The sequence below is a fragment of the Molothrus aeneus genome, unplaced genomic scaffold (assembly GCF_037042795.1).
Source record: "Molothrus aeneus isolate 106 unplaced genomic scaffold, BPBGC_Maene_1.0 scaffold_34, whole genome shotgun sequence".
NCBI lineage: Eukaryota > Metazoa > Chordata > Aves > Passeriformes > Icteridae > Molothrus > Molothrus aeneus.
This window is the reverse complement of record NW_027099005.1, coordinates 2,916,075-2,986,125: the sequence shown is the minus strand read 5'-3', so window position 1 is coordinate 2,986,125 and position 70,051 is coordinate 2,916,075. Positions and strand designations below refer to the sequence as shown.

Below are 70,051 nucleotides of genomic sequence, written 5' to 3'. Positions count from 1 at the left end.
CAATCACTCAGCATCCCATCCCCCCCATCCAGAAGTTTCGGTCCAAGTTGTCGAGTGATTTGCCAGAGGCCAGGGGTCAGCCCCCCAGGCCTAGTCCCATACGCTGCCCTATATGTCTATCCCCCAGTTCCCATCCCTCAGAGATACCTATTGGTTGGTAAAATGTTATCTACTTTTGCTTTCCTCCTCCCTTTAAATGTGACCTTCGGACATCTCCCGGGACTCTCGGCAGGAGGCCCCCTGAGGCGCAGGAGCTCCTTTGGGATCTTAATAAAAGCTTGGATTAACCCCTGCTAAGAGTCGGCCCTTTATCTTCTACCGATGTCTCTGGTATCTCTTGTGCTGCACCGGCGCCCAGCCCAGGTGCCCTCAGTACCCTCGGGGCACAGACAGTGTCCCCCGCTGTCGGCCGTGTTGGGGCTGCTCCCCCCAGTGTCTGCCGACTCGGGACTGGCCCAGGGTTCCTGAGAGGCTCGCAGAGAGACCGAGACAACACTACAGGGACTTGAGAAAGCAATGAGAACATTCTGGCACCCTGAGTCCCCATGGCACCAAAAGGCCATTGTGACACCATAGGTCCTCATGGAAGCAAGGGGCCAGTGTGACACAGGCAGGCCTTGTGGAACCAAGGGTCCATTGTGATCCTGGGGAGCCCAATAGAACCAAGGGGCCATTGTGCATTTCCATGGAACAAAGGGAACCATTTTGACACTGCAAGACCTCATGGAAGCAAGGGGCCATTGTGCCGCTGCAGAGCCAAGGAGACCATTGTGGTATTGCTGGGCCTTATGGAAACAAAGATCTCTTGTGATACTATGGAGCCTCATGACACCAAGAGGCCATTGTGATGCTGCAGGGCCCCAGGGATCCAAGAACATGGGAAAGTTCTGGTTGGCTTGGCTTAACTGTTCCAGCTGACCTTGGCATGTTGCAGGTTGCTTCTCATCTAGCTCATCTAGCCCCCGAGTTCTGTGGTTTCCTTCCTGTGCGAAAGAATTCTCCTTTACCTCCGGAGGTTCATGGCTGAAATTGGGATTCTACCTCCATATCTGATTAAATCCACAGATTATCCCATATGAAACCTGCCAGCACAGACAGCTCTGGATGGCCTTGGCATGTTGGGGGCCACTTCTCATCTGTCCTCAAAACAATGTGGAGGGGAGGGTGGGTGTGCTTTTCTTTCCATAGAAAAGAACATATTTCAATGGATGCGTCCATAGCCAAAATTGGGAATCTGCTTTCAAAATTCCGTATATCCAAGGATAGCTCCCAGACAAAAGCTGCCAAGACAAACAGGTCTGGCTGGCCTTGGCCTCCTTGGAGCTGTCTCTAATCAGCCTTTGAAACAGTGGGGCTCTGCCCTTTCCTTCCTGTGGAGAAGAACTGTCATTCTGGTCCAGGCACTCATGGCTGAAATGGAATTCCACCTCCAAAACTCCCCAAATATCCAAGGGTTGCTTTCAGACAAAAGCTGCAAGGACAGACAGGTCTGGCTTGCCTTGGCCTCTGGTGACTGCCTCTGATCTGCCTTCAAAACCCTGGGGCTCTGTGGTTTCCTTCCCATAGAAAAGAACCGTCCTTCTTGTCCAGGCACCCATGGCCTCAAGCACATGAGTACTGTACACTGAGACCCAGGAGCTCTGGTCTCAGTGGGGTGCAGACTGAGGACAGCAGAGGAGAGCCCTGGGAGGGGCTGCAGGGTGGATCATTTTAACATGGTAGACAACAGCCAGAGAAAGAAAAAAATCAAAGCTAAGGGAACCTGGGGAAGACCAGAGTAGGAAAAAACCGAAAGGGATTTCCCTCACAGGGAAGGGCTGTGGAGCAACACATCCCCCAGAAGGAGTCTGGGTCAGCCCCAGGCTTTGTGTGGGCAGGCAGAGGCAGGCAGGAGGCAGAGCTGTCAGCAAAGGAAGGGCCCAGCCAGGTGGGGCAGCCGGGGGATGCCAACAGCCTGCAGGGACAGAGGCGCAGGGCAGGGACACCGTAGGACAGCCTGGGCTGCACAGGGCACAGGCATGGGCAGCAGCTGCAAGACAGCCCTGCCAGAGCCAACTTGGGCAGCACTTTGGCCTTGGCTGCTGGGCCTGGGCCTGAGGCAGGAGCAGGAGACAAGTGACCCTTGCAGGCCTGGGGCCTCATGGCCTCCTTGTCCCTGCTCAGCAGCCGGGCAGGGGCCGCCCCATGCTCCTGCCCTTGGCATTGCACATCCCCACGTGCCAGTGCCCATCCCGGCAAGAGCCCTGAGCAAGGAGGGAGGGACAGGATCTGCCTGGCCAGGCCCTGGGGCTCAGGCTTTTGCCCTTGGCATTCCTCAAACACATCCAGCTTTGCTCAGCACCAGAGACACCTTGGCCTTGTTTGTCCCCAGCTGTCATCACTGCCTCCAGTGTTCTTGCTCTAACTGGAACCTGGGGACACTTTCTCAGTCATGTTCCACAATGGGACCCATTAAAACTTCAAGAAACTTTGCAGTTTCAATTTAAGTTTGAGTTCTTGAGAAGTTTTTTGATCACTCTCTCAGGGACTGAGTCTGATGTAAACAACACCAAATCCCCGAGAGGCTCATTAAAGTCCTTGTGCTGTGTCTGTGCTGCTGAGCTTTAAAGGAACAGCTCTTCCCTTCCTTTAAAGGGCCAGCTCCTCTCCCAGCACAGCAGGGCTGAGGGCTCTGCCTGCAGGCACTGAGGGGACAGGAGCCAGGCAGAGACAGGCTGAAGGCAATAAGGATTGGGAAGACATTGAGCTGAGACTCCACTTGGGGAAAGATCTTCACAGCCCTGTGCATGGTGAGTGTGTGGGTGCAGGGCAATGTCCCCAGTGCTCCTGGAGGGATCTCCTGAAGCCAGCACACCCCAGAGCCTGGGGGATGTGTCAGGAGGACTCTCCCAGTTTCTCTGTGGCACAGGAGGAGCAGGAGCAGGAGGAGGAGGAGGAGGAGGATGTGCTGCAGAGCAGGGCTGCCCTGGGCACCGTCAGAGGGACAGGGCAGGACGGCTCCTGCTGCCAGGGACGGCTGCAGGGGCTGAAGCTGGGGCTGCAGCCAGGGCTGCCCAGGGCTGTCCTGCAGAGCAGCTCCTGCAGCCCTCAGGGCTCTTGGCCAGCCCAGGGCATGTGCCACCTGCCAGGGGCAGCTCTCAGCCTGCCTGGCAGCTCCCCATGGACGCTGCAGGGGAGAAGTTCCAGGTGCAAGGAGCCACCCCCATCAGGGCAGATTCCTCCTGCTCTGGAGATGGTGCTGCATGGCCAGGGCTGCTCTCAGCTTTCTCCTAAAGGGAAGGGAAAGGGGCTGTCAGCTTTGGCTGTGTCCCTGAGCCTCCTGCACTGTCACCCTGGGCATCAGCAGATGGGCCTGAGATCTCCCTCAGAAAGTGCCTCCTCAGCCTCCTCTCCCTACACACAGCAGCAGCAGCACCTTGGCTTGCAGTATCTCTGTTTGTCTGGCCTGCCCTTAAGGCCCTGCTGCCAGGGAGATGCCCCTGGGCAGTGCCCTGTGCTGGGAGGGGTCTGCAGGGCAGAGCTGAGCCCCCAGGGCTGGGCTGGGCTCTGGCAGCACTGGCAGGGACAGGGCTTGGATAGAGAGAAACAGCTCCCAGTAGGCACAACTCCAGGCAGCAGAGAGCCAGACCAACCCTTGGTATCCCATCCTGTCCGGGTGCACAGGGAAAGAGAGAAGGGCTTAGAGAAACTGACTTTTAAACTCGAGTCTTTAAAAACTCCACTTTATTTTTCAAGCACATTTTAATTTCAATCATGCTGAACTAGAGGAAGGCGCAATAAGCAAAGGGCACCTGTGTGGGGACCAGCAGATCTGACTGCACTGGGACACAGGGAGCCCTGTTTTCCCTCTGGGCTTCCCAGGGTTCAGGCTGAGAGCAATGCTGAAGATGAGGCAGGAACTCAGGAGCACAAACCCAAGCTCAAAAATAAAAATGTTGAGTGAAGTTCCGCCACATGTAGAGGAGTAGTTTTTAGAGAATTCCTAAAATAACCCATAGGATTGACTCAAAGAGCTTGTCAATGTCTTGTTTCAACAGTCCACCATGCCCAGAGTGAAGGAATCTCCAACAGCAGCTCCATCAGGCACTTCCTCCTGCTGGCATTGGCAGACACGCGGCAGCTGCAGCTCCTGCACTTCTGCCTCTTGCTGGGCATCTCCCTGGCTGCCCTCCTGGGCAACGGCCTCATCATCAGCGCCGTAGCCTGCGGCCACCACCTGCACACGCCCATGTTCTTCTTCCTGCTCAACCTGGCCCTCAGCGACCTGGGCTCCATCTGCACCACTGTCCCCAAAGCCATGCACAATTCCCTCTGGGACACCATCACCATCTCCTACTCAGGATGTGCTGCACAAGTGTTTCTGTTTGTCTTCTTCATTGGAACAGAGCTTTCCCTCCTGACCATCATGTGCTATGGCCGCTACGTGTCCATCTGCAAACCCCTGCACTACGGGACCCTCCTGGGCAGCAGAGCTTGTGCCCACATGGCAGCAGCTGCCTGGGCCAGTGCCTTTCTCAATGCTCTGTTGAACACAGCCAATACATTTTCTCTGCCCCTGTGCAAAGGCAATGCTCTGGGTCAATTCTTCTGTGAAATCCCACAGATCCTCAAGCTCTCCTGCTCCAAATCCTACCTCAGGGAACTTGGGCTCATTCTAGTTGGTGCATCCTTAGCCTTTGTTTGTTTTGTGTTCATGGTTTTCTCCTATGTGCAGATCTTCAGGGCTGTGCTGAGGATCCCCTCTGAGCAGGGACGGCACAAAGCCTTTTCCACCTGCCTCCCTCACCTGGCTGTGGTCTCCCTGTTTCTCAGCACCATCATGTTTGCCTACCTGAAGCCCCCCTCCATCTCCTCCCCATCCCTGGATCTGGCAGTGTCAGTTCTGTACTCGGTGGTGCCTCCAGCCCTGAACCCTCTCATCTACAGCCTGAGAAACCAGGAGCTCCAGGCTGCAGTGTGGAGACTGACGACTGGACAATTTAAGAAACATTAAACTGCTGGGCAGTTTCTGAAAATAATTTGTAATAAAAGTTGTCTTTGATACTTCTTGTTGGTTTCAATTTGGAGCTTCTTTTTCATTGTTTTCCTTTTTTAATATCGTCCCTAAACTAAACCCATCAAATCTGCCATATCTCGTTTTGTTTCTCCACACCTTCACTATGACCCACAGACTGTGTCAGTGAGGAGCTGTGCTCTTGATAGCTTCAAATGAAATAAATCCTTTATTTCATTTGAAGCTATCAAGAGCATAGCTCCTCACTGACACAGTCCAGCAATGTTTTCCCTGGATATCCCCCTTTTGTTGCCTTCTCTGGAGCTGCAGCAGCAATGTCTGTGTGCAGAGCTGGGGCAGATCAGGGCTGGCCCAGCAGCTGTGCCCAGCAGCAGCAGCAGCACTTGGTGTTGCCAGTGCTGCTGCCGTGGCCCTGCCCCGCTGCCCTGCTGGCCCTGGTGTTGCTGCAGGGCCTGAGTGCTCTCAGGGCCGGGCACAGCCCTGGGGATGGCAGTGCCGGGGCTGCAGCAGGGACAGGCCATGGGCACTGCTGGGGCAGCGCTGACGCCTCAGCCCAGGGCCTGGGGGCTCCAGGCTCCTTGCCCAGGCTCTCTCAAGAACACGGCCAGGCCAATGCTCAGCACAGAAACCCCCATGAGCAGCCCCAGGCTGGCCGTGGGCAGGCTGGGGGCAAACAGCATGGCTGGGGCTCTGCAAGGGCCCTGGGGCAGATGGGAAGGAGCAGCAGAGCAGGGGCTGATCCATCCCCAGTGCGCTGCACAGCCCAGGGCAGCATCCCAGAGCGTCCTCATGCAGCTGCCAACAACATCCCCCCTCTGCAGCCCTGGCCTCTCCCCCAGCTCACACAGGTGCCCCATCCTTGCAGGCACAGACACGGCAGCACTGCCTCAGCAGCCCCTGTTTGCATTGCACACAGCAGGGGGAGCACCCCCATGCTGTTGCTGTGGGGACATGAACCTGAGGGAGCACAAATGCCATCAGCCCCTGGGGCCAGCAAGGCCTGGGGGACGCCAGGGAAACCACTCAGGTTTATTGTGACAAACCTTTGAGTTCACCAATTCTAACCTTCACCCTAACACCACCTTGTCTGCCCTGAGCCTCCAGATTATACAACTGCAGCTCCCTCATGTCCTCTCAACCTGATTTCTCTTCCAGACCCCTCACCAGCTTTGTTGCCCTTCTCCAGACACGCTCCAGCCCCTCAATGGCCTTCCTAAATTGGGGCCCAGAACTGGACACAGCACTCGAGGCGTGGCCTCACCAGTACAGAATGCAGGGGAAGAATCCCTGCCCTGCTCCTGCTGGCCACACCATTCCTGGTGCAGGCCAGGAGCCATTGGCCTTCTTGCCCACCTGGGCACACTGCTGGCTCATGTCCAGCCTGCTGTCCATCAGTGCCCCAGGTCCCTTTCTGCCTGGCCGCTCTCCAGCCACTCTGTCCCCAGCCTGTAGCGCTGCAGGGGTTGTTGTGGCCAAAGTGCAGCACCCAGCACTTGGTCTTGTTCAACCTCACCTTGCTGGATTTGGGCCCTGGATCCAGCCTGTCCAGGTCCCTCTGCAGAGCCCTCCTACCCTCCAGCAGATCCACACTCACACCCAGCTTGGTGTCATCTGCAGATTTGCTGATGCTGGACTCAGTCCCCTCATGCAGATCATCAGTGCAGACATTGAAATCCACGCTGGCTGGCTCTGATCCCTGGGCCATCCTGTGGGTGCCCTGTGATGGCACTCAAGGTGATCTGTTCCAGAACCTTGCCGGGCACCCAGGTCAGGCTGACAGGCCTGCAGTTCCCCAGCTCCTCCTTCCAGCCCTTCTTGGGGATGGGCTCACATTGGCACCTCCAGTGCTCTGGAACCTCCCTGCTGAGCCAGGACTGATGGCAAATGATGGAGAGCAGCTTGGGGAGCTCATCCACAGCTCCCCCATCCCCCTGGGATGGATCCCATCTGCTCCCAGAGACACCGGTGAGCATCTGAGTGGCTCAGCAGGTCCCCAGCTGCTTCCTCCTGGATTACAGGGGGGCTGTTCTGCTCCCTGTGCCCATCTACAGCTCAGGAGAACACTTGTCCTGAGGACAAGCTGTCTTATTGTTGAAAATTGAGATACACAAGGTGTTAAGCAGCTCAGCATTTTCCTTATCTTTAGTTACTCTGTTCCCCACTGCATCCATTATCGAGTAGAGATTCTCCTTATTCCTCCTTTTGCTATTAGTTTATTTATAAAAACTTTTCTTTATTACTTTTTGCAGAAGTGGCCAGGTGAAGCTCTAATTGAGCTTTCATCTCTCTACTTTTCTTTCTGCATGACCCAACAGCATCCTTAAACACTTCCTGAGCTGCCTGACCTATTTTTTCTGAGTTCTCACAAAAAGCTCATGCCCAGCCTGGGCAGTAATTTTCCTCTCTGGTTCAACTTTGGCACAGAGGCACAGGCTGCTCCTTCCCCTTTAAGATTCCTTTCTTGAGGTGTGTCCATCCTTCCTGGACACCTTTTTTTTAAAGGCTGCTTCCCTTTAAAAAATCAGGACCTGATTCAGTACTCCCCAAATCTGCATCCTGAATAGGCCAAGGTCTGCCCTTTCTGATTCCAGGGTAGACGTTTTGTTCGTGCCCTTCCTTCTTTCACAGGATATTGAAAACTCAATTATTTCATGGTGGCTGTGCCTCAGGCAGCCTCCAACCACCACATCCCCCACCAGCCCTTCTCTGTTTGTGAACAGCAGCAGACAGAGCTTTCCTTGGGAGTGGGATTGTTACCAAAAATGCAGTAAAATAAAAACTCCTTAACACCAATGTAGCATTAAGAAGCAGCATTCTTTATTTGGCCAGATGCACAGGGGGATAGCTCCTCCCAAAGCTGTGCATGCTGAGTACAGAAAAGTTTCTGTTTACATTCTGTATTTTGCACACATCTTCATTGATTGTCCCAGACTAAACATACATATGTGTGGAGTTGGCCCAGCTGTGACTCAGACTCAGCTGGATTTTACCCCAAAAGCACTGAGCGTGAGCTTCAAACCCTGAGAATCATTTGTTTAACTTGGGGCGAGCTTGAGAGTTCCCCCAGAAGCCTTTGGTGTTATTATGCTAAGTTGTCCCAGTTCTGCTCCCCTATTGGTTACCTGTTTGCCCTAGATGGTTGTTGTTCTAGAGTGTTCCACCCCCAAGTGTATATATTGTTGTTTCCCCTTTGCCTCAGGTCTTTGGATCCTGTCCCTCCTACTGTGGTCATCTTCTCCACATTTGTTGTTTTTCACCCTGTATTAAAGTTCTTTTTAGACAACTCCATCGAATCCACTCCTTTTCATTTTCGCCATCCTTGCCCTGAAGTCAGGGAACCAGAGAGGTTTGTCATGGCTGCACTCACTGTGATGCATATGATAACAATTTCCCTGAAATCATTAACACATTTCCCCTCCCATTTATCCATGCGTTCTTCTGTCCTGGGGGTCTCTCTGGCGGTCCCTGGTGCTCGTGGACCCCAATGTTCCAGTGGGCCTGGCTGAGCTGGCAGGACACTGAGGCTGGTGAATTTCAGTTCCCCTTCTCACACAATAGACATTGTGTGGTTTCTTAGGCCAGTGTGTTTGGAGAAGCAGCAGTGTGTGTGCTCACCTGGTGTAGGCAATTTATCATCTGGTAACATGAGGTCACAGAGTGGGCTATGACACCACAGAGTGGGTTATGTGAGGTCACTGAGCAGCTATGGCATCATAGGCTGTCTCTGTGACATCACAGAGCCAGGTGTGACATCACAGGGCAGAGGACTGACATCACAGAGCAGACTATGACACCACAGAGTTGGCTGTGACATCAGAGACCAGCTGTGTGACATTAGAAAATGGGTTGTGACATCACAGAGCAGGCTGTGACATCACAGGGGGAGGGGTGGCTGTGTGACATCACAGGAGGGCTGTGTGACTTCACAGAGTGGGTTGTGGCATCCAAGACCAGCATAGTGATATCAGAGAATAAGCTATGACATCACAGAGCAGGCTGTGACATCACAGGAGGGCTGTGTGAGGTCACTGGGTTGGTCACTCTGCCCCTGACACCCCTCACAGTTTCCCCCGAGAAGTCCAAAGCTGTTCATGCCCAGCAGGGTCCCTGTCCCCTGGTATCCCCCTGGTCCACCTGGAGCTGCAGCCTCCCCCAAGGATGTTCCACAGGATCCACCCCAAAACCTGACTCAGGGACAAGGGGCTGGGCTGTGTGACCAGGACATCAAGGACAGGGATTATCCAGGTCACTGGGGCCTGGGTTGGGTTCCCCAGGGCAGGAAAGATGTCTGGCAGCTGGAGCAGGGTCTGGGAAGGGCCTCCAAGGTGGGGCTGGAGCCCTTGGGCTGTGAGCAGAGGCTGAGGGAGCTGGGCTTGTCCAGCCCAGAGCAGGGAAGGCTGAGGGGCTCCTCATCCCAGCCTGGCAGTGCCAGTGAGGAGGGGATGGAGAACTCAGAGCCAGGCTCTTCACTGGGGGGCCTGGGGGGAGACAAAAGCCAATGGGTGGAAAGGGAAAAAGAGGGGAGATCAGCCAGGACAGGAGGAGATGAAATGAGTCAGGCTGGTTTCAGCATTTCCCCAACACCAAAAGCAGCCTGACCCCATTCTCCATCCACCACTGACAGCTTTGCAAATCAGGAATTGTTCAGGCTGCTTTTCCCCCACTCCAGGATGGGCATCCTGATACAAGAGTTTAACTGTGCTTATAATTATCACAGAACCATATTTTTCTAAAATTAATTTTAGTATGGAAATCACTTGTGGATGGTAGACATGTCAGACGCTCCTGGGACGTTGCACATGGCTCAGGGAAGAGCGTGATTGTTACTGAATTGTGTCCTGTTCAACCATGGTCTGTTGGCCATGAAGAGAAACTTCCTGTGCCTCTGAGTCCCACCAGTTCCTGACCCCCAAAGGACACAAACCTGGTGAGTTCTGGTTCCCACTCCAGCGGTGGCACCTGCACCTCCCTCCATACCCAGAGCAGAGCTCCCTTGTCCCAGAGAGTCCCTGGCAATGCAGGGATGAAGGAAACAGGGCAGGCTGTGGGGATCAGGGGCAGGGCACAGCCAGGGATTTGGGGTGGTTGTGAGCCCAGGGCAGGACCCGGCCCCTGGCCTTGGTGAACCTCATCCCATTGTCCTGGGCCCATGGCTCCAGCCTGGCCAGATCCCTCTGCAGAGCTTCCTGCCCTCCAGCACAGCCACACTCCCACCCAGCTTGGGCTCACCTGGGAACTGACGGAAGGTGCCCTCCATGGCCTCGTCCAGATCAGCAATAAAGAGATTTCACTGACCTGGCCCCAATCCTGAGCCCTGGGGACACCCCGGGATGTGACTCCATTCCTCAGCTGCTCTGAGTGCCAGGGGTTGGATGAGGGAAATGGTGGGGAGGGGGTAGGGACAAAGTGGGATTGATTGGCAGCCATGGAGGGTCTTGATTTTCATATCTGTTCAAACTGCATGAGGAGGTGCTGGGGATCAATATCAACTAAGAATTGCTGATAGCAAACTATAAACAGGGAAAGAAAAGTAATAAGACAAAACAATTCATTATTTTGAATATAGTAGATTCCCTTTGAATACACTTCTGAAGTTTGTCTAATTAACCACAGAAGAATTGAAGACTTGAATTATTCCCATGGGCTTGTCTTGTTTGGGTGTTTTGAACAAATGTGAATGAGCCTTTGTCACTGAGTTTCTCAACTGAAGAGCTCAAGAAAGAAGAGGCCTCTGCAAAAGTAAATTTCATCACCAACCTCCAAGGTGCTGAGGATCCATCCTGATCAGAGCAGGAATGAGCAGAAATGGGCACAGCTTTGTGGCTGGCCCAGCTTTGGGATGGGCCCTGGGCCTGGAGCAGGAGCAGCTCTTGAGGGCCCCAAGGCCGGGGCTCTTGTGCTGCCCTGGGCAGATGGGATGGCAGCAGGGGCTGCAGAGCTCTCAGCATCTCCTGCAGAGGAGAGCAGGGCAGCCAGGGAGCCTCCTTTCCCTTGGCCAGGCACCTTCCCCCATGGTGGGGCTGAGTCCTGTGGCAGCTGCAGCTGCTGCTGTGCCCTTGGCAGGGGCTGAGGCCGTGGGCCAGTGCCCAGAGCAGCCTGGCCTGAGCAGAGCTGTGGGGCCAGAGCCCGCTGGGCTGGGCTGGGCTCAGAGAGGCCCTTGGTGCTGCCCAGAGCTCAGGGCAGCTGGCAGAGCTTGCAGGGAGCTGGGCTGGGCTCAGAGAGCCTGGCCCAGAAACCATCAGTGTCCATCTCAGCCTGGCTGAGCGTGCAGGGGCCAAGAAGAGCAGCCCAGGCTCTGCAAGTTCTCTGGGTGGGAGCTGAGCTTGTGAGCCATGAGCCCTACCCAGTGCTGGGGCTGCACCTCCAGCTCCAGAGGAGATGGGACAGATGGGAGCAGAGACAAATCATTCCTGCTGCATTCTTTCTTGTGTTTGCCTTTACAGGTGACCTGGATCCATATGTAGGGGAGGTGTTTTGTGTCAGATAACACTGGTAGAGTGAGAAAAATAGGAGTTTTTAGCTGAAAATAATATTTCATGAATGATATACAATGAGAAAAAAAATGACACATATGATCAGAAGAGCATCTGAGTTTTTCAGAGGAGGAGAGACTCATTGAGGTTCCAGTGGTCAAAGCTGCTCAAATTCTTTCCTCAGGCCTTCCTTGAGATGAGAGGTGACCACCAGAGGCCAAGGCCAGCCAGAGCTCTCTGTCCTGGCAGCTTTTCTCTGGGAGAACCCTTGCATATAGGGAATTTTTCAGGGGGAGTGTCCGTTTTGGCCATGGGCACCTGGGAAGATGGATGGTTCTTTTCCTTAGGAAGGAAAGCCCAGAGCCCCAGGGTTTCAGGGGCACATGAGAACAGACCCCCAGCATGCTGAAGTCAGTTGAGCCAGTCAGGCCAAGCCAACCACACTTGTTCCATGTTCCCTTGGATTCATGGGGCCCCGCAGTGTCACAAGGCTGCCTTAGTTCCACGAGGCCCTGCAGTGTCATGGTGGCCCCTTGGCTCCATGAGGCAAAGCAGAATCAGAATGGCCCCTTGGTTCCATGGAGCACCACGGTGTCACCATGGTCCCATTGGTTCCACAGAGCCCCTCAGTGTAACAATGGACCTTTGGTTCCATGAGGTTCCTCAGTGTCTCAGTGGCCCCTTGGCTCCGTGTGGCCCCGCTGTGTCACAGTGCCAGGTGGTTCCATGAGGCCCCACAGTGTCCAAATGGTCTCCTTGGTTCTGGGAAGCCCCACAGAGCCACAAGGGACCCTTGGTTCCAGGAGGCCTTGCGGTGTCACAATGGACTTTTGGTTCCAAGAGCTTTTGTACTGTCAACAATGCTCTGAGCACTGCAGTGTCACCATGGATCCTTTGTTCCATGAGGTTCCAGAGCATAACATGATCCCCTTGATTCCAGAAGGTTCTGCAGTGTCCCAATGGACCATTGGTTCCATGCAGCCCCACACTGTCACAATGACCCCATGGCTCCAGGAGCTTCCACACTGTCAGCAATGCTCTCCTTGGTTCCATGAGGCCTTGCTCTGGTACAATGGACTTTTGGTTCCATGGGGTTCCAGTGCATCACCAGGGACCCTTTGTTCCATGGGGTTCCACAGTGTCACAGTTGAATCCTTGGGTTGTCAGCTGCTGCTGTGACCAAATGTCTGAAATATCAGAATAGGACTCCATAACACTCATTTGCTATTAAAGAGGGAATCATATATTGAGGCCTAAGGTGCAACATGGAATAACTCCTAACCTTATGAGGACATGTAATTCTACCAGTGTATTGCTTATACACAGTCACTAAATGCCAATTACAATTTACCCATTTCCATAAAACCCACCCCAAGTTCCCAGATTCACTCCTTGTTTTCTCTATCCCTGCAACCTTGAGCCAGATGTCTTCTTCTTCTCTTCCAAGCATCCTTGCTGGGAAAGCAGCCCCTGCATGCCTTGTTCCTGTGCTGAAAGTTCCCAGGCAGGGTAAAAATGGAAGGAACCCTTTTGGTATCAGCCCAAGGCTTTGTGTGGGCAGGCAGAGGCAGGCAGGAGGCAGAGCTGCCAGCAAAGGAAGGGCCCAGCCAGGTGGGGCAGCCAGGGGATGCCGACAGCCTGCAGGGACAGAGGCGCAGGGCAGGGACATCGTAGGACAGCCTGGGCTGCACAGGGCACAGGCATGGGCAGCAGCTGCAAGACAGCCCTGCCAGAGCCAACTTGGGCAGCACTTTGGCCATGGCTGCTGGGCCTGGGCCTGAGGCAGGAGCAGGAGACAAGTGACCCTTGCAGGCCTGGGGCCTCATGGCCTCCTTGTCCCTGCTCAGCAGCCGGGCAGGGGCCGCCCCTGCTCCTGTCCTTGGCATTGCACATCCCCACATGCCAGTGCCCATCCCGGCAAGAGCCCTGATCAAGGAGGGAGGGACAGGATCTGCCTGGCCAGGCCCTGGGGCTCAGGCCTTGGCCCTTGGCATTCCTCAAACACATCCAGCTTTGCTCAGCACCAGAGACACCTTGGCCTTGTTTGTCCCCAGCTGTCATCACTGCCTCCAGGGTTGTGTTCTAACTGGAACCTGGGGACACTTTCCCTGTCGTGTCCCTCAGTGGGACCCATTAAAACTTTAAGAAACTTCAGAGTTTCAATTTAATTTTGAGTTCTTGAGAAGTTTTTTGATCACTCTCTCAGGGACTGAGTCTGATGTAAACAACACCAAATGCCAGAGAGGGTCATTAGAGTTTTCCTAGTCCAGTGATGGAGAAAGATTTCAAAGAACTTGAAAGAAATACACATTCCTGTTTTAAAGGACGTATTTTATTTTATTTCTCTTTAGAGCAGAGGTGTTTGCAGCATTCTGTGATTGATATTGACTCAGGGTCTCTCCTCAGCAGCTCTGGCCTGCTCACAGAAGCTGTGCCTGGAGCTCTGACCCAGTGTGGACAACCTTGCTCCACACTGCCCAGCCCCATCCTGTCTGTCCTCACTCCCCTGGGACCTGCTGTGCTTGGAGAGCTGGCTGCACTCAGTCTAAGAGGGGTTTTCCCTTTTTGTATTTTTTGAAGCAATCTGAAACTCCTGAGTTTCTCCACTGCAAACAGACACACTGCTCAGGTTTGTGCCAGCCCCAGGTGCCACCAAAGCCACTGCAGAGCTGCCCTGGGCCAGCTGTGAGGGTGGATCATCAGCCCAAGCTGCACTGGGCCACTGCAAGGGGCTGTGGCCATGGGCACTGCACTGACCCCACTGCTGGGTTTGGCTGCCACGGCCACTGTGAGAAATTAAACTGTCCTTGGAAACACTGGGGAGGACTGGGACATAGTGGGGAACATGAGAAATGCTGAGGGGCAATCTGGGTGGAGTGGGATGGACTGTGGGGGTGCACTGAGACACACTGGGACATACCAGGACATACTGGGAGTGATACTGGGGGATACTGGGGCAAAGTGGGGACATTGCATAGAAGACTGGGGCCACTGGGGCATCCTACTGATGATACTTGGGGGGAACTGGAAGGATCTGGGAATAAACTCAGGTGTATTGGGAGGGACTGGGCTGTACTGGGATTGTACTGATCTGTACTGGGGATGAACTGTGCTGTACTGGGAGGGAATGGAGGAGGGTGAATTTGCTGTTCCCGCCTCCTCCACATCCCATTTGCCGAGGCTCCCGCCCATCACCGCTCACAGCTAATCAGCGCTAGGGATCAGGGCCTTGGGGGCGGTGCCTAGAGTAGGCGCCATCTTTTCCTTTAGCCTACAACTCCCGTCATGCCCCGCGGCCGGATACAGCCCATATGCAACCGGGACTACAACTCCCGTCATGCCCCGTGCTCCACAGAACCCCGGGATCTCCCTCCATCTGTCCCATAAGTGTCCCCTAGACCCTGAAGGATCCCTCAGTGCCCCCTCAGTGCCTATCTGGGAGCCCACAAAAGCGTCCCCAGATCCCCTGAGTGCTCCCAACCCCACAGATGCCCGGTACAGCCACTTCTGGGAATTCATCTCCTCTCATCCCCCGTGGCCCCAGAGCCCCTCAGAACACAGTCCCCTGCATAAAACTCCTGCCCTGCCCCGCGCCCTGAAGAACTCGGTTAGAGCTCCCCGAGCTTCCCACAAGGGCCCCTGAACCGCTTAGGTTTCCCCGAGGACCTCAAGTCGGGGCTCGGACGCAAAAGTGTCCCCCAGGTGCCTTCCCGGACCCTCAAACGCCGCATTCCAACTACTTCCGGGACTACAGCTCCCATCACACTCCGCGGCGCACGTCCAGCGCTATTCAAGCCAGGACTTCATCTCCCGTCATGCCCCGCGCCCCTCCGACAGCCATTGCAGCTGCGCCTCGAATTCCCGTGATGCTCCGCGGCCCCGTTAAACCGTATGATACCCGCGCCTACAACTCCCATCACCCCCCGCGCCCCAGAAAGCCCCGTCAGAGCCCCCCAAGGGCCGTCCCGGACCCCGAAGGGCCCCAAATTCCCCTCCCTGACCTCCAAGGGCCCCCCTCGATCCCCAAGTGCTGCCCCGGACCCCGAACTGTCCCTCAGAATCCCCGAGTGCCCCGTCCAAGTGCCCACCCGGCTGCCCCAAGTGTCCTCCAGACCCTCAAGTTCTCTCTGAATTCCCTCCCCAGACCCAGAAGTGCCCCAAATGAGCCCCAGAAGTGTCTTCAGGGACCCCAAAGTGCCCCCTCTTGACTATATCAGAGAAAAAGATGATAAAAAGATGACAAAAAGACTACAAATATAACTAATTAGCATAAAGAGGAAGAAATAAATAGCCTATGGATATTAATTAATTAATGAAGGTAATTGTGTTTCTTAGAATCAGAGACCAATAATTTTTTTGGTTGCTAAAAATGTATAGATTTTTAAACCAAAATATAAAAATAATGTAATAAAAATAATGAAGGATATTATTATAAATTATAGAATAATATATTTATAATTTTTTTATTCAATTTTATTTATAAGGAAAATGGTTAAATTTTTGGATATGTTTTGGGATGTCAGTCTCAGGTGAGTGATGTCAGACATGGTGAGGCTGGGGGTGAGGAGCAGGTTGTCCAAACAGGCTCAGCCCAAAAGGGGCTCATTCTTCTCTGTGCCCAGACCTCCTAAGGAGACATTCAGCATCAAGATCACCTGGGGAATGCTTCCATCCCCTCTTCTCATAACTGGAAAATAAAAAAAAATACTCATTTGATTAAAAAACCAAAAATCATGAGGTGCACTTTGGAATCTTCCTCCTGAAGAGAACTCCAAACTGACTCCAATCACTGCACAAGGCCTGGAGACTCAAAGGCAATGGAAGGGAGACAAAGAGCTCCTGAGGGCTTTCTGGATTTTAATCAGCCCCACGCTGGATTTGGGGCTGGGTCCAGGAGCCTCAGGCACGGAGAGAAGGATGAAGAAGCTGCTCAAAGAGTCAGCAGCAAAACTCCAAGTGCCTTGGAGCATGGCTGAGCCCCAGTGAGGGCAGGGAGGGCCAAAGGCTGCCCAGGGCCTGGTGAGAGCAGATCCTTGAGGCCAGGATTGCAGGGAGCCCAAGGCTCTGAGCAGGGAACTGCAGTGCTGAGCAAGGCCTGGCTTGGCTGCAGGAAGCAGAAAGGCCAAGGCCTGAGCCCAGCCTGGGCCAGCAGGGCCTGTCCCTCACGGCTGCCTCGGGGCTCTTGGTGGGCCAGGGGGATGTGAGGGGCAGCAAGGACAAATGGCATCAACCTGCAGCCCCTGCCAGCCTCCCCAGGGAGGCCGAGGGAGAAGCAAAGTGCAGCCCCTGCCAGGAAAGTTCCTCCTGTGGGGCCTCCAGAGGCGCTGCCCGAGCCCAGGGCACAAAGGCCTGGCTGCCTGTGGCCCTGCCAGCCCTGCCCAGCCCTTGGCCATCTGTCCTGCAGGCTGTGGCCCCTGGGCGTGCTGCTCCTCTGCCCTGGCCGGCTGCACTCGCCCATCTCGCTGTCCCCCAGCATTTCTCACCCAGCGTTTCTGTGCCCTCCCTGGGCTCCCTGCACCCAGCGCTGCCGGCTCCTGGCACACAGAGCCCGGCCATGGCCCAGCCTCACGCTGCCACACCTCCAGCACCAACATTCTGCCCTGCGAGGGACTTTGCATTCTCCTTAGCTCCAGCCTGAACCTTCCAAGCTGCAATTTGGGGAGGTTTCCTGCAATTCCCACTGCCAAGCAAAGCTCTGTCTCCTGCTGGTCACAAACAGAGAAGGGCTGGAGGGAGATGTGGTGGTCAGAGGCTGTTTGGGGCACAGTGACCATGAAATTACTGAGTTTTTAAACATTCTGTGAAAGGAGGGGCATCAAGAAGTCTTTTACACTCAAGTTACTGAGAGCAGACTTCAGCCTATTCAGGATTGATTTGGGAAGTATCAAATAAGGTACTGATTTTTTAAAGGGAAACAGCCCTTAAAAACAAAGGATTTCAGGAAGGCTGGACACCCTTCAAGAAAGAAATTTTGAAGGAGCAGGAACAGCCTGTCCCTCTGTGCCCAAAATGAGCTAGAATGAAAAGGACTGGCCTGACTGGACATGGAGCTTTTTCCAGGAACTCAAGGGAAAAAAGAGGGTGCATCATTATTGCAGAGAGGGGCAGGCAACTCAGGAAGTGTTTTAGGATGTTGTTAGGTCATGCATGTCCCAGATTGCTAGGCAAGATGGATTCTATTTGCCAGTTGTCTTCTGTTAATTGGGCAGTTTTCCTTATCTCTTCCACAAGAACTCCTCCCTCAGGGGAGACATCTGCTGATACTGGGCTATTGAATGTCACTGCATGGCTGATAAGAACTACAGCATCCCATTGGGAGATGCTCCGCCCAGAGGGAGGAGCCAAGCATTCCTACCCAAATATCATCTTGAAATTCTGGAACACCAGCACAGCTTCTCCTCTGGATTTCCCAGAAGAACAGCTGCCTCTTCCACTGGATCTTCAGAGGAAGACTACACCTTTCTACAGGGTCCCTTCTCCAACAGAACCACACCTGACACTCCAGGAGGGCTGCAGCCACAATTCCAATTGGACTGCTACCAACACCCTGACCCACAGGGTGTCAGGTTGTGTTCTGACTCTGTCAGTGTTGTTTTGGTTTACTGCATTGTTTACTTTATCTTTTTATTTTCTTTCCTAATAAGGAACGGCTCTTCCTGCTTCCATATTTTTGCCTGAGAGTCCCCTTAATTTAAAATTGATAACAATTTGGAGGGAAGGGATTTACATTTTCCATTTCAGGGGAGGCTCCTGCCTTCCTTAGCAAACACCTGTCATTCCAAACCAAGACAATGCAGAAAGAAAATTAGAGAGGTGAAAGTGTAATAGCTGCTGGCCACTTCTTTGAAGAATATAAAAAATATTTTTTATTAATGCATTAATGGCAAAGGAGTGAAGAGGAACACCTCCATTCCTTATTGGGGGGATATGCTAACCAAAGCTGAGGAAAAGGCTGAGGTACTTAACCCCTTCTTTGCGTCAATTTTCAACAATAAGACAGGTTGTCCTCAGGACAAGTGTTCTCCTGAGCTGGTAGATGGGCACAGGCAGCAGAACAGCCCCCCTGTAATCCAGGGCGAAGCAGCTGGGGACCTGCTGAGCCACTCAGATGCTCACAGGTGTCTCTGGGAGCAGATGGGATCCATCCCAGGGGGATGGGGGAGCTGTGGATGAGCTCCCCAAGCTGCTCTCCATCATTTGCCATCAGTCCTGGCTCAGCAGGGAGGTTCCAGAGCACTGGAGGTGCCAAGGTGAGCCCATCCCCAAGAAGGGCTGGAAGGAGCAGCTGGGGAACTCCAGGCCTGTCAGCCTGACCTGGGTGCCTGGCAAGGTTATGGAACAGATCACCTTGAGTGCCATCACAGGGCACCCACAGGATGGCCGAGGGATCAGAGCCAGCCAGTGTGAATTTCAATGTCTGCACTGATGATCTGCATGAGGGGACTGAGTCCAGCATCAGCAAATCTGCATATGACACCAAGCTGGGTGTGAGTGTGTATCTGCTGAAAGGTAGGAGGGCTCTGCAGAGGGACCTGGACAGGCTGGATCCAGGGCCCAAATCCAGCAAGGTGAGGTTGAACAAGACCAAGTGCTGGCTCCTGCACTTTGGCCACAACAACCCCTGCAGCGCTACAGGCTGGGGACAGAGTGGCTGGAGAGCGGCCAGGCAGAAAGGGACCTGGGGGCACTGATGGACAGCAGGCTGGACATGAGGCAGCAGTGTGCCCAGGTGGGCAAGAAGGCCCATGGCTCCTGGCCTGGACCAGGAATGGTGTGGCCAGCAGGAGCAGAGCTGCTGTGCCACCCATGACATGGCCCCAGCTCTGCACACAGACATTGCTGCTGCAGCTCCAGGGAAGGGAACAAAAGGGGAATTGCCAGGGAAGACTTTGCTGGGAGATGGTTTTGGTCACTTAAAATCACTGAGAGCAGAGGTCCTCATGGACACAGTCTGAGGCCACAGCAAAGGTGGAGAAAAACAAAATGAAATATGACAAAAACAGTGCCATTTCTTCTAGACAAGATTAAAAGACTAAGACAAAGGAAAGAAAAGAACAAATGAAATACGAAACCCAAGTACTATCAAAGACAAAATTTATTGCAAATGACTTACAGAAACTTGCCAGCAGTTTAATGTTTCTGAAATTGTCCAGCCATCAGTCTCCACACTGCAGCCTTGAGCTCCTGGTTCCTCAGGCTGTAGATGAGGGGGTTCAGGACTGGGGGCACCACGGAATATTGAACTGACACTGCCAGATCCAGGGATGGGGAAGAGATGGAGGGGGGCTTCAGGTAGGCAAAAAATGAGGTGCTGAGGAAGAGAGAGACCACGGCCAGGTGAGGGAGGCAGGTGGAAAAGGCTTTGTGCCGTCCCTGCTCAGAGGGGATCCTCAGCACGGCCCTGAAGATCTGCACATAGGAGAAAACAATGAACACAAAACAAACAAACAACAGAAAAGCACTAACCACAATGACCCCAAGTTTCCTGAGGTAGGATTTGGAGCAGGAGAGCTTGAGGATCTGTGGGATTTCACAGAAGAACTGGCCGAGGGCATTGCCATGGCACAGGGGCAGGGAAAATGTATTGGCTGTGTGCAGCAGAGCATTGAGAAAGCCACTGGCCCAGGCAGCTGCTGCCATATGGGCACAAGCTCTGCTGCCCAGGAGGGTCCCATAGTGCAGGGGTTTGCAGATGGACACGTAGCGGTCGTAGCACATGACGGTCAGGAGGGAAACCTCTGCTGAAATAAAAAAGGCAAACAGAAACACCTGTGCAGCACATCCTGAGTAGGAGATGGTGCTGGTGTCCCAGAGGGAATTGTGCATGGCTTTGGGGACAGTGGTGCAGATGGAGCCCAGGTCGCTGAGGGCCAGGTTGAGAAGGAAGAAGAACATGGGCGTGTGCAGGTGGTGGCCGCAGGCTACGGCGCTGATGATGAGGCCGTTGCCCAGGAGGGCAGCCAGGGAGATGCCCAGCAAGAGGCAGAAGTGCAGGAGCTGCAGCTGCCGCGTGTCTGCCAATGCCAGCAGGAGGAAGTGCCTGATGGAGCTGCTGTTGGAGATTCCTTCACTCTGGGCATGGTGGACTGTTGAAACAAGACATTGACAAGCTCTTTGAGTCAATCCTATGGGTTATTTTAGGAATTCTCTAAAAACTACTCCTCTACATGTGGCGGAACTTCACTCAACATTTTTATTTTTGAGCTTGGGTTTGTGCTCCTGAGTTCCTGCCTCATCTTCAGCATTGCTCTCAGCCTGAACCCTGGGAAGCCCAGAGGGAAAACAGGGCTCCCTGTGTCCCAGTGCAGTCAGACCTGCTGGTCCCCACACAGGTGCCCTTTGCTTATTGCGCCTTCCTCTAGTTCAGCATGATTGAAATTAAAATGTGCTTGAAAAATAAAGTGGAGTTTTTAAAGACTCGAGTTTAAAAGTCAGTTTCTCTAAGCCCTTCTCTCTTTCCCTGTGCAGCTGGACAGGACTGGATACCAAGGGTTGCTCTGTCTCTCTGCTGCCCGGAGTTGTGCCTGCTGGGAGCTGTTTCTCTCTATCCAAGCCTTGTCCCTGCCAGTGCTGCCAGAGCCCAGCCCAGCCCTGGCGGCTCAGCTCTGCCCTGCAGACCCCTCCCAGCACAGGGCACTGCCCAGGGGCATCTCCCTGGCAGCAGGGCCTTAAGGGCAGGCCAGACAAACAGAGATGCTGCAAGCCAAGGTGCTGCTGCTGCTGTCTGTAGGGAGAGGAGGCTGAGGAGGCACTTTCTGAGGGAGATCTGAGGCCCATCTGCTGATGCCCAGGCTGACAGTGCAGGAGGTTCAGTGACACAGCCAAAGCTGACAGCCCCTTTGCCTTCCCTTTAGGAGAAAGCTGAGAGCAGCCCTGGCCATGCAGCACCATCTCCAGAGCAGGAGGAATCTGCCCTGATGGGGGTGGCTCCTTGCACCTGGAACTTCTCCCCTGCAGCGTCCATGGGGAGCTGCCCGGCAGGCTGAGAGCTGCCCCTGGCAGGTGGCACATGCCCTGGGCTGGCCAAGAGCCCTGAGGGCTGCAGGAGCTGCTGTGCAGGACAGCCCTGGGCAGCCCTGGCTGCAGCCCCAGCTTCAGCCCCTGCAGCCGTCCCTGGCAGCAGGAGCCGTCCTGCCCTGTCCCTCTGACGGTGCCCAGGGCAGCCCCACTCTGCAGCACATCCTCCTCCTCCTCCTCCTGCTCCTCCTCCTCCTCCTGTGCCACAGAGAAACTGGGAGAGTCCTCCTGACACATCCCCCAGGCTCTGGGGTGTGCTGGCTTCAGGAGATCCCTCCAGGAGCACTGGGGACATTGCCCTGCACCCACACACTCACCATGCACAGGGCTGTGAAGATCTTTCCCCAAGTGAAGTCTCAGCTCAATGTCTTCCCAATCCTGATTGCCTTCAGCCTGTCTCTGCCTGGCTCCTGTCCCCTCAGTGCCTGCAGGCAGAGCCCTCAGCCCTGCTGGGCTGGGAGAGGAGCTGGCCCTGGGAAGAGCTGTTCCTTTAAAGCTCAGCAGCACAGACACAGCACAAGGACTTTAATGAGCCTCTCGGGGATTTGGTGTTGTTTACATCAGACTCAGTCCCTGAGAGAGTCTTCAAAAAACTTCTCAAGAACTCAAAATTAAATTGAAACTCTGAAGTTTCTTGAAGTTTTAACGTGTCCCACTGAGGAACACGACTGAGCAAGTGTCCCCAGGTTCCAGTTAGAGCAGAACCCTGGAGGCAGTGATGACAGATGTGGACAAACAAGGCCAAGGTGTCTCTGGTGCTGAGCAAAGCTGGATGTGTTTGAGGAATGCCAAGGGCCAAGGCCTGAGCCCCAGGGCTGGCCAGGCAGATCCTGTCCCTCCCTCCTTGCCCAGGGCTCTTGCCGGGATGGGCACTGGCATGTGGGGATGTGCAATGCCAAGGGCAGGAGCATGGGGCGGCCCCTGCCAGGCTGCTGAGCAGGGACAAGGAGGCCATGAGGCCCCAGGCCTGCAAGGGTCACTTGTCTCCTGCTCCTGCCTCAGGCCCAGGCCCAGCAGCCATGGCCAAAGTGCTGCCCAAGTTGGCTCTGGCAGGGCTGTCTTGCAGCTGCTGCCCATGCCTGTGCCCTGTGCAGCCCAGGCTGTCCTACGGTGTCCCTGCCCTGCGCCTCTGTCCCTGCAGGCTCTGGGAACAGTTCCCCCTGTATTTTTTGGACGCACACCTTGGCATATTAGAATGTTGTCCACATGGATGGCTACAGAACACCAAAACATACATTCTCATCCCTTTTTTCTGAAAATATAGGATCATAAGTCCCTATACTATCCTTTGGTGGTTTTCATTATAATGAAACTGACCTTTCTGAATAGAAGGGTGTCCTTCTTTGTGTGTAATATCTAATACAAAGGTAAAAATTATTAGGAATCATTTTAGGCATTGGAATTCATGACCATAGCACTCCAGGAAGGGGCCAAGTTAGAATCCATGTGTTTTGCAATACAACTATTGTTCTGGAAGCTTGAAACATAACTGAAGAGGATAACTGGGAAGTGACTTCTTCCTGCAGCCTTATGTTGCTTCTTTTTTAAGAAATTTGTGTGTAAAATTATAACTAATCTGATGTCACTTGTATTTTTAGAGGAAAAAAGGGGTGATTAAGGGTAACTAAGGCCTATCCGTCAGACATTCTATAAATCTTTAGATTACTGAGCTCCAAAGGATAAGTTATCATGGTATACCTTGATAAAGGGTCCCTTTATCAACACCATATGGACCACCCCACAGCTGGCCTTTGGACACTCAACTTTTCAGCTGCCTCATACAGACATGTTCATACACACAGACAAGAGTGCAAAAAGGTTTCTCATCTGACTCCACCAGATCCCACTGGCTCTGCAGAGCAGTCAGAAAATACACATTGAGTCTAATGAGGAAACAGGGCACTATGGAACAGTGCACGCTTGGCCTTACAAGCACACTCATCAGCATTTGTCAGCATCTGTCAGCATGACTGACCCCACTTATTGTATTCTTCCTCTATTTTCCTATGTCTATTTCTCTCCAAACCACCTTGATCCCTCCCTTTTCCTTCTCTGGTTCTTCCCCTAAGATTCCATATTAAGTCTAGTGAAATTCAAAAATGCTGCTTCCTTGCACCCCAATATTAACCCTGTAACACTAGGCACTGATACCAGCCATTCTGCAAAGCCATCTGGAGAGCCAATCTGCTGACTCATGGTGATAAGTTTTCTTCCCAGACCATGAGGCTGAGGTGCTCCTGGAACATCTGGGAATGTTTTTATTTATTTATTAAGAAATTTATTTTTAAATTTAATGTATTTTATTTATTTATTTAGCATCTTTTACCGTGGTCCACATGTTCCATATGGTATACCATGTCCCCTGCTACAGAAGACTCCAGTATCACTGCTCTTACTTTCAAAATGGAGATAATACAGAATAAACTTCTGTCCTTCAGTGGAACCAAACTACTGACAGAGGTCTGATGTGAATATCTCCTGGTCACCTTATGTTACAGTGATTGACAGGGGTGTTGGTCAAAAAATATCTCCCAGGGCTACAGCCATCTTTTGGCAATGTGGAACAGGTCTTGGACCACATAATTCATGTTGTAAAACTCATCCCCCAGCTGCCCCACCTAGCAGAGCCCTTCCTTTGCTGACAGCTCTGCCTCCTGCCTGCCTCTGCCTGCCCACACAAAGCCTTGCACTGACCCAGACTCCTTCTGAGGGATGTGTTGCACCACAGCCCTGCCCTGGGAGGGAAATTCCAGTCTCCTTATGTCCAGTCTGGACCTCCCCAGCTGCTATTTTTATTAATTCTTTCTTTTTCTGTCTTTTTTCTATTATGTCAAAAGGATCCACCATCTCTGAAAGCACCCTTCAGTCCCTCCCAGGGCTCTCCTCTGCTGTCCTCAGTCTCCACCCCACTGAGCACAGAGCTCCTCTGTCCCTGTACAGTGCTCATGTGCTTGAGGCCATGGGTGCCTGGACCAGAAGGACGGTTCTTTTCTACAGGAAGGAAACCACAGAGCCCCAGGGTTTTGAAGGCAAATCAGAGGCAGTCACCAGAGGCCAAGGCCAGCCAGACCTGTCTGTCCTTGCAGCTTTTGTCTGAAAGCAACCCTTGGATATTTGGGGAGTTTTGGAGGTGGAATTCCATTTCAGCCATGAGTGCCTGGACCAGAATGACAGTTCTTCTCCACAGGAAGGAAAGGGCAGAGCCCCACTGTTTCAAAGACTGATTAGAGGCAGCCCCAAGGAGGCCAAGGCCAGCCAGACCTGTTTGTCTTGGCAGCTTTTGTCTGGGAGCAGTCCTTGGGTAGATGAACTTTGGCAGGCCAAATCCCAGTTTTGTCCATGGGCGTCTGGATAAGAAGGACAGTTCTTTTCCATAGGAAGGGAAGTACAGAGCCCCAGTTTCACAGGCAGATGAGAGCTGGCCCTCAGGAAGCCAAGGGCACCTAGACAGTCCTGGCAGCTTTTGTCTGGGAGCTATCCTTGGATATAGGGAATTTTGGAGGCAGATTCCCAATTTTGGCTATGGACACCTGCATATGAAAGATGTTTTTTCCATGGAAAGAAAAGCTTGCCCCCCCTGTGTTTTGAAGGCAGATGGGAGATGGCCCCCAGGATGCCAAGGCCATCCAGAGCTGTCTGTTCTTGCAGGTTTCATATGGGATAATCTTTGGATATAATCAAATATGGAGGTAGAATCCCAATTTCAGCCATGAACCCCTGGAGGAAAAGGAGAGTTCTTTCCCACAGGAAGGAAAGCACAGAACTCCGGGGCTTCAGGAGCAGATGAGAAGCAACCCTCAACATGCCAAGGTCAGCTGGACCAGTTGAGCCAAGCCAACCAGAACTTTTCCATGTTCTTGGATCCTTGAGGCCCCTACAGTATGACAATTGCCCCTTGGTTCCATGAGGCCCTGTAGTATCACAACAGATTTTTGTTTCCATAAGGCCCAGTGATACCACAATGGTCTCCTTGGCTCTGCAGTGCCACAATGGCCCCTTGGTTCTATTGGGCTCCCCAGGATCACAACAGACTCTTGGTTCCACAAGGCCTGGCTCTGTCACACTGGCCCCTTGGTGCCATGGGGACTCAGAGTGCCAGAATGGTCTCATTGCTTCCATAAGGCCCTGCAGTGTCACACAGAGCTCCTTGGCTCCTTGAAACCATGAAGTACGGAATAGGCTCTTGATTCCATTGGACTTCTCACTGTCACATGAGTTCCTAGTTCCACCAAGCCCTGTAGTGTCACAATGGTCTCCTTGGTTCCCCAGAGTCAGAATGTCCCCGTGGTCTCATGGAGCCCCACTACGATCCCCTTGATTCCATGAGGCCCTGCAGTGTCTCAATGGCCCCTTGGTTCCAGTGGGTCCTGAAGTGTGGAGAGCTTTGTGGAGAGTTGGCTAGCTGAGAAAGGTCACGTTGACATAATACCATTGGTTAAGTTAGAAGGAGGCAAGTCTAGGATTCAGCAGTCAGTGTCCAACCACTGACAAGGACATTGTGCCCTTGGTGCAACAACTGGATAGAGGAGAGGATCTTTTGCCAAAAATATGATAGTTTCATCAGAATAACCACAAGAATGTAGAAGTAGTAACAAAATAATCATAAGAATATAGAAGTAGGCGTGGTTGACCGATAAGTAATTAACCAATAATGAGCTCAGCTTTGCAATTTGTATAAGCTTCATTAACACCAATATAAATATGTGTGAACTATCAATAAAGTTGGAGACTTGCTGATCACTCATATTGTGTGCCGCATTTCTTCCGCCGATCCGACAATTGGTGACCCCGCAACGTGATACCGGCAATGGCAACCACGGTGGATTGGTGTAGGAGTTCGGGTCCTGTCGCAGCAAGGACAGCGAACAAGCACGGCTGAAAAAGGGAAGGTGCCGTGCCCTGGGTGACTTTAACGGAGAGCCCGGCCGATACGTGCTGCCGAGACCTTGTAGGGCTGCAACAGCGCTGACCTTCTTAAAATGGATAGAGAAATGCAAGCAGCATATGATTTATTTACTAGCTTTTTACAAAAGCGTCAGGTTAAGGGCATAGATTTGCAGAAAGAGCTTCCTGGGTTGTTAGCTTATGGGTATGAACAGGGAGTTTTTCAAAATCCTCATACAGTTCATGAGTTAACAGAGTGGTGCAAATTTGGGGATAAACTGTGGGAGGCAATCATAGATGATAAAACTGCAAAAAAGTTGGGAAAGCTGTGGCGAGTTGTGCATGATGAGTTATGACAATATCAGGCAGAAGAAAAGGCTGCTCAGCAAGCTAGCGTGGCACATGAAAAGAATAAGGGACTGGTTTAATTGTCCGTTACCCCCTGCCACATCCACAGTCATTTTGCCACCAACATCGGCTCCTGCCTAAAGCAGCAGCTCACCCCCTGCGTGTGCTACAACAGCACCATCCGCACCGCCTGTGCCAAACCCTCCATCTCCTCCTCCTAGTAATGAGCCGATCCCTGGGTCAGAGAGTGACCTAGCAGGGGCCATTGCACAGGGGTGAAGGGAGGCATGGGCAGCGGTAGCAAAAGATATCATGGATACAGGGGATGAGGAGGCTATAAAAGCAGCTATGGATGTTGCTTGTCTGGTGATATATTCACCCATGGCAGGGGGCGGGTTTCAAGCAACAATAACTGCTCTAGACTGGGAGTTGTTGTCGCAATTACAGTCCACAGTTAGTCAATTTGGGGTAACCGGTGAGCCCACAAAACAAATGCTGGATTATATCTGGGGGACTCAGGTTTTGCTGCCGGCTGATTGCAGAGGAATAGCAAAGCTTATCTTCACTCAGCATCAGCAGCTCTTGTTTAATGCACACTGGCAGTCACTCTGTCAGGAATGTGTAGCAGTAATACGGCAGCCAGGCGACCCGTTACACGGGATAACCCTAGAGGAGTTAATGGGTCTCGGGCCTTTTCTTCGGACAGAAGCACAAGCGTTACTTGGTCCCGATAAGTGTCGGGAGGCGATGCGTCTGGTGCGGTTGGCTATAGATAGGATAAAAGAGCCAGGGGGGATTCCTTCTTATATGGGAATAAAGCAAAGAAGAGATGAGTCATTTGGATCTTTTATAGATAAGGTAGCCAATGCTATTGAGCGGGCAGGAGTCCCTGATTTCATGAAGGGTACTTTGTTAAAACAATGTGCACTTCAGAACAGTAATCAGGCTACAAAGAACATATTAAATACCCTAGGAGCTAATTGGTCTATAGAAGAAGCTTTAGAACAATTGGTGAATGTGCCCGTAGGGAATCAAGCGATGTTAGTAGATGCTATTAAGGAGTTAGGGGCAGGATTACAAAAACAGGCAGAAGCCTCACAGAGTCAGGTGTTAGCTGCTCTTACCCCCCTACAAGCAGCGGCAACAATTACTCCACAGGCTCCATCTACTGGCCGATTCAAATGTTACCGGTGTGGAGGCACAGGACACACGCGACGGGCCTGTCAAGCAGCCAGCGTCTGGTGCCAAAATTGTCGCTTGGATACCCACAACACTGGAGCCTGCCGACGCCGCTCGGGAAACGGGAAAGCCAGCGCGTCCACCAGCCGCCGCGCCCAGACACAAGTAGCTGCTGTCAACACCTCAGCCCAGCTTCCCTTCAACCAGCCACCACCGGGAGCCTCGGGCTGGACGTGGCAGCCGCAGCAGCAGTAACCTTGATGACCACCCAACCGGAAAAGGTTCCGACTGGAATAAAGGGACCAATCATTAATGATAGATTACCTATGGGAGCTTTGCTTCTGGGATGATCATCGGCCACCATAATGGGATTATTTGTTTTACCTGGGGTAATAGACGCTGATTATACAGGGGAAATTTGTGTTATGGTGCATACTCTTTTTCCACCTATACAAATCGAGAAAGGACAAAGGATAGCTCAATTGGTTCCTTTGGAACAAATGGCTAAAACTTTACCCCCTCGTCAATCACGGTCAAGAGGGGAGCGAGGATTTGGTTCCACTGGAGGACTCACTTTATTAACACTGAACCTGAATGATCGACCAAAGCGCACTGTAATACTGGATTATCGGGGTGAAAGGCAAACCTTGGAAGGATTATTGGATACTGGAGCAGACTCCAGCATTGTGAGTCCGGATTTTTGGCCCCACAACTGGCCATTACAGCCAACCACAGTGACAGTTACCAGGGTTGGAGGCCTAACACTTGCAAGAAAATCACCCATGTTATCTGTAACTATTGATGGAAAAACTTTGCAGAGTGTTTTATCAATTGTACCTTTGCCCCCTACTGTACAATGCCTTATTGGTCGGGACATTTTGGCTCAAATGGGAGTAGTACTGACAAACGAGCACCATTTAGGCTAATGGCCATTGCGTAGACTTTCCCAATCCCATTAACCTGGATCACGGGCGTTCCAGTGTGGGTTAAGCAACGGCTGTTAAAAAGGGAAAGTCTGGAACAAGTTCATATACTAGTACATGGACAATATACACAAGTTCATTTACAGTTGTCAACAAGTCCATGGAATACCCCTATCTTTGTTATTAAAAGGAAATTGGGGAAGTATCACTTAATACATGATTTGTGGGCTGTAAATGAACAAATGGAGCCTATGGGAGCCTTACAACCAGAATTACCTAACCCGGCTATGTTGCCAAGGGACTGGCCACTTTTGATTATTGATCTGAAGGACTGCTTTTTTACTATTGCTCTTCATCCTCGAGACACTCGGAGGTTTGCCTTTAGCTCACCAGCTTTAAACAGGGAAGAGCCGGACAAGAGATTTGAATGGGTTTCTCTTCCCCAGGGCAGGCGCAACAGCGCCACCTTGTGTCAACATACAGTTGACCTGAAAAAATTCAATTATCTGCGCCTTGGAAATATTTAGGATGGATACTTACTGATCAAATTGTTACCCCCCAGAAATTGCAATTAAATGTTAAAATACATACATTGCATGATGCTCAAAAGTTACTTGGTGATCTGCAATGGCTGTGCCCCATTGTTGGTATCCCTAATGAACTGTTAGATGAACTTCGACCTTTGCTGAAAGGAACTGATCCAGCACAGCCTGTTCATGTAACCTCTGAGCAGGTTAAGACACTGCAACAGATACTGGACTGTGTGACACAAGGCAGTGTTTGGAGACGAGATCTTAACCTCCCCATACAGCTGACAGTTTGGTGTGGAACTAAATTTTTACTGGGTGCACTTACTCAGCAAGTCAGAAAAACGGGGGAGGTGTGGGCCTTGGAATGGATATCTCCTCCACTTCAACAACATAAAACCCTTCTTCAAAATATTGAAATTTTGGCTGATTTGCTCAAAAAGGGTCGTGAACGGGCGTTACAGATTACGGGAAAGGAACCTGATCAGATACGGATACCAATGAAGAAGGATACATTGACCTGGTACCTGACAAACAGTACGGAATTACAAGAGGCTCTGTTGGGAGCTGGTAGTGTGATTGCCACTGATGATATTCCCAATATACCGTTGAATTGGATAGGACAGTGGGGTTGGTTTCAATGCCCAAAAAGATCACAAAAGCCCTTATTGGATGCTATAACAGTTTATACGGATGCAGGAAGAAAATCCAAAACTGCTGCAGTGACCTGGCAGGAAGAGGGACAATGGCATCATCAAATACTCCAGGCTACCGAGTTGGATACTTTACAAACAATGGAGCTATTGGCTGTTGTATGGGCCATGATGCATTTCTCTGGGCCTCTCAAAATAGTAACAGATTCTTTGTATGTTGCAGGAGTGTGTGAACGAATAGAAGATGCCTCTATAAAAGAGGTTCAAAACAGGAGGTTGCATGAGCTGTTTATACAGTTGCAGAGGGCAATTAAGCTGAGGAAACATTCTTTCTCTGTTATCCATATCAGAAGTCACAAGTGGGAGATTGGTCTGGGAGAGGGTAACGTGCGAGCAGATAAGTTAGTCTCAATCACACAAGCAACTCCAATTCCCAGGCAGACTATGGCCAGAGAGGCACATTCCATGTTCCACCAAAATGCAAAAGGCCTCCGTAGAGAATTTCAGATATCTATGGAGGAGGCACGGGCAATAGTCAAAGCCTGTCCTATATGTAGTCATCATAATGGGGGCTGCGGGTTAGGTCTGGGAGTTAACCCAAGAGGGCTGAGCACAAATGAGACCTGGCAGATGGATGTCACACATGTTGCTGAGTTTGGAAGGATGAAGTACGTGCATGTTACCTTAGATACTTATAGTCATTTTATATGGGCCACAGCACAGACTGGTGAGAAAGCAGGGCAGGTGGAGAGACATCTCAGCAGTTGTTTTGCAGTAATGGGAGTGCCAGAGCGCATCAAGACAGATAATGGGCCTGCTTACTGTAGCAAAAGAATAAAGCAATTCATGCAAATGTAGGGGATAGAACACGTGACAGGCATCCCTAATTCTCCAACAGGGCAAGCAATCGTAGAGAGAGCAAATGGTACCTTGAAAAGATATCTGAGTAAATACACAGATATCAGAGAGCCACAAGAAAGATTGTTAAAGTGTTTATTTGTTTTGAATCACTTGTGTGTTTTTGGGGAAAGTAGAGTTCCTGCTGTAATTCGTCACTATGTACAGGAAAAAGATGATGTGAAACAAGATGTATGGGTAAGATACAGGGATCCTAAAACAGGACAATGGCAAGGTCCTGCTAAGGTGTTATATTGGGGCTGCAGATATCTTTGTGTTTCTACCCCTACAGGATCTTTGTGGGTACTAAATGGACCCGAGCAGCTGTGTTTGATGGAAGACCTCAATCAACTGAGTGAAGAGGATCGTCAGCGAGTGGAGACGAGGCTGTTGATCATCCTTCAACCAATACTTCTTAAACTGAAAGGACAGTGTGATTTTGCCATCGACCAAGTGGTTGATTGGTGCAAATCTGTTGATAATATATTAAGCTTGCTTTCGGTGCTTTCTACATTTGAATCTAGAGGACCTAGGATTTTAGCTTGTATTAAGTGTCAAAATAGACATTGTGCTGCATGGATACTGCTTTTTTGTGGGCGTTGTCAGGAAACTAAGTGGGTGCATCAATCCCAATTACCTGAGTTGTGGTGTAGGAGCTGTGGTTTCTATTGGCAGTCAAACTCCTGGCAGAGAGAACTTGAAGCATTTACAGGGCTACCTGGCCGCCAAGGGTTACAGTTGTATGAATCCCCAGAGCAGAAAATCCTTGCATGGTTTAGGTGGGAAACCCAGCACTTAGTCAAATGTGCTTTGGGGCAATCTCAGTCGTGTATTTTACAGTCTAAGTGTGGTCAGGGTATTCCCCTGTCACAGTCAAGTGTAATAGGTCCGATTTCAGGAGGTCAGGATCCCAACCAAGTGTGGGATGATTGTTTCAAAGACCTAAAAGGGTTAAATCTGGGCAGGTCAAAGGGAAAGGAGAGAAGAGGAAAAAAGAGATATTCTTAACGGTTTGTGACAGACATGCTTGTTTCCAAAATGTCTGGGTGGTTCCAAGTAGTGCCTGGAAAGATCGGGGTGATGTGGAGACTTTATGCTATTACTTTATTAATTTCTGCTCTTTTTGTGGACAGTGTAGACCATCAGGCATGGGCCCCACTTCAGCCCAAGACTAACATCTGGGTCACCCTGGCAAACTTAACTAACCAGGAGGCTATTTGCCTGTCATTATCTTCTCCTGCCAATCCATTTACAACCTGTTTGGTTGGGTTACCAGCAGATCCCTGGCCATGCCCCTCACATGTACCCACCTGTAGAGTTAACAATGCTAGGGCAAGTGTAGATAATTGGGACCAATGGGTTTCCTTTTTTCCCATAGCACCGCAGGAACCCCAAGAATTGGAGCTGTTAGGTTCAGTGATGGCAGATGCATGTCTTAATTTCAACCATAGAAGCCAGCTGCCAGCCAAGAACCATTCCAATATTGTAACTTCCAGCATGGCTATCTACCGTAATGCAACAGCCTGGTGCAATTATACCACAAAGAAAGTGTCAATCTCATCAAATGAGCCTATTCAATTGCCAGCAGGATACTTCCTGATATGTGGGGACCATGCTTGGGCCGGTGTCCCATCAATGCTGCACGGGGGCCCATGTACAATTGGACGGCTGTCTCTACTCACACCCAACACGTCCATGATACTGAACATGAGCCGCCACCATCGTCGCAATAAACGAATGGCTCATGCATTTGCTGCAGACTGCAGGGATGATGTAAAATTCGGGTCCCCAGAGGCCATAGTTGCAGCATCTTTCTTGACTCCAGGCGTATCAGCAGCACGTGCTCATGCTATTTTAAACAAGTTGGGATGTTGGCTTGCTAAGCAAACCAATGCCACCTCTTTAGCACTTTCAAGCCTTTTGCTTGATGTTGATTCTATTTGCCATGCGACACTTCAAAATAGAGCTGCAATCGATTTTCTTTTACTTACGCAAGGCCATGGTTGTAAAGAATTTGAGGGCATGTGTTGCATGAATCTTTCTGATCATGCACAGTCCATTCACTCCCAACTCTCTGAGTTGCGGAGGTTAACTGGGAACCTACAGGTAGAATCGGGTAAAAGTAGAAACAAAAGAAGCATAAGAGTATAGAAGTAGGCATGGTAGACCGATAAGTGATTAACCAATAATGAGCTCAGACCTGCAATATGTATAAGCTTCATTAACATCAACATAGATATGTGTGAACTATCAATAAACTTGGAGACTTGCTGATCACGCATATTGTGAGATGCATTTCTTCCACTGATCTGACAAAGGCTCTGCAGGGCTTAGGGGAAGAGGGGGACAAGGGTGCCTGGGCTCGGCCAGCTGCCCAGGCGTGCAGTGTTGCAGGGAAAATGGCCAGAAGCCCCTTGGCCTTTGATGGTTCTGTGGAAGCTTTTGTGCTGGTGACAGAGCGGCTGGGCAGGGCCCGGAGCTGCGGGGATCCCTGTGAGAGCGGTGCCTGAAGATGGCCACAAGCCCTGTGCCAGGCAGGAAGCGCCCTCTGTGTCCTCCTGCCCGTGTGCTGCTGGCTGCATTGCTGAGGGCTCCCGGCTGCCTCTGGATGGGGCTCCTCTGGAGCTGCTGTGGGGCTGCGGCGCTGCTGCCGGGCAGCTTGGCCGGGCTGGGGCAGCCCCTGAGGGACGGGGCCATGAAGGGATGAGGGGCTGGGAAGCCCTGACAGGACACGGCAGTGGGACGGCACAAGGGGGATGTGTGAGGGAGTGGGTGGCTGTAACGTTGCCTGCAGGGGGAGTGGGTTGGAGACAGAGAGAGCACTCACCCGGATGCTCATTTGGCAAACAGAGAGCGTTTATTCTCAAGCCCTTCCTTCTAAAGGGCCTTTGAGAAACCCAGTCTGGATAATTTCATTGCTCTGATCTCTATGCCTTGTCAGATTCTGGCCAGTGAAATGCTGCAGCCCTGGGAGAGATGTGACTGGGCGAGGCCCCTGGCAGTCAAACCAGGGCTGGTACATTCACACAGCACGAGCCAGCCTGCACTGTGACACACGGCAACAGAGTGCAAGGCACAGCTCCGGGTGCTCCCCAGGAACCTCAGCTCTGGAGCACTGTCTGCCCCAGGCTCCAGGGGCTGCAGTGGGAGCCCGGCTGGGCTCTGCCCTGGGGCCATCCTGCAGGGACCGAGGACACTGGGAGCATTCCCTTGCCACAAACAGCCAAGCCAGGGCTGCAGGGCAGCTGCTGCAGCCCGGACTGCGCTGTTGTGTGCTGTGCTCTGGGGCTGGGGCTCCCCGCACAGAGCACTGGGCTGGTGTGCCACAGGAGACACAGAAGCTTCAGCTTCAGCCTAACTGAGGTGGGTGCGTGGACTGGGAAGAGTGGGGAGGCTCAAGGGGATTCACAGAGCTCATCCTGCTGGAAGGACGAGGAAAAGGGAGAGGGAGCTCAGCAGTGAGGAGAGCTGAGGGCTGCAGAGTGGCTCTGAATGACACTAAAATCCCACTGGACCTCTGAGACATTGCTGCTCCTCAGCCAGTGACAGGATGAGTCCATAAAACTGGGGCTCTGCCTTCCTCATGGTGAGGGGCACCAAGGAAGGCAACAGTGTGATGGAGACTGCAATGGGCTGGGAACTCACTGGGGGAAAAGTGGGAGCAGTTGGGAAGTAAAAGGCAGGTGGAGGAGAGAACGGTTCAGAGAAGGGCTGAGCTACAACTTGAGCAAGCTGTAAAATGTCATTTGGGGTCATCCCAGATTGATTTCATTTCCGAAGTTACTGAACAAGTTTATTTTCTGGGGGGTGTCATGTTTTCCCTTGGAGGTGTACACTCTGCAAACTTGGGCTGTGCTGCCAAAATGCTCAAGCAAGTCTGTGCTGCAGGTCACACCATTTCGTCTTTGGCTGATTCTGGCCCGGTGCTGAGCTCCAGCAGAGCCCTGGCAGAGCCCAGAGCAGCCTCAGCAGCCGCAGAGCCCGGCTGCAAGGAGAGAAAGCAGAAACCGCCCATCAGCTGAAGGCTCCTGTGCCCTTGTCCCAGCCGCCCGCGGTGCCCAGGCCATGCTGGCCGTGCTCAGAGCGGTGCCCAGAGCTGCCCATCCCTGCGGCCTTTGGCACAGAGCAGGAGGGCAGGACATGTGCCCAGCCTGCAGCCAGCCAGGGCACATCCAGCCCTCAGCAGCTGCCCAGAGCAGGATGCTCCTGTGCTCGCTGCCATCTCCCAAAAGCTCTGATCCCACCCTGCCAAGCACACAGGGACCCACCTCACGCCATCCCCCGCTGGAAGAAAAGCTGCTCCCAAACGATGTCCTCAGCCTTCTCCAAGGGCACGGCCCATCCATGCCACAGCTGCTCCCAAGCACTTCCCAATCCAGACTGGAGCCCACCTGGAACGCTTCCTCTAGGAAAACAAACAAAAAATTATTGACAATAGATTACAGACAAAAGGGGAAACAAGAAACAAGGTCAAAAATCTTATCTCAGCCAGGGGCTTGAGGAAGGCCCAACCCCTGCATGCCAGGGAAAAACCCACCCACGGGTGAGGGAGGCCCAGGCTTTCTCCCTTCCCCCCTGCACTGCCCCCCACAATAACAGTGACCCCAAAGCAAACAAGGGCAGTGGAGCAGCCCAAGCCCTTCCTTGCCTGCACAGCAAAGCAGCCCCTGCACAGCTTCTGGAGTCCCACCTCTGCTCCCACCATGGGGCTTTGTTTGTGTCGGGCTGGCTGCCCCAGCCCCAGCCCCAGCCCGGGGCACGGTGGGTGCTGGGGGCTGTTGGCAGGGCCAGGAGCCCACTCCCATTTTGTACCCACCCCAGCCCATACCCCAGCCCTGCCAAAAGCAGCTGGGCAGCGACTGGAGGATCAGCTTCACCTGCCCCAGCAAAGGGGGAACCTTTGGTTCCTGGCCAGGCTGCGCAATGCCCAAATCTGGGAGCATCCCCCTGCGTGTGGACTCATCTGCGAATTCCCTGTGGAGCCTGGCTTTGGAGAAGGTGCCCCAATCAATGTCCAGCATCTTCAGCTGGCCAGTGGGCAGGTCCAGGAAGAGGTTGTCATCCTTGATGTCGTCCTTGCTGTCTCCAGCAGCAGCAGCCCCACCTGGTACAGCTTCTCCAGGGGCTCCTTCTCCTTCCCTGGGCTGAGACCAGGCTCTCAGGGTTCTGCCCAGGGCCCCAGCTGTCAGGGAACCAGGACAAGCAAAACCAGCTCAGATGGCAGCCACCAGTGCTGGGCAGAGCAGCTCAGCTCCAGCACAAGGGCTGTGTGTTCCCATCTGATGAGCCCTGGGCAGTGACACAGGCAGCACAAAAAAAGTCTGGGTTCCTTTGCTACTCATTGCCAAGGCATGTGTGGGGCTGCAACTCACCAGGGCCCTGCATCAAAGTGTGCCTGTGGCTCTCTCCCTTCTTCTAGGGCAGATGAATATTCTGCATCCCAGGATGACAGAACAGCTCTTCCAATGAGGGCCTTTCAAGTCCAGCATGGATAAACACCGCCTGATCAGATCTTGGCACTCTGGGCACAGAAACCAGAAACCGCCGGGCAGTTGAGAAGGCTCCTGTTGGCTTTGCCCCACTATTCCCGTGCCCAGCCTTGCTGGATGTGCTCAGAGCTGGGCCTAAACTTTCCCATCAATTCCCTGTTTTGGAGGAGAGCGAGAGAGCAGGACATGTGCCACCTCCTCAGCAGCTGCCAGAGCGGGATGCCCACGAGCCCACTGCTGTCTCCCAGCACTGGGATTCCCCCCGTGCCCAGAGATGAGGATCCACCTCGAGAGAGCCCTTGTGGCAGCGAGAGCTGATGGTCCCAGCTGATGTTCTGGCCCCTCCTGAAAGGGTGCTCCCCACAGACCATCTGGTGCAGCAGGATGCCCAGGGACCAGATGGTAGCTGGCTTGCCATAGTACCGGCCAAAGTGGGTCCATTCTGGGGGCTGTATGACCATGTTCCTATGGAATAGAGATGGAGTTCATCAGGGGGATGCTGCTGCTCCCAGAGCCTGGCCCCAGGATCCCTGGGCATGTGGGAGATGCCCCAGTGGCACACGGGGTGACCCACTGCCCTCTCGCCAGCACCTGGGACTTGTGTACAGACTTGGGGTTGGGAAAGAAGCCACTGGGGCTGGAAGAGGGCAGTGAAAGCCCTGGCAAGGTCTGACCATAATAAGGAAGAACCCACTCATTGCTGGGAAAAACCATGCCATCATTATCCCTGCCTGCATTGCCCCAAAAAACATTATCAACCCAAAACAGACCAGGTGAGTGGAGCAGTCCAAGCCCTTTCTCACCTGCACACCAAACCGGCTGGGGCTCAGGTTCTGCCCCCCCTCTCTGCTACCCCACCCACGGGTGTTTTTGTTGGGCTGGCTGCCCCAGCCCCAGCCCCCATCCTGGGTAGAGTGGTGGGCAAAAGCTGCCACCAGGGCTGGAAGCTGGCTCCCCACTCAGCCCTGCTCAAAAGCAACTCAGCTGAAATCTCAGTGCCATGAATGGCAGCAAAAGAGAGAATCCCTGCTGCCACACCCAGCTTGGGCTCTGAGATGTTGGGCCATGAGATGCCAGGACCAGGAGTACACCCCTGCGTGGGCTCACCTGCAAAGTGAGTGTAGGCTGTGTCTTGCAGGCAGGTGTCACAGCCAAAGTCAATCAATTTGGCCTGCCCGGTGTGCAGGTCAAGCAGGATGTTCTCTGGTTTGATGTCCCTGTGCAGGACCCCGCAGCTGGTGCAGCGCCGCACGGCCTCCAGCACCTGGCGGAACAGCTCCCGCGCCGCCTCCTCGGGCAGGAATCCCCGTGCCCCAATGAAATGCTGCAGGTCCTGACACCGCTCCGGGCGCTCCAGCACCATCAAGATGTCGTTGGGGAGCTCAAGGCACTCCAGCAGCTGGACCACACCAGGGAAGCCAGTGGACACCTTGGCCAGCAGCACGATCTCCAGCGGGGCCCTGCTGCCGTCGGGCTGCGGAAGGAGCACGATGCCGTCAGTGGGGCCGATGCCGTGCCGGGGCTCAGGGAGCCCTCAGCCAGCCCGGGATGCTCTGCGCCCTGCGCTGGCCCCACGCCCGCTCTCCCTCGGGGCGTCCTGGCGGCTTCCACCCTGCCGGGCCTCGGCTCATCCCCGCCCGGCAGCCCCGGCTGCTGCCACTGGCTCCGCTCACTCACCAGCTCGCCCCAGTGCCGGACGCGCTTCCGTGGAACCCTTTTGATGGCCACCTGCAAGCCAAGGGCAGCAGCGGGCTCAGCTCACCTCCCACCCTGCCCAGCCCCATCCTCCGCCCTCCTCCCTGTCCGCCCCCTCCTCCTGCGCCCGCCGCCGGCCCTGCCGCTCACCGGGGAGCCGTCCAAGAGCCGCGTGGCCGCGAAGACACTGCCGAAGCCGCCGCGCCCCGGCAGCGAGCCCAGCCTGTCCTGCTCCTTCAGGCCCTGCTGTGCCTTCCCTGCGGGCAGGACACAGCTGTCAGCGCTCGGCCCGGGGCCAGCAAGGGCCCCTGAGCGCCCCTCAAGCGCCCAGGCCGGCCATGCCCAGACGTTCACTCCCAGGAACGGGACAGCGGCGGCTCGGGGCTTGCGGCCGCGCTGCTGAGCGGCAGAGCTCAGGCCGGGCAAGCCGCAGCGGAGGCGGCGGGAGCCGCCGCGCCGCCTGTGTCCTCCGCGGGCCCCGGGAGGAGCTGGGGCCGGGGCCAGGGCCGGGGCCGGGGCTGGGGCCGGGCTGGGGCCAGGCGGAGCCAAAGGGAGGCGATGCCGCCCCAGCCCCAGGCACTGATGCCTCCCCCGGCAGTGCCACCGCCAGCACGGCCAGAGCCGGCCGGAGGCGAGGCCGCGGCGGGACGGCCAGGGACAGGCATGTGGAGAGCGATTGGGAGTGGAGGGACACCGGGAAAGGGAGAGTGGGAGAGAGTGCAGGACTGCAGGAGAGGGAGAGGAGAAGCGAGAGGGAGTCAACAAAGTCGTTTCTTTTGCTGCTTTCACTGCCGCTGCTGCCGCTGCAACTGAAGCTCTGGGGCTGTTTGTCCCCATGTCCGTTTGTCCGCTGCCTGCTCACCCCCGCGCCGAGCCCCGCGCTCCCCTGGGGCAGCCCCTGAGCCTGTCCAAACATGGGAACTTTGCCGTGTTCAGCCAAGACCCAGAGTCTGGACTCCTACTCAGTGGCACAGGAATCCCCTCAGTGGCTGCTGTGCATTGTCCCTGCTGAGGGTCAAACACTATTAGAGCGCATTCCCTGAATGCAGAATTTGTACCTGACCCAAGCACTGCACTTACCTCTCCAGCATTGCTTTCCAAAAAAAAAAAAAAAAGCAGAGGAAGGCAAACTGTGTATAGTTCATGGGATTTTAAATTGTCTAAAAATGCCAAGTCATGGATCGTAGAGGTGAGATCCATTTGGGATTAATGAGATGGAGAAGCAGTGCAAAGGGGAGCATAAAAATAAATAGAGTAAAACATCTTGGTTTGTTTCTTTCTGTTTTCATTTCATTTCTTAAAGGCTCTTTTAGTTCTTCCAGAATCTTGTCCACAGTCCTGTTTGCTCTTTCCAAGAACCTTTCCTGGAGAACCAGGTGCAGCTTCTGTCACAAGATGTGCCAGCAACTGCAGCTTCTCTTGGCTTTCCACAATGTGTGTTCAGCAGCACTCTTGCAGCAAAGCAGGACAAATGTATAAGAACTTTACAGCTTGTTCTTTCTTTTCCATGCTGGCTGGGCAGTTGTGCCATTGGTGAGGTTTTCATTGTTACTGTTCTACCCTAAGAAAACATGATGGGCTCCCAGGAATTGTTAGGGAATGCAAGCCTGACTGAATGCAGAGAAAGAATCTCCAGAGCCTGCAGCCAGAAATGGAGAGCTGTGTGATAATCATTCCAACATCCCCTGGGACATCTTGAAAGTGATGTAGAAGATGAAAATGGGCTGACAGAGGGAGTTTGTTTCAGTGTTCAGTTCAGGGGCTTCTACATCTCCTGCATTGATATAAATCAAGAGTACAATCAGTTCATGAAAGGCAGCAGAACAAGCTGGACCTCTCAGGAGATGACTGAAAGAATGTGAAAAGGAGAAATGCAGGGAATGACTTAGTGAGCTTTGCCTGTACAAAGGATCATTTTTCCTAATAATTTCCAATCCATTCCCTCTGCTTTTGTCCTTCCCAGCGAACCCCTTTTCATCCCAGTTTCCCCCTGAAATGAGAACCCTGAGCTTGTGGAAGTGGCTGAAAGATGCCCTGTTCCTCTGCAGGGACACTGAGGCTGAAGCAGGAGCCTGAGCCCTCTCTGGGGCAGCCTCCTCCGAGCTGGAATTTGTGCCATGCTGGGAGAGGAGGAGGAGGGGGAGAGCGCTGGCGCTGTGTGGCAGGAGCAGGAGGTTTGGGCCGCAGGACATTCCGTCTGCGCCGCTGCCCCGCAATGGGTGGCCGTGCCCGGGGCTCTGGGCCTGGCCCTGCGTGCGCTGAGCTCCCGACACTGCGGGAGCTCCCCGGGCTGGGCTCAGCTTCCCGCTGGGCCTGGGCAGCAGGCTGGGCTCCAGCTGGGACCAGCAGCAGCTGGAAATACCTCTGGGCATCTCCATTTGCTGCTGCTGCTCAGACGAAACAGTGGAGGGAGTCAAGAAGTTCTGGTTTCTCTTTCTCCTGGTGGATTTTTTCATTTGATTTGACATTCCTGAGGCAATTTCTGTGATGGCCTCTCTCAGTTGATTCTATTTCAGCAGCAGCAGCAACAGGGCTGTGTTTGAGCACTGCAAATGTGGCCTGTGTGGCTGCTTTAATTCTCCTTGACTTTGTGCTCAGGGACTTGAGAGCATTTCAAGATCTGCTAATCATGATGCCTGTGACCAAAAGCCTGAGTTCACCTATTGCCGGCCGGGGGCCATGTACAAATCACCAACAGGATGGGACTGCTGAGGAATGTGTCTCGAGCTGTTTATTTTCCAGCATCAGTCCCATTACATGGTTATGACAATGGGATGATGCCAGCAGCTCGTGTCCTCAGCATCAGACAAAGAACTCAATGTTACAACTTACTTGAAAAGTTTTTTGACCAATCCCACAAAGCAAAAGCATATTGACGGTAGTTCTATCCAACCACTATAAGCACAGGTACCTTTGGTTAAAACAATGCTTGTTTATTTTGAATACAATACCTGCTTGTAAGCCTTAAAACACAATGCACAGAGCTCAAGCTTGGAACTTCCTAATATCTCACTAGATATACTTTTGTGTAGCTTAGGAAGTTATTCTACCAAGCGTTAATACAAAAAACATTTTTCTATTTGTCCTTACTTTCTATTTCTAATATAACTTTTCTGCTGACAAATCTTATGGCTACCACTTACCTCTAATCACAGTTCTGCTGTCTCTGAGGCCTGCCTTTTGCAGCTTTCCCAAAAACCCCTGATTTTAAGGATTCCTAAATTCACTGTCATGTAAGTTCTCTGATCAAAAAAGGCAATTGCAGTTTTACAGATCAATTTCAAGTGGCAAGCAGAAGAGTGGCAAGAGCAGCCATGATCTCCAATTCCCAAGGCAAAGGCAGCAGCAGCCTCCTGCTGTCACCTCAGGGTGAGTAAAACAGTGCTGAAAACAGCGCTGGAACCCGATCCTTTCTTCCTCTGAGGGCTGTCTCAGGGCAGCACAGGCGGGCCCTGAGGAGTCAGGGCTGTGTGTGGGTGATTGCTGCTCTAGTCCAAAATTGAGCTGGAAAAAGCCCTTGGGAGCCGAGGCAGGAGCAGGTGGGAAGGGGCCGGCGCTGCTGCTGCTCCTGGCCGGGAGCCCCGGCTAGGCCGGGCCGGCGCCCCCTGCGCTGCGGCTGCTGCTGCTGCCAGAGCCGGGCGGGACTCGGGGACAGGGAACGGACACGGGGGGACAGCAAAGGCCTGGCGGCTGCAGGGATGGTGGCGCTCGGGCCAGCGCCAGCACAGAGCTTCAGCCCGCAGTTAACACCGAGGGAAACGCTGGGGAAAGGCTCCATTTCAGCCTTTCTGCACTCGTGGCTGTGAAGGGACCGAAATAAAAGGAGAACAAGCAGGGCCTGACCCCTTCTCCTTTGGGAGGAGCCGCAGGCCTGGGGCTGTGAGGGGCCATGAGGGTTATAGTTTGTGGTGAGGAGCCAATCACCGACAAGTGAGTCCAAATGAAATGTAATTTATTAATTGACAGAGCAAACAATAATAGGCAAATTACAGGGCTGGGTCCAGCCGGGGAGTCTCCGCTCCACCAATGGCTCACACCCACCCAGCTGTTCAGGCCTCTCTTTTATCTATCGTGGTTGTGTATTTTCTGGTGTTTTCTGCGTCTGCGCCGATAGTTGCTAGGGGGCCTTTTTCTGCCTTTTGGTGGTCGTTTGGAGGAAGGCTCCCATCCTGTCTCTCAGAGTTTTGATGACCCTGCAATAGCCTTTACCATATATAGGCGTGTGGCTGCATATAGTTACATATTGCATATTCAGCTTTTCAACATATTAGCTTGTGACAGACATATTGTGGTTTAAGCCTTATGACATATTGCAACATATTAACCCGTTATATTTATGTTGTGGCTTTTCATCGGCTTCTCCTTTTGATGAACAAACTTGAGAAATTAACCTATTACAGGGAGGAGCCCCGGGCCTGGGGCTGTCAGGGGCTGTGAGGGGCCATGGGGGGCTGTGAGGGGCTGAGAGAGGCTGTGAGGGGCCATGGGGGGCTCTGAGAGGCCATGAAGGGCCGTTGGGGACCTTGAGGTAGAGAAGGGTCTCTGAGAGGCTGTGGGAGGCCAGGCAACTCATGGAACCAAGGGTCACTTATGACACTGTGGAACCAAGGAGACTTGTTTGCAGTATGGAAACTTACGGAGTCAAAAGTCCATAATGACATTCTGGGGCCTCATGGAACCATGGAGACCATTATGACACCTCAGGACCCACTGGAACCAAGGGGCCATCGTGACACTGCAGGGCCTCGTTTAACCAAGGGCTCATTGCAGCACAGCAGGGCCTCATGGAATCAAGGGGATCCTAGTGGGGCTCCATGAGACCACGGGGACATTCTGACTCTGTGGAACCAAGGAGACCATTGTGACACTACAGGGCTGCATGGAACTGTGAACTGATGTGACAGTGAGGGGCCCAATAGAATCAAGAAGCCATTCTGTACTTCAGGGCTTCATGGAGCCCAGGTGCCATTGTGGCACTGCAGGGCCTCATGGAATCCTGGAGACCATTATGGCACTTTGAGGCCTTGTTGAGTCAAGGGGCTCTGCAGGGCCTTGTGGAACCAAGGAGCTCTTTGTGACACTGCAGGGCCTCATGGAAGCAAGGGGCCAGTGTGATACAGCCAAGCCTTTAGGAACCAAGTGTCCATTGTGATTCTGGTGAGCCCAATAGGACAAAAAGGCCATTGTCAGACACTGAAAGGCCTCATGGAAGCAAGGGGCCATTGTGCCACTGCAGAGCCAAGGAGACCATTGTGGTATTGCTGGGCCTTGTGGAAACAAAGATCTGTTGTGATACTACGGGGCCTCATGGAACCAAGGGGCAATAGTGATGCTGCAGGGCCCCAGGGATCCAAGAACATGGAAAAATTCAGGTTGGCTTGGCTTCACTGTTCCAGCTGACCTTGGCATGTTGAGGGTTGCTTCTTTGCTGCCCCTGAAGCCCTGGAGTTCTGTACTTTCCTTTCTCTGGGAAAAAACTCTCCTCCTCTGTTGTGGTGTGTTTTATGTTTGTTCAATTTTCCCCCCATTGTTCTCTCAGAAGGTCCTGCCCTGTTACCAGTTTGTGTCAATCCCCAAACCCCTCCCCAGTTGTCTTGGTTACTAAATGTATCTTTCTTGTTCCCCACCCCTGGCTGCCTGCCTCTTACTCGACACCCCTGCCGCTTTTTCTAGAAAGTTCGGGCCAAGGTGTCGGGTGATTGGGTTAGGGGCCAGGGTCCCTCCCACAACTGTGTTTGATTGGTTCTCCGATTGTGCCAATCCTTAATGTATCCTTCTGTGATTTGCCATCTTTCACCCCCTCCCCACCCTCTTTAAAACCCGGGGTTTTCTTGCCTCGGGGCTCTCAGCTTCTTCTCCAAAACCCTCCACGTTTCCCTACCAATAAACCCACCCTCCCTGAAGAAACTGAGAGTCGCCTCTTCATTTCATCCTGCGACTTCGGAGCTCTCTACTGCGGCCACTCGTCCGTAAGCCTGTCATCGCTGGGCACCGGGCCCTGACTTCGTGTTGGGGAAGTGCCTTACTGGCTGGAGGTTGGCTGGACTCTCATCTAGCCTGGGCGTTTTACTTTCCACCGGCCACCGCTCCACTCCTCCAGGGGTTCATGGCTGAAATTGGGATTCTACATCCAAATTCAATTATATTGAAGGATGATTCCTGTATGAAACCTGCCAGAACATACAGCTCTGGGTGGTCTTGGCATCCTGGGGATCACGTGTCATCTGCCTTCAAAACACTGGGGGGGTCTGCTTTTCTTTCCATGGAAAAATCATCTTTCAAATGCAGGTGTCCATAGCCAAAATTGGGAATCTGCCTCCAAAATTCCTTATATCCAAGGACAGCTCCCAGACAAAAGCTGCCAGGACTGTCTAGGTTCCCTTGGCTTCCTGAGGGCCAGCTCTCATCTGCCTGTGAAACTGGGGCTCTGTACTTCCCTTCCTATGGAAAAGAACTGTCCTTCTGGTCCAGGTATCCATGGACAAAACTGGGATTTGGCCTCCCAAACTCCTTCTATCCAAGGATTGCTCCCAGACAAAAGCTGCCATACAAACAGGTCTGGCTGGCCTTGGCCTCCTTGGGGCTGCCTCTAATCAGCCTTTGAAACAGTGGGGCTCTGCCCTTTCCTTCCTGTGGAGAAGAACTGTCATTCTGGTCTAGGCACTCATGGCTGAAATGGAATTCCACCTGCAAAATTCCGCAAATATCCAAGGGTTGCTTTCAGACAAAAGCTGCAAGGACAGACAGGTCTAGCTTGCCTTGGCCTCTGGTGACTGCCTCTGATCTGCCTTCAAAACCCTGGGGCTCTGTGGTTTCCTTCCCATAGAAAAGAACCGTCCTTCTTGTCCAGGCACCCATGGCCTCAAGCACATGAGCAGTGTACAGGGACAGAGGAGCTCTGTGCTCAGTGGGGTGGAGACTGAGGACAGCAGAGGAGAGCCCTGGGAGGGACTGAAGGGTGGATCGTTTTAACATGGAAGAGAACAGCCAAAGAAAGAAAAAAATCAAAGCTAAGGGAACCTGGGGAAGACCAGAGTAGGAAAAAACCGAAAGGGATTTCCCTCACAGGGAAGGGCTGTGGTGCAACACATCCCCCAGAAGGAGTCCGGGTATCAGCCCCAGGCTTTGTGTGGGCAGGCAGAGGCAGGCAGGAAGCAGAGCTGTCAGCAAAGGAAGGGCCCAGCCAGGTGGGGAAGCCAGGGGATGCCGACAGCCTGCAGGGACAGAGGCGCAGGGCAGGGACACCGTAGGACAGCCTGGGCTGCACAGGGCACAGGCATGGGCAGCAGCTGCAAGACAGCCCTGCCAGAGCCAACTTGGGCAGGACTTTGGCCATGGCTGCTGGGCCTGGGCCTGAGGCAGGAGCAGGAGACGAGTGACCCTTGCAGGCCTGGGGCCTCATGGCCTCCTTTTCCCTGCTATCCCGCATACTGCCCAGCATCGCAATAAACATAGACTTTCTAACTTTAAACTGTTAGAGAGTGTTTGTCTGTCACAGTTGGATATCAGTACTAGATCAATATCCATATATTTTTATTAAATCACATCACTGCCTCCAGTGTTCTGCTCTAACTGAATCCTGGGGACACTTTCTCAGTCGTGTCCCTCACTGGGACCCATTAAACTTCCTAAACTTTGGAGTCTAATTTAACTTTGAGTTCTTGAGAAGTTTTTGAAGATACTCTCAGGGACTGAGTCTGATGTAAACAACACCAAATCCCTGAGAGGCTCATTAAAGTCCTTGTGCTGTTTCTGTGCTGCTGAGCTTTAAAGGAACAGCTCTTCCCAGGGCCAGCTCCTCTCCCAGCCCAGCAGGGCTGAGGGCTCTGCCTGCAGGCACTGAGGGGACAGGAGCCAGGCAGAGACAGGCTGAAGGCAATCAGGATTGGGAAGACATTGAGCTGAGACTTCACCTGGGGAAAGATCTTCACAGCCCTGTGCATGGTGAATGTGTGGGTGCAGGGCAATGTCCCCTGTGCTCCTGGAGGGATCTCCTGAAGCCAGCACACCCCAGAGCCTGGGGGATGTGTCAGGAGGACTCTCCCAGTTTCTCTGTGGCACAGGAGGAGCAGGAGGAGCAGGAGGAGGAGGAGGAGGAGGAGGATGTGCTGCAGAGCGGGGCTGCCCTGGGCACCGTCAGAGGGACAGGGCAGGACGGCTCCTGCTGCCAGGGACGGCTGCAGGGGCTGAAGCTGGGGCTGCAGCCAGGGCTGCCCAGGGCTGTCCTGCACAGCAGCTCCTGCAGCCCTCAGGGCTCTTGGCCAGCCCAGGGCATGTGCCACCTGCCAGGGGCAGCTCTCAGCCTGCCTGGCAGCTCCCCATGGACGCTGCAGGGGAGAAGTTCCAGGTGCAAGGAGCCACCCCCATCAGGGCAGATTCCTCCTGCTCTGGAGATGGTGCTGCATGGCCAGGGCTGCTCTCAGCTTTCTCCTAAAGGGAAGGGAAAGGGGCTGTCAGCTTTGGCTGTGTCACTGAGCCTCCTGCACTGTCAGCCTGGGCATCAGCAGATGGGCCTGAGATCTCCCTCAGAAAGTGCCTCCTCAGCCTCCTCTCCCTACAGACAGCAGCAGCAGCACCCTGGCTTGCAGCATCTCTGTCTGGCCTGCCCTTAAGGCCCTGCTGCCAGGGAGATGCCCCTGGGCAGTGCCCTGTGCTGGGAGGGGTCTGCAGGGCAGAGCTGAGCCCCCAGGGCTGGGCTGGGCTCTGGCAGCACTGGCAGGGACAAGGCTTGGATAGAGAGAAACAGCTCCCAGCAGGCACAACTCCAGGCAGCAGAGAGCCAGACCAACCCTTGGTATCCAATCCTGTCCAGCTGCACAGGGAAAGAGAGAAGGGCTTAGAGAAACTGACTTTTAAACTCGAGTCTTTAAAAACTCCACTTTATTTTTCAAGCACATTTTAATTTCAATCATGCTGAACTAGAGGAAGGTGTAATAAGCAAAGGCACCTGTGTGGTTCCAGTAGTTCTGACTGCACTGAGACACAGGGAGCCCTGTTTTCCTTCTGGGCTTCCCCAGGGTTCAGGCTGAGAGCAATGCTGAAGATGAATCAGTAACTCAGGAGCACAAACACAAGCTCAAAAATAAAAATGTTGAGTGAAGTTCTCCAACAGGTAGAGAAGTAGTTTTGAGGTAATTCCTAAAATAACTCCATAGGATTGACTCAAAGAGCTTGTCAATGTCTTGTTTCAACAGTCCACCATGCCCAGAGTGAAGGAATGTCCAACAGCAGCTCCATCAGGCACTTCCTCCTGCTGGCATTGGCAGACACACGGCAGCTGCAGCTCCTGCACTTCTGCCTCTTGCTGGGCATCTCCCTGGCTGCCCTCCTGGGCAACGGCCTCATCATCAGCGCCGTAGCCTGCGGCCACCACCTGCACACGCCCATGTTCTTCTTCCTGCTCAACCTGGCCCTCAGCGACCTGGGCTCCATCTGCACCACTGTCCCCAAAGCCATGCACAATTCCCTCTGGGACACCAGCACCATCTCCTACTCAGGATGTGCTGCTCAGGTATTTTTCTTTATGTTCTTCATCTCAGCAGAGGTTTCCCTCCTCACCATCATGTGCTACGACCGCTACGTGTCCATCTGCAAACCCCTGCACTACGGGACCCTCCTGGGCAGCAGAGCTTGTGCCCACATGGCAGCAGCTGCCTGGGCCAGTGGCTTTCTCAATGCTCTGCTGCACACAGCCAATACATTTTCCCTGCCCCTGTGCCATGGCAATGCCCTGGGCCAGTTCTTCTGTGAAAACCCACACATCCTCAAACTCTCCTGCTCCAAATCCTACCTCAGGGAACTTGGGCTCATTGTGATTGTTGCCTCTTTAGCTTTTGGTTGTTTTGTGTTCATTGTTTTCTCCTATGTGCAGATCTTCAGGGCTGTGCTGAGGATCCCCTCTGAGCAGGGACGGCACAAAGCCTTTTCCACCTGCCTCCCTCACCTGGCCGTGGTCTCCCTGTTTCTCAGCACCATCATGTTTGCTCACCTGAAGCCCCCCTCCATCTCCTCCCTATCCCTGGATCTGGCAGTGTCAGTTCTGTATTCGGTGGTGCCTTCAGCCCTGAACCCCCTCATTTACAGCCTGAGGAACCAGGAGCTCAAGGCTGCAGTGTGCAAACTGATGACGGGACAATTTCAGAAGCATTAAACTGGTTGCCAATTTCTGCAATTCACTTTTAATAAAAGTCATCTTTGATAGATCTATTGGTTTGGTTTTTTTCCTGTTCTTTCTTTTTTTATTATACTCCCTAAACCAAGGCTATTGTTTGTGCCACTTCCCCCTTTACTGTGGCCTCAGACTGTGTCAAAGAGGGTCTGCACTCTCGGTGGCTTTAAATGAAATAAAAGATCTCCCAGCAAAGTTTTCACCAGAGATGCCCCTTTTGTTGCCTTCTCTGGAGCTGCAGCAGCAATGTCTGTGTGCAGAGCTGGGGCAGATCAGTGCTGGCCCAGCAGCTGTGCCCAGCAGCAGCAGCAGCACTTGGTGTTGCCAGTGCTGCTGCCGTGGCCCTGCCCCGCTGCCCTGGTGGCCCTGGTGTTGCTGCAGGGCCTGAGTGCTCTCGGGGCCGGGCACAGCCCTGGGGGTGGCAGTGCCGGGGCTGCAGCAGGGACAGGCCATGGGCACTGCTGGGGCAGCGCTGACGCCTCAGCACAGGGCCTGGGGGCTCCAGGCTCCTTGCCCAGGCTCTCTCAAGAACACGGCCAGGCCAATGCTCAGCACAGAAAAGCCCCGTGAGCAGCCCCAGGCTGGCCGTGGGCAGGCTGGGGGCAAACAGCATGGCTGGGGCTCTGCAAGGGCCCTGGGGCAGACGGGAAGGAGCAGCAGAGCAGGGGCTGATCCATCCCCAGTGCGCTGCACAGCCCAGGGCAGCGTCCCAGAGCGTCCTCATGCAGCTGCCAACAACATCCCCCCTCTGCAGCCCTGGCCTCTCCCCCAGCTCACACAGGTGCCCCATCCTTGCAGGCACAGACACGGCAGCACTGGCTCAGCAGCCCCTGTTTGCATTGCACACAGCAGGGGGAGCACCCCCATGCTGTTGCTGTGGGGACATGAACCTGAGGGAGCACAAATGCCATCAGCCCCTGGGGCCAGCAAGGCCTGCGGGACACCAGGGAAACCACTCAGCTTTGTCCTGGCCTCTGCAGTCAGCCAGAAAGTTTGTTCCCATCAGCTGGGAGTTTCCTGTGCCACTGCAGACGCTGTTGCTCAGAGCCAGGGCTGCCTGGCAGCCACCCCCAAACTGCCCCGAGCATTTCCTTGGCTTCACCTTTGCTTTCTTTCCTCTTTCCTGATCCAGATTTCTTCCTATTGCCCATCACTGTCCCCTCCCCTGCAAACAGCCCATCCCTGGTTGCCCTTTCCTCTCTGGCCCCACTCCCCATTGCAGTTCCTGACTTGGCACCATGGGAACGTCCCTTGGGCAGCAGGATCATCCTACAAGTGCTGCAGGAATTGTCTGCAGGCTCCTGCAGTGCCTGGTGCTGCTCCCTTGCCAGAGGCACCCCAGGCCAGGGGGGCACATCTGGGCTGCTGTGTCTGGCTCTGGGGCTCCCTGTTCTGGGCACTGAGGAGGGGCTGCAGAGGCTCTGCAGGACTGACAGGATGGGCTTTGGGGCTGGCAGGAGAAGCTGAGGGACCTGGGCTGCTGGAGCTTCTGCAGAGGAGGCCCAGGATTCCTCCTGCACCTGCTCCAAGGGTGGTTCCAGAGAATCACAGAATCAGCAAGGTTGGAAAAGACCTTGGAGATCATCAAGTCCAACCTGAGCCCTGACAACACCTTGTCTCCCCGAGCCTCCTCTTTTCCAGGATAAACAACCCCAGCTCCCTCAGCCACTCCTCACAGGACTTGTGTTCCAGACCCCTCCCCAGCCTTGTTGCCCTTCTCTGGACACGCTCCAGCCCCTCCATGGCCTTCCTAAATTGGGGACCAGAACTGGACACAGCACTCGAGGTGTGGCCACACCAGTGCCGAGTGCAGGGGAAGAATCCCTGCCCTGCTCCTGCTGGCCACACCATTCCTGATCCAGGCCAGGAGCCATTGGCCTTCTTTCCCACCTGGGCACACTGCTGCCTCATGTCCAGCCTGCTGTCCATCAGTGCCCCCAGGTCCCTTTCTGCCTGGCCGCTCTCCAGCCACTCTGTCCCCAGCCTGTAGCGCTGCAGGGGTTGTTGTGGCCAAAGTGCAGGAGCCAGCACTTGGTCTTGTTCAACCTCACCTTGTTGGATTTGGGCCCTGGATCCAGCCTGTCCAGGTCCCTCTGCAGAGCCCTCCTACCCTCCAGCAGATCCACACTCACACCCAGCTTGGTGTCATCTGCAGATTTGCTGATGCTGGACTCAGTCCCCTCATGCAGATCATCAGTGCAGACATTGAAATCCACGCTGGCTGGCTCTGATCCCTGGGCCATCCTGTGGGTGCCCTGTGATGGCACTCAAGGTGATCTGTTCCAGAACCTTGCCGGGCACCCAGGTCAGGCTGACAGGCCTGGAGTTCCCCAGCTCCTCCTTCCAGCCCTTCTTGGGGATGGGCTCACATTGGCACCTCCAGTGCTCTGGAACCTCCCTGCTGAACCAGGACTGATGGTAAATGATGGAGAGCAGCTTGGGGAGCTCATCCACAGCTCCCCCATCCCCCTGGGATGGATCCCATCTGCTCCCAGAGACACCTGTGAGCATCTGAGTGGCTCAGCAGGTCCCCAGCTGCTTCCTCCTGGATCACAGGGGGGCTGTTCTGCTCCCTGTGCACATCTACAGCTCAGGAGAACACTTGTCCTGAGGACAACCTGTCTTATTGTTGAAAATTGAGATACACAAGGTGTTAAGCAGCTCAGCCTTTTCCTTATCTTTAGTTACTCTGTTCCCCACTGCATCCACTATTGAGTAGAGATTCTCCTTATTCCTCCTTTTGCTATTAGTTTATTTATAAAAACTTTTCTTTATTACTTTTTACAGAAGTGGCCAGGTGAAGCTCTAATTGAGCTTTCATCTCTCTACTTTTCTTTCTGCATGACCCAACAACATCCTTAAACACTTCCTGTGCTGCCTGACCGATTTTTTCTGAGTTCCCACAAAAAGCTCATGCCCAGCCAGGACAGTAATTTTCCTCTCTGGTTCAACTTTGGCACAGAGGCACAGGCTGCTCCTTCCCCTTTAAGATTCCTTTCTTGAGGTGTGTCCATCCTTCCTGGACACCTTTGTTTTTAACGTCTGCTTCCCTTTAAAAAATCAGTACCTGATTCAGTACTCTCCAAATCTGCATCCTGAATAGGCAAAGGTCTGCCCTTCCTGATTCCAGGGTGGACGTTTTGTTGATGCCCTTCCTTCTTTCACAGTATATTGAAAACTCGATTATTTCATGGTGGCTGTGCCCCAGGCAGCCTCCAACCACCACATCTCCCACCAGCCCTTCTCTGTTTGTGAACAGCAGCAGACAGAGCTTTCCTTGGGAGTGGGATTGTTACCAAAAATGCAGTAAAATAAAAACTCCTTAACACCAATGTAGCATTAAGAAGCAGCATTCTTTATTTGGCCAGATGCACAGGGGGATAGCTCCTCCCAAAGCTGTGCATGCTGAGTACAGGAAAGTTTTTGTTTACATTCTGTATTTTGCACACATATTCATTGATTGTCCCAGACTAAACATACATATGTGTGGAGTTGGCCCAGCTGTGACTCAGACTCAACTGGATTTTACCCCAAAAGCACTGAGCGTGAGCTTCAAGCCCTGAGAATCATTTGTTTATCTTGGGGTGAGCTTGAGAGTTCCCCCAGAAGCCTTTGGTGTTGTTATGCTAAGTTGTCCCAGTTCTGCTCCCCTATTGGTTACCTGTTTGCCCTAGATGGTTGTTGTTCTAGAGTGTTCCACCCCCAAGTGTATATATTGTTGTTTCCCCTTTGTCTCAGGTCTTTGGATCTTGTCCCTCCTACTGTGGTCATCTTCTCCACATTTGTTGTTTTTCACCCTGTTATTAAAGTTCTTTTTAGACAACTCCATCGAATCCGCTCCTTTTCATTTTCGCCACCCTCGCCCTAAAGTCAGGGAACCAGAGAGGTTTGTCACGGCTGCATTCACTGTGATGCATATGATAATCATTTCCCCAAAATCATTAACTCATTTCCCGTCCCCTTTATCCATGTGTTCTTCTGTCCTGGGGGTCTCTGGTGGTCCCTGGTGCTCGTGGACCTCAATGTTCCAGTGGGCCTGGCTGAGCTGGCAGGACACTGAGTCTGGTGAATTTCAGTTCCCCTTCTCACACAATGGGCATTGTGTGGTTTCCATAGGCCTGGGGTTTTGAAGAACAAGCATTGTGTGTGCTCACCTGGTGATGTCTCTGTGACATCACAGAGCCTGCTGTGACATCACAGGGCAGAGGACTGACGTCACAGAGCAGACTATGACATCACAGTGTTGACTGTGACATCAGAGACCAGCTGTGTGACATTAGAAAATGGGTTGTGACATCACAGAGCAGGCTGTGACATCACAGGGGGAGGGGTGGCTGTGTGACATCACAGGAGGGCTGTGTGACTTCACAGAGTGGGTTGTGGTATCAAAGACCAGCATAGCGATATCAGAGAATAAGCTATGACATCACAGAGCAGGCTGTGACATCACAGGAGGGCTGTGTGAGGTCACTGGGTTGGTCACTCTGCCCCTGACCCCCCTCACAGTTTCCCCCGAGAAGTCCAAAGCTGTTCATGCCCAGCAGGGTCCCTGTCCCCTGATATCTCCCCGGTCCACCTGGAGCTGCAGCCTCCCCCAAGGATGTTCCACAGGATCCACCCCAAAACCTGACTCAGGGACAAGGGGCCAGGGCTGTGTGACCAGGACATCAAGGACGGGGATTATCCAGGTCACTGTGGCCTGGGTTGGGTTGCCCAGGGCAGGAAAGATGTCTGGCAGCTGGAGCAGGGTCTGGGAAGGGCCTCCAAGGTGGGGCTGGAGCCCTTGGGCTGTGAGCAGAGGCTGAGGGAGCTGGGCTTGTCCAGCCCAGAGCAGGGAAGGCTGAGGGGCTCCTCATCCCAGCCTGGCAGTGCCAGCGACGAGGGGATGGAGAACTCAGAGCCAGGCTCTTCACTGGGGAGCCTGGGGGGAGACAAAAGCCAATGGGTGGAAAGGGAAAAAGAGGGGAGATCAGCCAGGACAGGAGGAGATGAAATGAGTCAGGCTGGTTTCAGCATTTCCTCAACACCAAAAGCAGCCTGACCCCATTCTCCATCCACCACTGACAACTTTGCAAATCAGAAATTGTTCAGACTGTATTGCCTCCATTCCCAGATGGGCATCCTGATAGAAGAAGATAAGTGTGTTTATATCTATCACAGAAACATATTTTTCTAAAGTTAATTTTAGTATGGAAATCACTTGTGGATGGTGGACATGTCAGACGCTCCTGGGACATTGCACATGGCTCAGGGAAGAGCGTGATTGTTACTGAATTGTGTCCTGTTCAACCATGGTCTGTTGGCCATGAAGAGAAACTTCCTGTGCCTCTGAGTCCCACCAGTTCCTGACCCCCAAAGGACACAAACCTGGTGAGTTCTGGTTCCCACTCCAGTGGTGGCACCTGCACCTCCCTCCATCCCCAGAGCAGAGCTCCCTTGTCCCAGAGAGTCCCTGGCAATGCAGGGATGAAGGAAACAGGGCAGGCTGTGGGGATCAGGGGCAGGGCACAGCCAGGGATTTGGGGTGGTTGTGAGCCCAGGGCAGGACCCGGCCCCTGGCCTTGGTGAACCTCATCCCATTGTCCTGGGCCCATGGCTCCAGCCTGGCCAGATCCCTCTGCAGAGCTTCCTGCCCTCCAGCACAGCCACACTGCCACCCAGCTTGGGCTCACCTGGGAACTGACGGAAGGTGCCCTCCATGGCCTCGTCCAGATCAGCAATAAAGAGATTTCACTGACCTGGCCCCAATCCTGAGCCCTGGGGACACCCCGGGATGTGACTCCATTCCTCAGCTGCTCTGAGTGCCAGGGGTTGGATGGGGGAAATGGTGGGGAGGGGGTAGGGACAAAGTGGGATTGATTGTCAGCCATGGAGGGTCTTAATTTTCATATCTGTTCAAACTGCATTAGGAGGGGCTGGGGATCAATATCAAATGGGGATTGCTGATAGCAATCTATAAACAGGGAAAGAAAACTAAATAGGACAAAGCAATTCTCTCTTCAGTCTTTTCAATTTAGTAGATTCAGTTTGAATACACATCTGAAATATCTCTAATTAACCACAAAAGAATTCAAGACTTGAATTATTCCCATGGGCTTGTCTTGTTTGGGTGTTTTGAATAAATGTTTATGAGCCTTTGTCACTGAATTCCTGAACTGAAGAGCTCAAGAAAGAAGAGGCCTCTGCAAAAGTAAAATTCATCACCAACCTCCAAGGTGTTGAGGATCCATCCTGATCAGAGCAGGAATGAGCAGAAATAGGCACAGCTTTGTGGCTGGCCCAGCTCTGGGATGGGCCCTGGGCCTGGAGCAGGAGCAGCTCTTGAGGGCCCCAAGGCCGGGGCTCTTGTGCTGCCCTGGGCAGATGGGATGGCAGCAGGGGCTGCAGAGCTCTCAGCATCTCCTGCAGAGGAGAGCAGGGCAGCCAGGGAGCCTCCTTTCCCTTGGCCAGGCACCTTCCCCCATGGTGGGGCTGAGTCCTGTGGCAGCTGCAGCTGCTGCTGTGCCCTTGGCAGGGGCTGAGGCCGTGGGCCAGTGCCCAGAGCAGCCTGGCCTGAGCAGAGCTGTGGGGCCAGAGCTGGCTGGGCTGGGCTGGGCTCAGAGAGGCCCTTGGTGCTGCCCAGAGCTCAGGGCAGCTGGCAGAGCTTGCAGGGAGCTGGGCTGGGCTCAGAGAGCCTGGCCCAGAAACCATCAGTGTCCATCTCAGCCTGGCTGAGCGTGCAGGGGCCAAGAAGAGCAGCCCAGGCTCTGCAAGTTCTCTGGGTGGGAGCTGAGCTTGTGAGCCCCTGAGCCCTGCCCAGTGCTGGGGCTGCACCTCCAGCTCCAGAGGAGATGGGAGAGATGGGAGCAGAGACAAATCACTCCTGCTGAATTCTTTCTTGTGTTTGCCTTTACAGGTGACCTGTATCCATATGTAGAGGAGGTGTTTTGTGTCAGATAACACCGATAGAGTGAGAAGAATAATATTATGTAACTGAAAATATTATTTCATGCATAATACACAATGAGGAAATAAAGACTCAAATGATCAGGAGAGCATCTGAATTTTTCAGAGAAGGAGAGACTTATTGATGTTCCAGTAGTCAAACCTGTTCAAATTCTTTCCTCAGGGCTTCCTTGAGATGAGAGGTGACCACCAGAAGCCAAGGCCAGCCAGAGCTCTCTGTCCTGGCAGCTTTTGTCTGGGAGAATCTTGCAGATAGGGAATTTTTCAAGGGGAGTATCAATTTTGGCTGTGGGCACCTGGAAAGGTGGGTGGTTCTTTTCCATAGTGCTGTTTCACACTGGCCCCTTGGAACCATGCAGCCCAACAGTGCCACAATGATTGCCTTGATTCCATGGGGTCCCCACAGTGTCACAATGGCCCCTTGGTTCCTTGATGCCCTAATTATTTTTTATTACCATGATCTCCACATGAAGGAAAGCACAGAGCCCCAGTGTTTCAGGGGCTGATGAACAGCAGCCACCAGAGGCCAAGGCCAGCCTGAGCTGTCTGTTCTGGCAGATTTCATCTAGGAGCAACCAAATAAATATCTTGGATTCTGTATCTCAGATTTACAGATTTTTGGGAACAGAATCCTGATTTTAGACATGAGCACCTGGAGGAGAAGGCCAGTTCATTCCCACAGGAAGGAAAGCCCAGAGCCCCAGTGTTTCAGGGGCACATGGGGAACAGACCCTCAACATGCCAAGGGCAGTTCAGCCAGTCAGGCCAAGCCAACCAGACCTGTTCCCTGTTCCCTTGGATCCACAGGGCCCCACAGTTTCAAAATGCTGGTGTCACATTAGATCCTTGGCTACACGAGGCTCTGCTGTGTCACACTGGCCTCTTGCTTCCATTGGGCTCTGCAGTGTCACAATGGTCCCTTGCTTCCATGAGGCCTTGCAGTGTCAAAACGGTTTCCTTGGTTCCATGGAGCTGCACAATGGCACAATGGCCTCCTTGGTTTCATGAGGCTGCAGAGTGTCACAATGGCCTCTTGGTTCTTTTGGGTTCCTCAGGATCCCAGTGGCCCCTTGGCTGCATGAGGCCCAGCTGTGGCACACTGGCCCCTTGCTTCCATTGGGCCCTGTAGTATCACAATTGGCCCCCCTTGCTTCCATGAGGCTCAGCAGTGTCACAGTGCTCCCCTTGGTACCGCTGTATCACAATGGACCCTTGTTCAATGAATCCCTGCCATGTCAAAATGGTGTCCTGTATTTCATGGGGTGTCACAACCTCACAATGGACCTTTGGTTCCATGAGTCCCACACTGTTCCAAGAATCCTTAGCTCCATGGGGCCCTGTAGGGTCACAATGGTCCCTTGGTTCCATGGTGCCACACAGGGCCACAATTGCCCTTTGGCCCAACAGGGCCTCATAGTGTCACAATGGACTCCTTGATTCCATGGAGACACAAAGTGCCACAGGTGCCCTTTGGTTTCACCAGGCCTCAAAGTGTGAAAATGGCCTCCATGGTTTCATGCAGCCATGCTGTGTCAAAATGGACCTGTGGTTCCATGATGCTCCATAGTGTCAAAATGGCCTCCTTGGTTCTGCACTTTAAGAATGCCCCCTTGGTCCCATGGAGCCCCACAGTGTCACTATTGTGCCCTTGGTTCCATGAGGCCTTGCTGTGTCACAATGGCCTCCTTGGTTCCATGATGTCCCGTAGCATAGCAATGGTCTCCTCAGTTCCACAGTGTCAGAATGGCCCCTTTGTCCCATGGAGCCCCACAGTGTCACTGTTGTCCCCTTGATTTCATGAGGCCCTCTAGAGTCACAATGGTTCCTCGGTTCCAATGGGTTCTGAAGGTTCCTAATGGTCTCCATGGTTCCATGAGGCCCTGCAATCTCCCAATGGACCCTTGGTTCCAAGGGCCCCGCAGTGTCACAAGGCTGCCTTAGTTCCACAAGGCCCTGCAGTGTCATGGTGGCCCCTTGGCTCCATGAGGCAAAGCAGAATCAGAATGGCCCCTTGGTTCCATGGAGCACCACGGTGTCACCATGGTCCCATTGGTTCCACAGGGCTCCTCAGTGTAACAATGGACCTTTGGTTCCATGAGGTTCCTCAGTGTCTCAGTGGCCCCTTGGCTCCATGTGGCCCCGCTGTGTCACAGTGCCAGGTGGTTCCATGAGGCCCCACAGTGTCCAAATGGTCTCCTTGGTTCTGGGAAGCCCCACAGAGCCACAAGGGACCCTTGGTTCCAGGAGGCCTTGCTGTGTCACAGTGGATTTTGGTTCCAGGAGCTTTCACACTGTCAACAACGGTCTGAGCACTGCAGTGTCACCATGGATCCTTTGTTCCATGAGGTTCCAGAGCATAACATGATCCCCTTGATTCCAGAAGGTTCTGCAGTGTCCCAATGGACCATTGGTTCCATGCAGCCCCACACTGTCACAATGACCCCACAGCTCCAGGAGCTTCCACACTGTCAGCAATGCTCTCCTTGGTTCCATGAGGCCTTGCTCTGATACAATGGACTTTTGGTTCTATGGGGTTCCACTGCATCACCAGGGACCCTTTATTCCATGAAGTGCCACAGTGTCACAGCTGACTCCTTGGTTCTGTCAGCCTCTGCTGTCACCAAATGTCCAAAATATCAGAATAAGACTCCATAATACTAAGTAGCTATTTAAGAGGGGATAATTTATTCAGGCCTAAGGTGCAACATGGAATAACTCCTAACCTTATGAGGACATGTAATTCTACCACTGTGTTGCTTATACACAGTGGCTAAATACGAATTACAACTTACCCATTTCCATAAAACCCACGCCAAGTTCCCAGATTCACTCCTTGTTTTCTCTATCCCTGCACCCTTGAGCCAGATGTCTTCTTCTTCTCTTCCAACCACTCTTGCTGGGAAAGCAGCCCCTGCATGCCTTGTTCCTGTGCTGAAAGTTCCCAGGCAGGGTAAAAATGGAATGAACCCTTTTGGTATCAGCCCCAGGCTTTTTGTGGCCAGGCAGAGGCAGGCAGGAGGCAGAGCTGCCAGCAAAGGAAGGGCCCAGCCAGGTGGGGAAGCCGGGGGATGCCGACAGCCTGCAGGGACAGAGGCGCAGGGCAGGGACACCGTAGGACAGCCTGGGCTGCACAGGGCACAGGCATGGGCAGCAGCTGCAAGACAGCCCTGCCAGAGCCAACTTGGGCAGCACTTTGGCCATGGCTGCTGGGCCTGGGCCTGAGGCAGGAGCAGGAGACAAGTGACCCTTGCAGGCCTGGGGCCTCATGGCCTCCTTGTCCCTGCTCAGCAGCCTGGCAGGGGCCGCCCCATGCTCCTGCCCTTGGCATTGCACATCCCCACATGCCAGTGCCCATCCTGGCAAGAGCCCTGAGCAAGGAGGGAGGGACAGGATCTGCCTGGCCAGGCCCTGGGGCTCAGGCCTTGGCCCTTGGCATTCCTCAAACACATCCAGCTTTGCTCAGCACCAGAGACACCTTGGCCTTCTTTGTCCCCAGCTGTCATCATTGCCTACAGTGTTCTGCTCTAACTGGAACCTGGGGACATTTTCTCAGTCGTGTCCCTCAGTGGGATCCATTAAAACTTCAAGAAACTTTGCAGTTTCAATTTAAGTTTGAGTTCTTGAGAGGTTTTTTGAAGACACTCTGAGGAATTGAGTCTGATGTAAACAACACCAAAGCTCTGAGAGAGTCATTAAAGTTTTCCTAGTCCAGTGATGGAGAAAGATTTCAAAAAACTTATCAGAAACAGACATTCCTATTTTAAACGATGTATTTTATTTTCTTTCTCTTTAGAGTAGAGATGATTGCAGCATTCTGTGATTGATATTGACCCAGGGTCTCTCCTCAGCAGCTCTGGCCTGCTCACAAAAGCTGTGCCTGGAGCTCTGACCCAGTGTGGACAACCTTGCTCCACATTCCCCAGACCCATCCTGTCTGTCCTCACTGCCCTGGGACCTGCTGTGCTTGGAGAGCTGGCTACACTCAGCCTAAGAGGGGTTTTCTCTTTTTGGGGTTTTTTGAAGCAATCTGAAACTCCTGAGTTTCCCCACTGCAAACAGACACACTGCTCAGGTGTGTGCCAGCCCCAGGTGCCACCAAAGCCACTGCAGAGCTGCCCTGGGCCAGCTGTGAGGGTGGATCATCAGCCCAAGCTGCACTGGGCCACTGCAAGGGGCTGTGGCCATGGGCACTGCTCTGACCCCACTGCTGGGTTTGGCTGCCACGGCCACTGTGAGAAATTAAACTGTCCTTGGAAACACTGGGGAGGACTGGGACATACTGGGGAACACTGGGAACATTGTGGGGAAGACTGGGGACACAGGGGCACCCTGTGTTTGAAATTGGGTGGAACTGGAGGGAATGGGAATGGACTCAGGTGTTTTGGGAGGGACTGGTGTGTATTGGAAGGGATCAGAGGGGCACTGGGGTTTTACTGGGGTTGTACTGGGGTAGTACTGGGGATGAACTGGGCTGTACTGGGAGGGAATGGAGAGGCTGTTCCCGCCTCCGCCACCTCTCATTTGCCGAGGCTTCCGCCCATCACCACTCACAGCCAATCAGCGCCAGAGATCGGGGCTTGGGGGCGGTGCCTAGACGGCTGCCATATTTTCCTTTTGCCTACAACTCCCATCATGCCCCGCGGCCGGATACAACCCCATTGCAGCCGGGACTGCAACGCCCGTCATGCCCAACGCTCCCAAGAACCCCGGGATCCGCCCCCATCTGTCCCATAAGTGTCTCCTAGACCCTCCAGGATCCCTCAGTGCCCCCTCAGTGCCTATCTGGGAGCCCACAAAGGCGACCCCAGTTCCCCTGAGTGCTCCCAACCCCACAGATGCCCGGTACAGCCACTTCTGGGAATTCGTCTCCTCTCATCCCCCGTGGCCCCAGAGCCCCTCAGAACACAGTCCCGCGCCTAAAACTCCTGCCGTTCCCGCGCCCTAAAGAGCCCGGTTAGAGCTCCCCGAACTCCCCCCACGGATTCCCGAGCCGTTTACGTTCCCCCGAGGACCTCAAATCACGGCTTGGACGCAAAAGTGTCCCCCAAGAGCCTTCCCGGACCCCCAAACATCGCGTTCCAACCACTTCCAGGACTACAGCTCCCATCATGCTCCGCGGCCGGGACTTTATCTCCCGTCATTCCCCGTGACTCTCGGAGAGCCATTGCAGCTGCGCCTCGAACTCCCGTGATGCTCTGCGGCCCCGTTAAACCGTATGATATCCGCGCCTACAACTCCCATCAGCCCCCGCGCCCCAGAGAGCCCCGTTCGAGCTTCCCAAGGGCGCTCCCGGACCCCGAAGGGCCCCGAATTCCTCTCCCTGACCTCAAAGAGCCCCCCTGGACCCCCAAGTGCTGTCCCGGACCCCGAACTATCCCTCAGAATCCCTGAGTGCCCCGTCCAAGTGCCCACCTGGCTGCCCCAAGTGTCCTCCAGACCCTCAAGTTCTCTCTGAATTCCCTCCCCAGACCCAAAATTGCCCCAAATGTGCCCCAGAAATGTCTCCATGGACCCCAAAGTGCCTCCTCTTGACCATATGTGAAAAAAAGATGATAAAAATGATGGCAAAAGGTCTACAAAGAATATTAGTTACCATAAAGAGGAAGAAATAAATACCCAATAGAGCTTAATGAATTAATGAAGGGAATTGTGTTACTTAGAACCAATGACCAATAATTTTCTTGGTTGCTAAAAGTGTATAGATTTTTTAATATAAATATACAAATTAGGTAATTAATTTGAATAATACTATCAGAATAATATAATTATCATTTTATTAATTAATTGAATTTTATTTATAAGGAAAAATGCTTAAATTTTTGGATATGTTTAGGGATGTCACTCCCAGGTGGGCGATGGTTTTATCATTCCAATGGTGCAACTGCCAGACCAGTCTCCTGGCTATTTAGTGTATACTGTAGTACCACAGATCCAAAACAGGTGTTTAGGGGCCCCCCAAAATGTATGCTTAGGTTCTGTTGGACATTCCCAATATTTAGAAATGGCTTTCATTCCCCAAAAGGGGTTTATCCCTTCTTCAGAATACTCATAAAATTCATATGCTTCATGGTAGATACACTTGTTCTTTTCTTTCAACAGACCAAAATCTATTTGGATCTCTTGGGATCCGCTGGGTAGCAGAGTTCTTTACTGCTAAATGCCATTTACAGACCATTCTTTTTACTGGTGTACTGTACCCCTTAATACTAAATTAATACTAAATTTAGTTTGTGGCTAACTTTTTTCACTGAATCTATGAATAGGTTCTTACCTCGGGGTATCTCTAAATGGTCTTGTTCTCTTATTGCTTTTACTGTCTCTTTCTCTTTGACCTGATGTACCAGGCTTGCTTCAGTAGCATCACATTCAAGCACAACCAGGTTTCTCCTACAGGGCACTCTCCCAGGAGTTGCTGCCTAAAAGTGGTGGTATTCTGGACTATCCAATACATTGGGGGAGGTTAACACAATTCGGGTTAGAATTGGTGTGGACTCTAGACAAGGAGCTCACTTCTTCCTCCTCAAAGAGGGGTTGGTAGCACTCACTGCGCTGCTCTCTTGGGCTCCCCAGAGCACCACCAGCAATTAGAGCCATCATTACTGCTCTTCCCAAGAATCTGGTATGGGTCATCTGGCACGACCGGCCCACCCGGCCTTGCCTCTTGGGGAACTTTACCAAGAAGAAGCTTCCAAGCTCTTTAGAGTCCCTTCTCCCAGCTTCTCTGGTTAAACTTCTCTTGGTCCGTTCCTTACTAATTTTGGTTTCTCTTAGGGGAGTGGTCTGTAGAGGATTAACCTGGAGTCTTTGGAACTAAATTGGGGGAACTTAACCAGAGTTACTTATTAACAGTCTTCAACTTTTTACAAACTTATTTTAAACACAGAGCTGTCTTATAACACTTTAAGATAAGGTATGGTTCTGATACCAAACTCTTTTCTTATTCAGTTCATCAGTCTTTTGGGCTCTTCCTTTTGAGAGTCAACTTTTAAGTCTTTTGGTCCTTTTATAATGGTATACTCAGGTGAATTAACTCGTGATGTGGTTGACTCCTGTCCTGAGTTAGGGGGTGAGCCATGTGGAATCTAGTCCAATGCTAGGGGGTGAAACTGACATTGAATCCAGCCCAATGCCAGAGGGTGAGTGGTGTGGAGTCTGGTCCAATCCCAGAGGGAGAGTGGTGTGGAGTCTGGTCCAATGCCAGGGCGTGAAACTGATGTTGAATCTTGGTCCAATTCCAGGGAGTGAGAGGGGTGTGGAATCTGATGATGTGGGTCCAACGTTTTCCTCTGGTCCGCAGAGTCGAATTAGCAATGAGGAGTACCTGAAAGGGGCTTTCAAATATAGGCATTAATGGTCTACTATGATTTTCTCAAAACCCAATTTCTTGGGTTAATGTTATGTATAATTTGTTAATTTCCCTTTTTCCATAGCTTGCATGTTTCTCTCATCAATTTCTGCCTACTCTGTATTTTGCAAGGAGTTGTATTTCTGTTAGCTAACTTAACTCCCAAAGGGCTATCTTGGGGGTATCTTTTCTAGCATGCTTTTATTCTCCCATTTTTCTCGGCATCTAACTTACTGGTTTGCTGTTCAATTTTCAAGATCTTATCTATTCATCCCCTGCCTCTGTTTCTCACTTTCACTAACAGCTGAAATACCACTTTTCTTTCAACCCCTTGCATCTAAAACAAACTTTTTCCCCACACTGCTTTTCAACACAATACACCTCCCTCCAAGGAGATGTGGTAAAACTTACAATGCACAATCCACATTACCTATACTTTAATTCGTCTACATTCACTCACTTTTATTTCTCATTCACCTTCACACCCTCAAGACACAAAGTGGATCCTCATTGCCAGAAAATCACGGGTCCCTGTGGCCCCCCCTCGCCTTGGGGTTGGCCTCCAGCTCTCAGTATCTCCGGGCCTTCTGGAAGGGCCCTGGCTCTGCTGCCTCCGGTGCCCGTTCACCTGTGAGGCTGCCTGCGTGTCACTCACGCTCTTACAGCTACGGCCCCCTCACACACCGGGGAACACTGGTCTGGTTTGCAGGTCACACACACTCTTTCTACTGCCCCCTTCCTACCTGCCCGGGAAGTTGAGGCTGACTTTGTTTGTGACTCACTCTCACACACACAAGACAACAATAAGGTTGTTTGACTTTCACATCACTTATTACAAGTTTAGTGCTACTGTCCAGTCCTAGTGCTATTGGATATCCTTCTACCTAGCTGTCTAACCTCAGATGTTTTTGGGTATTTTACTATACTTTTTGGTACTTTGTTGAGACAGGACTTATCTGCTCCTGTATCCAAACAAAAATTCAAATTCTTCATTTAGTGGTCCCACCTCAATGTTTACCAAGGGCTTTTCTAGATGTTGCATCGGGTCCCCTAAAGTGTAAAGCCCCTGACACCCTTAAACATCACCTCTAAGAACCCTCTCCAAGGCTTCTTGTTCCCTGGCTATTGCCTCATCGAGACTGAGCTTTCTACAAAACTTCCTGACATGTCCTGCCTCTCCACAATAATAGCAGTGTCATTCACTCAAAGGGACTTGAGGTCTCTCTATCTCTCTTGTACCTGACAGTCCTGGCCTATCTTTGCCTCCTCCTGGTGGTGGACCCACCCACCCCTCACTTTCTTTAGCTATGGCAACCATGATTTTGGCCTTGGCCTTTGCTTTTTCTTTGTCTTTCCTTAAATACACTTTCAATGCTTCTCTTAATAACTCATTTCTGTCCTTCTCTTGCCAATCTTCATTTTTTTCTAGTTTTCTCCATATATCTGGCCAAGATTTGGTAACAAATTGGACTTTTAGTAGCACTTGACCTTCTGTGGTGTCTGGGTCTATTCTAGAGTACAATTGGAAGTTCTGCTTTGGGCGATTAAGCCAAGCAGCAGGAGCTTCATCCTTCTCTTGTGCCCCCTCAAATTCAGTATTAGTTCTAATACTAATTTGGTATTAGTTCCTTTGGGAAATGACTCTTTGATCCCTCATATTATCAAAGACCTATATTCCATCATGGCCTTCCTCCTTTCCTCCTGGTTAGGGTTCCAGCTGGGATCTGTCAGTGGCAATTTCTGTTCACCTGATGGCACTTGGGGTCCCGGACAGTTCTCTTTCTCCCAAATTCTTATGCCAGCCGCCCTAATCATCTGGACCTCTTCTGGGGAAAATGATATCTTTAGAATGGAATTCATCTCCCCCCCAAGTGTAGATATTTGGGCCTAAGAATTGATCCACTTGGTTGGCTATGCCCACTGGGTCCTCAACTAAATGCCCTAACTCTTTCTTGAATCTTCTCACCTCAGAAGCTGTTAGAGGAGCATTGACAAAGCCAACACCTCCCACTACTTCTCCTATAGGAACTTCTCTGAGGGGAAAAAGTCTCTTTGCCTTGGAGGTCTTGGATCTGGTACTACAGTACGGCCCATCTTCAGACGCCATGCTACTCATTTGAGGGATATCAGGGTTACCCTGAACTTTCTGCAGATCAGCAGGTGTATTTGGTGATAGCTGTTTATCGGGCAAGGAGACATTTGTGTCCCAACTAGGAGGAGGTAAAGGGACAGCAATAGGAGGGGGAGAAGAGCTTGGGTACATTTTAAGTGGAGCTGGAGAAGGGGTGGAGAATGCAGCAGGTGGAGTAGGCAGGCACTTGTGGTGGTGCAGAAGGAACTGGAGGAGCCGAAGGGGGTGGTGAGGGAGTGGTTACTAGGGGAGATACTGGGTCTACCATAGGGGAAGCCTAGGAGGTGGAAGGAGGAATTTGAGCAGGCGGTAATGAGATGGCAGCTGGGGGAAGAATCGGACCTGCCATTTGAGGTGCCCAAGGAAGAGGATTATAAGGTGGAGGGGCTGGAGGCAAATAATCCAGGGGGTCCCATCTTTTACCAATTCCAGCATCCTCTCCTTCATTCCCCTCTTTCTTCTTCTGTACCTTACAAATTCGCACCCTTCATCGCCAATAGCGTTCTTTAACCAGCAAGCTACATACAATAATTGCTCAGGATCAGTATCTCCTCGAGCTGTCAGACAATGACTCAGTTGTTGGCTCATCCACTTGTCCCTTGTCCCACACCAAGGCCATCCTCCTTGCACCTCTAATTCTGGCCAGACTTCTACACAATACTGGATCATCTTCACCTTATCTAATCCCTCTGTGGCCTCTATAGAATGACATTTCTCTAACAGTTCCCCCAAGGGGCTATTGGGAGGTATATTCCTCAGTCTCTTGCTTGTCTTTTTACTATTACACCCTCCAATTTTTCAGGTCTCAACAGAAAAAATCCCAAAGGTGCCTCTACTGACAGGTAATCTCAAGAAAAATTTATTTGCCTGATGCTCAGGACTTTACACTGAAACAACTGCCTGATCTCTAGATTGCCTAACTTTACTAATGTCAGGTCTTATATCTATCAGGACCTGAAAACACGAAAGCCTGGCGTAAGAAGCCGGTTCGTGCCTGACTCCCCTCTGTCAGGAAAAACAACTGCCTGATTTCTAGTTTGCCTAACCTTCCAAATGTCAGGCCTCACCGTATCAGGACTTAAAAACAAACCCCAGCTTCCTTCGCTGGGATTTGTGCCTGATCCCTTTGTCAGGACTGAATTTGCCTGCAGGGCTTGTGAGCTTGCCCGAACCCTCCTTGGGACTTGCAATCTGCCTGACTTCCCTCTGTCAGGACTTTTGGGGGTGCGTGGCACTCATACAACTATTTCCTCCGCACGCCCGGAGGGGGGGCCCTCTCTCCCCCTTAGGAGACCCCTTAGGGCCTTTACTGATACAGAAAAGAGAACCATTAATGACAATGACTCATAATTATCATAACAAACAGGTAGCACTTTAGCAGCAACACTGGCCTGACTAGTTTTTGTAACTTTTTTCTCACAAAAAAAATTGGCAGATTTTTTGCCTATAAACACTCCTGAGCCTCTTCTCCAGACTGAACAAACCCAGCTCCCTCAGCTACTCCTCATGGGCCATGTTTTCTAGAGCCTTCGTGAGCCTTGCTGCCCTTCTCTGGCCACACTCAGCCCCTCAATGTCCTTTTTCCCGAGGGGCCCAGAGCTGGACACAGCACTCGAGGTGTGGCCTCAGCAGTGCCCAGCACAGAGGGGCAGGCGCTGCCTGCTCCTGCTGCCCACACTGCTGCTGATCCAGGCCAGGTGCCATTGGCCTCTTGCCCCCTTGGGCACACTTTGGCTCACCCTGAGGCGGCTGGTGACCTGCAGGATGTGCCACTTGGCCTTGTGGAACCTCACGCCCTTGTCCTCGGCCCATTGATCGAGTCTGTCCAAGTCTCACTGCAGAGCCTTCCCGTCCTCCAGCAGATCCACACTCCCACCCAACTGGGCATCTGCAAATTTACTGAGGGTGCTCTCAGTGCCCTCCTCCAGATCATCAATAAAGATGTTAACCAGGACCAGCCCCAAAACGGAGCCCTGGAGAACACATTTCAATGCAGCTCAGTTTGCATGGTCTGCAGTTGGAGGCTGCAATGTCCCCACAACAGAAAGAGCTGCCATCCCTTGGCATTGGCCACACACACAGGTGCAGGAAAAAAACCTTTTACTAGGTGAATATGGCTGACAGAACTGAGCTCTCAGGCACACCCTCCCTTTCCCTAATGACCCTGAACTCAAGAAAAGGGATTTCACCTCCCAGCTCTTTGCACCATTGGATCCTCACACCATCAGAGCTCCACCAGCCTCTCTCATCCTTTTGTGCCTTCTCCCCACTCAAGCTGATGAGCAGCTTTGATAAGAAAAAATGCAGTTCTGCTGCCAACAAGCTGAGCCAATTTGCAAATGCAACTTACCCTGCCAAACACAGCTACTGCCTTTTTCTATCAGAGGTGAGTCATCAGAAGGAATGAAAATGAGTTGCATTTTAAACCAAAGAGGGAAAGAAAGGAAAGCACTCACAGAGGATTTGGCAAAGCCAAGAGATGCCAGTGTGGCTTATCCTGTTGGCTGCTCAGTTATTGCAGCCCTTTGCTACTTTACCATTTGTCTTGTTTGGAGATTGTGCTCAGATCATTCAGTTATGGGTGCAGGAGAAATTTAAAAAATCATAGCTGATTACAAAATAATACAACTTAGGAAAATTTAAATAGATTGTGAAGTATTTACATCAGGGTGATGACAGTTACCCAATAGAGACCAAAATAAGCCCTTTTAACAAAACTTCATTTCTATCCTTGTTCCTCAAGCCCTACTATCCATTTCTTTGGCTGATGTAGTATAATGTCAAAATACTCTTCAATATCATGTATTGTTTATACTTTGCAACACTTCTGTTGTGTTTTCTAAAAGATCTGGGTATTTTTTAGTTTGAAAAAAAGATCTATTATTTTGGTATCAACACTGCAGTTATGTGTTTCCTTTTGGTACTCAGCTGAAGAAATAAAGAAAAAAAAAGAGCAGAAAAAATAGCAGAGGTGGATAGTAGATCACAAGGAGCAAAGTTACAGGAGATGAGTACATTACTACTGCCACTGCTTAAGAGCATCTCTCACAAAAAGCAGACTGGCTACACTGTCCCAACTCCATCATTTCAACTCTCCGTGACTTGTTTCTTGCTTTGCAAAGCTGAGCTGATCCATTTTTACCTAATATGAATAACAACTAGTAATACACACTTACAGTTCTCTTGTATTACTGCAACAGCACTAGGTCCGCTTTGAATTTTTTAGGGCAATTGTAATGCCACCCCTGAATTTAAACAGGTTCAAGATATTATTTGTAGCTTATTCTTGAAGGTAATTTGTAGCAAAAGTCAAAAAATTATTGCAGATGGTCAGTAACTGGACTGTTACGTGTATGGGATGCACACGATGATTTAAGTACTGCTTCATTCTGTGTGACTCCAGGCTTTGAAAAAGAGTCATCCCACTTGGCATTTGGGCTCCCTTTGGTCTCAGGAATTATGGATCCAGAGTAACTTGTTAGAAGCTTGTGAAAAAATGTCTCTGAAGTTTACAGCAGAGCTGAAGTGTACAGAAGGATGAGAATTCAATGAATAATTCAATGAATACTAAGTTTGAAATGCATATCCAGTTATCCTACTGGCTATGTCCAGTTACTATCCACTGTTACAGTACAGTGCACAATATCACCAGGAAAATTGTGAATGTCATCTTCAGACCGATCTATTAACACATTTTGGTTTTGATCAAAGTTACTTTCTACAAATTACCAAGCTGTTTTGCCTTTTTGAGGCTCTTGCTTTTTTCGTGTTAAGTATTTACATGTATAACACAGGTGGCTCCTCTGTCTTGGTTTGGAAAGACAGGTGTTTGCTAAGGAAGGCAGGAGCCTTTCTTGAAATGGAAAAATGTAAATCCCTTCCTTCTGAATTATCATGAATTTTAAATTAAGGGGGGCTCTCAGGTAAGAATATGGGAGCAGGAAAACAGTTCTTTATTAGGGAAGAAAATAAAAAGATAAAATAAACAATGCAGTAAACCAAAACAGCACTGACAGAGTCAGAATACAACCTGACACCCTGTGGGTCAGGGTGTTGTTAGCAGTCCAATTGGAATTGTGGCTGCAGCCCTCCTGGAGTGTCAGGTGTGGTTCTGTTGGAGCAGGGATCCTGTAGAAAGGTGTAGTCTTCCTCTGAAGATCCACTGGAAGAGGCAGCTGCTGTTCCTCTGGGAAATCCAGAGGAGAAGCTGTGCTGGTGTTCCAGAATTTCAAGATTATATCCGGGTAGGAATGCTTGGCTCCTCCCTCTGGGCGGAGCATCTCCCAATGGGATGCTGTAGTTCTTCTCAGCCATGCAGTGACATTCAATAGCCCATTATCAGCAGATGTCTCCCCTGGAGGGAGGATTGGCTGTGGAAGAGATAAGGAAAACTGCCCAATTAACAGAAGACAACTGGCATACAGGTGGCAAATAGAATCCAAACTGCTTGGCAATCTGGTATATCCTGAATCTGATCAAGGAACCGAAAAGGAGCTTTTAGATTTTCGAAGCTGAGGTCTGTCTTGCCTGTTTCTGAAGCTGCAGTCCAAGAGCAGTGACAGAAAGGTTGCTGCTCTGGGAGCATGCTTCTAGCTTGAATTTAGGCCTGAAGGCATTGTACCAATTTACAGCTCTTACAAGAGCTCTGTCACTGCACAGAATTTCCATAGGCATTACAACACAAAGAACTCCCTTTCCCCCCACAAGCTCTTGATGCAGCTTTCTGTACCACCCTGGTTATGTCCTCGGTGAGGGGCCTTTCTGCAAAAGGAGAAGGAGACTCTTTAGCATAATTGTGTTTTCTGTGGAGTGTTTTATCATAGTCTATTAATATTCCCTTTTCCTCAGTTCCATAGCTGCTTACTACTTTCTAACTCATTGATTTTAATAAACCAATTAGGCATGCTGCTGTATTCTATTCTACTCTCCCTGTATTCTTTTCTACACTCCCTATGGAGGAAAAAAAATTGCCCATAAAACCTATATGCAACAACTGCCTCAATCCAATGAAATGCAAGAGGAAACAAATGCCCAAAGAGCAGAAATCCCCAAACATGTCACATCCAGTCACGGAGAAGCTCATGGGGCAGAGCCATGTGGCTGGAGAATGTGTATTGCACCCTGTATTGTTAATTGACTGATGCTGAGTATTTCAGCAGGTAACTTCCAGGGCTTCCAGGACTGTCCTGGTGGCTGTGATCCCAAATTACTCATCCGTAGCAAGTGAACAAGAGCAGCCTCTAGGATCAAGGGCATTGCTGAGGCTCTTGCTTGCTGTGGCGGCAGGGTGGCCGTGGTAAGGGTGCCACAACCTTCCTGAAGAGCCTCCTAAGAAGGACAGCTCAGGGGCACAGGCACATCCT

The 70,051-nt window shown here is 52.2% G+C and overlaps 3 protein-coding genes and 1 pseudogene across 3 annotated transcripts in view; 2 read left to right on the top strand and 2 right to left on the bottom strand.

Moving 5' to 3' along the window:
* LOC136570463 (olfactory receptor 14A16-like) overlaps positions 1-4,993 on the top strand; it is a 5,863-nt gene extending 870 nt beyond the window's left edge. The window contains exon 2 of the mRNA XM_066570932.1: positions 4,038-4,993. Coding sequence (XP_066427029.1) covers positions 4,038-4,993 — 956 coding nt within the window. The remainder of the gene's footprint in view (positions 1-4,037) is intronic.
* Positions 4,994-19,617: 14,624 nt separating this feature from the next.
* LOC136570487 (olfactory receptor 14J1-like) lies at positions 19,618-20,562 on the bottom strand. Its single transcript, XM_066570950.1, has one exon. It carries the CDS (start codon positions 20,380-20,382, stop codon positions 19,618-19,620), a length of 765 nt encoding a protein of 254 aa, XP_066427047.1. The 5' UTR covers positions 20,383-20,562.
* A 15,768-nt stretch (positions 20,563-36,330) lies between these two features.
* LOC136570462 (serine/threonine-protein kinase pim-1-like) lies at positions 36,331-38,936 on the bottom strand (annotated as a pseudogene).
* Positions 38,937-47,316: 8,380 nt separating this feature from the next.
* LOC136570493 (olfactory receptor 14J1-like) lies at positions 47,317-48,249 on the top strand. Its single transcript, XM_066570957.1, has one exon. It carries the CDS (start codon positions 47,317-47,319, stop codon positions 48,247-48,249), a length of 933 nt encoding a protein of 310 aa, XP_066427054.1.
* Positions 48,250-70,051: the final 21,802 nt, after the last annotated feature.

Bases quoted from the DNA above. Each gene is read 5' to 3' on its own strand.
- LOC136570487 (XM_066570950.1), bottom strand. From the start codon at position 20,382: ATGTTCTTCTTCCTTCTCAACCTGGCCCTCAGCGACCTGGGCTCCATC.
- LOC136570493 (XM_066570957.1), top strand. From the start codon at position 47,317: ATGTCCAACAGCAGCTCCATCAGGCACTTCCTCCTGCTGGCATTGGCA.